General features: G+C 40.1%; 1 protein-coding gene and 1 long non-coding RNA gene across 6 annotated transcripts; one reads left to right on the plus strand and one right to left on the minus strand.

Annotated features, from left to right (window-relative positions):
- Positions 1 to 3,888: 3,888 nt before the first annotated feature.
- On the minus strand, positions 3,889 to 47,561 carry LOC134527822 (uncharacterized). Of its 4 annotated transcripts, XR_010074291.1 has the most exons (9): positions 46,668 to 47,561; positions 40,075 to 40,174; positions 35,859 to 35,995; positions 33,599 to 33,793; positions 33,110 to 33,176; positions 31,708 to 31,793; positions 28,982 to 29,047; positions 24,910 to 25,112; positions 3,889 to 14,273 (listed from the first exon to the last, which is right to left on the minus strand). XR_010074291.1 is itself a non-coding variant. In XM_063360772.1 (6 exons), exons 1-6 carry the CDS (start codon positions 46,740 to 46,742, stop codon positions 29,016 to 29,018), a joined length of 606 nt encoding a protein of 201 aa, XP_063216842.1. In that variant the 5' UTR covers positions 46,743 to 47,561; the 3' UTR covers positions 27,289 to 29,015. The 4 variants fall into 4 exon arrangements, 1 of the variants encoding a protein (XP_063216842.1); XR_010074289.1 differs by lacking the exon at positions 31,708 to 31,793; XR_010074290.1 differs by lacking the exon at positions 31,708 to 31,793 and having other exon boundaries at positions 46,406 to 47,561.
- LOC134527823 (uncharacterized) lies at positions 28,801 to 44,254 on the plus strand. 2 transcript variants are annotated; one of them, XR_010074292.1, is made up of 2 exons: positions 28,801 to 32,779; positions 38,575 to 44,254. It is a non-coding gene; the product is annotated as an uncharacterized LOC134527823 (long non-coding RNA). The 2 variants fall into 2 exon arrangements; XR_010074293.1 differs by having other exon boundaries at positions 28,801 to 29,958.
- Positions 47,562 to 72,089: the final 24,528 nt, after the last annotated feature.

The raw sequence follows: 72,089 nt of genomic DNA on the forward strand, positions 1-72,089 counted from the left end.
ATTAATCCGCGAATCAACAACGTTCACAAACTAAAAAACGTTCATCACAATAGTATAGTTACTGTGATATCAAACCGATAAAAACATAAACAAAAAACATCTCTTTTCATCCAGTCATAACTTACCTCAAATATTTGCTTACCTTCATATGCAGATTGCTCGCTGCGAAACAAAAATGCAGTATAGTTTTTTTTACGTATCCAAAAGCCATAAAGTTGTGAAATTCACACATTCTTTACGGAAGACTTGTTCAATGTAATTCTTGCAAACAAGAAGCACATAACCAAATACCATACCAACTATTTTATTTTACTTCAATGCGGTTTTCTCACGTTCACCCTCATAAAATGGCAGTGTGTTAACCTTTCGCTACGCCAGCGCACCTAACGGCAGAAATTTTCTCTGTGCCAAACTCGCCCATAAGAAAACCAGTTTTCTTGCTAACCTGTAGTAGATTTAACCTTATCATTACCACGCTTACATGCTGCCATCTTAGATACATACAAACAAAGACCTCCACTGTGACCAACCTAGAGACTTTAAATATTTTGAGAACAAAATTGAAATATTTTAGGAAGTAATTCCATAGAGATATAATGTGAAAAGATATATGTAAGTAAATTAAAAGTCAAAATAAAAGGTACTCATTTGAGTACCATGGAACCATTTGGGTCTCCGGAGGTTAAGTAAAAATGGTCACCTTATATTCGGACCAATACGGTATTTACATGGCTGTTTTTTATTTCTCGTGGTGGTTCCAAGAGGAGCTTCGGTTTTCACCAGCTTCTAATGTAATTTCCAAAGTATTTATACATTCTTACTAACATCACAATGTATTTTTAAAAGGTTCATTTCAAGAAAAAAACCAAACCAAAATCATCCTACATTAAACCAACTTGTTTCAAAAGCCAGACGGTAAATGTAAACACGAAACACGATGCCATTTCCAAACGAATATAGTTAGCAGGAATGCCAACGATTACCGTATTTTTGATGAACGGTTGCAATCTTTACAAAACCGTTAAAATTAACTGTTTCAATTATTTTATTCAATGATAACCTGTTTATATACTCGTTTTGAGTATTGAAGTTAATCACGGAGTTTTTCCGGTCATATATGTTTGAAGTACAATGAAATGGTTGAAGTACAATGAAATTAAATTTCCATGCTACACATTTTTTTTATCCAAATTTTTCCATTGTGGTAACCGAAAGGAAAAACAGTAGATAACAATTATTAAATATTATTATATATGAAATAAAAATTCATGTCCTCAATAACTCTTAAAAATACACGTGATTTCTTCGCACAAAATATTCAGTTAAGAAAATAAATGCATTTTTAAAGCTGTCACAATTCACAACATGGCATATGTTACTTATATTAGTAAATGTAAGTCTGGAAAAAAAAAATTGGACATGGTATCGTAGAAACTATGCGCCTAACTAATTTTCACTGCGTACCATATGTCGGCCATGTATGATGTGAGGTTGGAACGGACAACACGCACAAATACACAATAGCGCCATCGGTTCACATTCCACTGCCGCTACATAATTCCCTTTTTCAAAGGATTGAGAAAAGTAGGCTCACGTGATGCTAATTATGTAGTAATTAATAAACTGAAATGGTGATTATTTGGCATTTTTTTAAATTTAGTTTTTACTTTTTAGTCATGAACGGGACTTACTAAAATAAAATACCAAATTGCAACCATAATGTTTCTACAAGTGACGATCAGAATTGAAGTTGGCAACACTGTAATAGTAAGTCATGAATATTGAATACTGCAGGTTTTTTTCCGTAGACAATGGCCACTAACGTAAACACATTGTAGTTTAGCTTTGTATTTTGATTGTTGATCAACATAATGACGTCTTCAAGATTGAAAAGTGACATATGGAAATTTTTCTCGGTGGATTTAATAAGTGAATCTAACGCAAAATGCTTAATATGTGGAACACTCATCTCACGAGGCAGTTGCGGGAACCGGAAGTCGTACACAACTACAAACATGTGGAACCAAACAAAAAAATTTCATTCCAGTGAAGTGATTTCAGCAAAAATAAATAAAAGTTGGGAAAGTGAAGTAGATGAACCTGATGTCACTCCTAGACCACCTGAAAAACGTGCACTGTCACAAACAACACTACCAGCCATGGTATCAAAAAAAATACATCAGAGAGGTTATTCTCCACTGCAGATAGAAGAAATAGGCTGATTCCAGAAAACCTTAATATGCTAGTGGTTTTGAATAAAAATTTGAATATCTAAATACTTCCAACCAACAGTCGACTCTCAAGCTACATTATATTTTAGTTATTTTACAATTTGAGGTGTAAAAAAATTTAGAGTTTTATTTGTGTGTATTTTAAAGAAAATTTATTATTATATCTACAACTACATATCCTAGTGCAGTAATACATAAAAATTTGATTACAATATTTCAATAAAAAGCCGTTCAAGTAGGTAGTAAAAGACTTTGTTTTTTATTTCAACTTTACGCAAAAACTGATAATCGGTAATCGGCAAAGTATAATCGGTGCATCACTACTACTTTCACACCCGTAACACTGTTTTTTCCTAAATTAATTTGATTAACAGGCATTTTTATACATCTGGTCAATAAAGAACACACATAACCTCACTTTGACAACATCTAACTATTTTGGTGCGATTATACTAATTACTACATAAACTTTTGTGAGATATCTGTACGGGTGTGACTAGAACATATTATCATCTTAAAATGTTTACCATATTAGTATTACTTACCTGTAAAATGTAATTTTGTGGAAGTACAGAAGGCAATGCCCACTCTTGATATTGCAGCACAAACAAAACAAGATGGATGTCTCATGGTGTGTAAAGCAGGGTTGCTAACATACTCATAATATAACACTCTTTACAATCAACAATTTATTACCACAAACTGTAAGAGCGTGTAAAAATTAAATATGAATGTATTTCAACAAATACTCTTCAATTTTGTGAAATATAATTTGTTTTTAAACTATTTATTGACAAACTGTTTTCCTAATAACAATAATTTCACATTTTGGTTTTAAGGTTCATTTCAAATAGCATTGCCCCTTTATAATATTATATTTTTTAAATGAAAGTTAGTGTACACTGAAAAAGGAAGATAGTCTTTTTTGAAATTTATATGGAACTTCTTCATGAATTAAAAGTATATATATATAAAGAAATTAAATGCAAAATTATTTTCTCTAAACTGTTTTCTTTCCTTCATTATTTATTGCATAAACTTTACTTATAAAATGTTTTGCAATGTTTTAATAAAGCTAAGCTATTGTAACGCCCCTCGTGCCTCAAAGTTGAATTATTTTAAATTAATTAAAAAAGAGCCTTGGAAACTGCTGGGTAATAAAAATGAGACAATTAAGTTATTGACCAGAGGTGGCACGAGGTGGAGAACAAAATAATTTGGAACTCCCTGACACAAGCAACTGGGGAGCTGGTGGATCTTTTAAGGGAACAAGGTATATCATAAATAAATTAACACTACACAAGTAGCTTGGTCTATAGGTTCCCTGTTTTATTATTAAGGAATTTTGTGTTCGTATTATTCAAACCTGACAATAAAAATCTTAGTAAATAACAAAGTTAAAGGGGGGCGCCCCAGGATTAATTAAAACAATACATACTACACCTTAACAAAAAATTATTACATAATCAAAAATTTAAAAATTGCACCAAATTTGAATGTCCCAACAATTACATCAATGATTAGTTTTATTGATTCTACATATTCTTGAGGAAAGCACTGTTCGCTGGTAGGCTATTCATTCGATTAATGTAGTTCGTAGCTAGAAAGTGGGGGGGGGGGGGGGGGGGGATATTGATTTCACATTACCACCCGGGTCTTCAAAAAATAACGTCGGGTCGCGGAAACCTCTCTTCTAACGTGACCCGCAGTGGAGGTGCAGGACCACGAGCTGGGAGCAATTTGTCTCTCCAGCACTTCGACCCTGTCTGAAACCCAAATCAAATTCAAAACGAATTAGACTTGCTTCCAGACAGTCCTACACCGTCGGCGCAAAAGGCCAAAAAACGGGAATTTGGGGAGAAGAAAAAAGGATAACTCACCAACCAGGGTGTAGAGTTCGGAGCTCACTAGGTGTCTCGCGCCGACAACAGGATGCCGCGGACCGAGAAGTCAGGATGCGCGGACGAAACCGGAATTTTTAGAATTAAATAAGAAGAAATAAAAATTTAACTACGCATGACTTTTCTAAAAACTACCTCTGCCTGGCTACTGTACAAACGGGATCACATCCCTTAAGCAAACTGACTACATTCTCGTGCACGCGAAAATCACCGTTCCCGCAAAAAGCCTCTTAGCCCAGAGGACGTAGAGGAGACTAGGTCAGTAGCCGAGGTCAGAGGGCTGAGTGCCCCGCAATCGGCCAAAGCACCTAATTAAATCGGGCGGTAAGGCCCCGGGTCAAAGGAGGGGGTAGGTTCGGTTCTAAGCCGAAAATTTCCGAAGGAGTCCGAGGCGGTCGTGACAACAACACGACATGCGCGCTCTCTACCGGACCTAAACGAAAGCAAAGAACAATCGACTTCTCCGGGCCGCGAGAGGAAAGCATAGTGCCTTATGGCACCGCGACGCTGCCTTCTAGCGGCGTAAGGGGGAACTACTTGAGGTGGTGAGCAGACTTGCCACCAGGTGTCATGAGGGTAACCTCTGCACGCTGGCGACCAGGCCCGCGGTTACTTTTTTTCTCCGCTAGATGTCGGGGATGAGTCTGTCGTACCCGGGAGAAGGTTTTTGCATCAGGTCATCGTCCCGTCCGGTCACTGCTCCTAGCCTAATTTCTCAGAACTGAAGTGAGGAGGAGAGAGAGAAAGGGGGGGCAGAAATAGCCACTAAGGTGGGAACGCAGCTCCACTGGAGACTGCTTCGTGACGAGACATGCTTTTCTCAGCAGGCCTCTACAAGGTAGCAGCTTGCAGCCCCGGAGCTGCTCAAAGCAGTTTTGGTCATGCAGGGAATTAAAATTACAAACTCGGGACGTGACTGCAGGCGAGAGAAATTTCAACCGGGCTGACCATGTCCACATTAGACAGCAAAATATCAGATTGGCCCCCTGGGAAGGGGCTTCGGTCCACTGGCACAAAGTTTAAATCCGTGGCGTACACCGGCCTAACAAAAGTAAATCACCCCCATTAACAACCAGATAAATTTAAAAAAAATAGAAACCCCAAAAAATTTTAAAATTATAGAAAAAATTAAAAAAAAAAGTGACGAAATGCCTAATTTCCGGCACACTATATAATGGTTTAATTTTACATATGGCTGTAGAACCTTTCTTTCTCACCATACCTGCCAACTTGTTAGGAGTGCAAGCAGTAAGATGTCCAAATTAACAAATCTATAGTGTAAATCAGGCGCGATGTTTAAAATAAGTGATCCGGAAAACATGTGTTTATTTTGCATTGATAACACCACGTTTCTACCCAAAATACGAAAGTTAAATAACAAGTTAATGTTATTTATTAAAACTTAACAGCTTGAATGCAAACTAAATGATTTAATACACATGTACACAAGTTAATGTATATATATTTTCTTACCGAGATAGGCCTTTATCATAAGTCCTTTAGTTTCTCCCCTTTGGAGCACAAATCATAAAATTAAGTTCACTTTAGAGCATGTCATTACTATCAGTTCAGAAAAAAAAATCACTTCTTGCCAACGTAGTTCGAGTTAATGTTAATATGTACAAAAAACTGCCACACAAACACACAGTGTAGGAAAAAAACAGTAAGTTATTCCCTACGACCACTTGACTGCACTGGAATTCTGCAGATACTGTACAGTAGCATGTTTAGCTCTTTTTAAAAAATCATCACTAAAAACTTGTTTGTAGCAAACTGGTGAGCTTCCACTCTTCAAAATGGTTATATCCTGCACTGTTCTGTTGCTCATCGATGACCTAAATTCTGTTCTTTTTTTTTTTGTAATACTGAACATTCTCTCACACTCCGCATTGCTATGGGGAATCAAAAGTATCGACAAAACAGTTTCTGAAATTCTGTCATATTTTAATTTTCCATCAACAGTGAGCATATTTCCTACTTAAGTCCATATATTATCAATTCTCTCTTTCTTATTTATTACAACAGTGCGATCTTCAACTTGCAATGCTGCAAACTGCCTATGCAGTTCATCCATTGCACCATCAATGCCTTCACCATCTCTGACTGGCAGTATGAAAGGAAACAAATCAATTAAATATTTCAGATTTGCAAATTTCGCATTACTGATGTCACTTATTTTTGCTACTTGAGCATTGACAAGAACTTCACTCTTCATGGGAAACTTATGTACAACATAATCACATGCTGAGGTAAAATATTTTCTGACAGCTGGAAAAAAACTTTTTTCTCCTCATCTGACAACAAACTAACAATTCTCTCAGCCGGACATCCAATCATTAACTCACTGTCACACTTTTGATTGGCTGCACAATGGTAATCAACTTCCAACAACGCCACACCTTTCACAGCACTACCACAAACAAAATGCAATAAGAGATTTCTCAGAAAATCTTGCAGGAGATCTAACAATACATGGATGTGTGGACTTGAAGACTGAAGTGTTACATTTAGTTTATCAAAGACCGGTACAACATTCAGCAAAAATAAACAGAATGCCTTGTTTAGTGAAGAAGATAAAAACATGAAAAGTTACTCTTCACGACTCAGGGCAGGACTGCTACTCTTCAACATTGCACTGTCACTTTTTAAAACAGAACAACAATATTCCTTTTTCTGTTTTTTCACATCAGAAGGGTTGTCCTCTTTCTTTCTTTTACCGGTACTAGCACTACTTTCAGTAGTTCTGCTGGATGGCCCTTGCTGTTTTTTTTGGGATCTTGTATGATGATAATGTGCCTGGCTGTTTCTGAGAACTCCCTGTAACCTCATTTTTGAAAAAACTTACAAGAGGTTCCCACTGTTCAATAATCCTAGCTAGACATCTTCCCAAAGACAGCCATCTCGTACACACATGCTTCAGGATCTTATGAGCTTCTTTATCATGGAGACCTTGAAAGTCACGCAGCCTTTCCTTTCTTTTGGAGCTTTTTTCCAAAAAGTAATAAATGTCTACAAGTATTTCTTCCACCCTCACTGGCAAACTTGCAGAAGCCTTTTCTGCAGCCAAATTAATTAAGTGGCACAGACAACCTATGATTACTAAATTTGGCTGCTTTTCTTTTAATACAGAAATAACACCATTTTTAACTCCAACCATAACTGCTGCATTATCACAGCCAAAACCTATACAATTATGAATTGGCACATTCATACTTTCAAGTTCTGATAGCAATAACTGCCCAATATTTTTACCAGTAGAAGCACCTTCCAATGAAGGTATGGCCAAAACACAACTAGTTACTAACCTGCAGTCAGGGTTGTAATAAGTTACCACGAGAGGATATAACTTATTACTTGTGTCATTGCTTCCATCAATAGCTAGTGTATATGGGCCACTTTGCAAGCACTTTACTACTGAAGTAGGAGTATTGGAAGCCATTTATTTTACTATTGCTGCAGTTTTAGTGCGCCCACAGCTGTATATTTTTGCGTTATCAGACCCTGGGAACATTTTTCGAAACAAATGCCCGGCGTGGTCGGCGATGCTGAATGGAAGGTATGTTCCACTAAAAAGCTTGTAAAATAACATTCCGCCCTAATCACATTCATCACTGTCACTGTTATGGTTCACGTTATTCGTGTTATTTGCATGTTTCAAGCTCTCGACGTGATAGGAAATATCGTGCTTGCCGCCATGGGAAACAATGTCGCAACGACAAACACTACAAAACGCAAAATTAGAGCCTTTTTCACTCTTAGTAATGAAAAGAAATAGTTCTGAGTAAGATGACCGAATCACCTGTCCATATTGTTTTTTTACTACTCGTAGCCATTATGAAATCATATTATCTTACATTTCGTACAAGCGCTAATATATAAAATATTTACCGCACTCGTACATAAACGGTTTAAATCGTTATCACTCGTCTCCAGCCAACCTTCTGTGTACCAACAAAACTCACAAAAATTACTTTCATGACTCTTCCGCACAAAAGATTCGCAAGATCAGTTGCCATCCAGCCTGCTGTGTACCAACGAAACTTACAAAAATTACTTTCTTTTCGGAACAATTTTTCTCAGACTCCATTATTCTCATATTATCGCGGACGCCATGTTGTTAAACAATAACAAATGCTTTTCAAACGGTACATTTATATGGGCACTAAAATATTATACTGCATTTTTGAACGGACAAAAATCGTAAGATGTTCCGGATTTCCGTACAATCGTAATATGAATTATTTTCCGTACAAATTACGGGAAAATCGTACAAGTTGGCAGATATGGACCATTCAGTTAAAGACCAAAATGCTGGTGGTCGGTTCATTTTAATTCAAAACAATTATTTTTGTATGAGGTTCGGTTCGGCTCGGCTCGGTTCAAAATTTTTTTGCTATGGTTCTATTCAGTTCGAAACCAGAGAACAGAGGTTCGTCCAGCTCTAGAAAATTGTATACCCAAAACTATATTATAAAGGTAACGAAAATAGCACAAACATAAGATAAACTACACTGCATTTTGTCAATTAGCATAACTACTCGATCATTTCCAACCTTCAATAATATAACATTGCAGAAAAAAACGTAACTTTTTTTAAATGGTGCCTGTTATACAAAAGTATTTTATTGAAAACATAGGAAGGATTAATTTAACAGAGAATTAGACAGATGCAAACATACGTGTGTGGTTTTTGAGGTTATTTGTCTCTATTTTATATCAGGTGTATACACTATGCACTTATTTTAAAATTTTATAAATATACATGTGATTTTTTTTAAATAACATGTGGTGAAGTTTAGTGTGGGACTGGGATTCGAGATTCGATCAAAATGTGGATTCGTCCCATCCCTACAAAAAAAGTAAGATGTTTACAACAGTGAACGAAGCTGCTGGGGTGACCGCACACTTATGCAGTGGCGCATAATAATTACACTTCATGCAATTCATTTTCAGAATTTATTGTTCCATTTTAATTTTTCCAATTGTCTGCTATGAAATACAGTGCTTTTACAACGTAAACAACAATAAATGCTTTCGCATAAGTCGGGAAAATACACCAATCCCTCACTTAGCATGACTAATGTGTTCCTAAAAATGTTCGTGTTATTCGAAATCGCGTATTCTGAAGCATTAGTCCCCATAAAAATAAGGCTAAATTATCTCATGTGTTCCAAGATTGTAGGTAATCTTTACATAATATAAATGCGTAGAATAATACTTGACAATGCATTGCGACGTATACATACCGTGAGTATTGTCCTCCGAGTGCCACTGCATCCAACTTAGTTCCAGGACTGACGACTACGAGAACTTCAACAAGATTGCAAGTTATCCCGCGAAAATGCACTGACGGCAAGCGCAGGTCTGAACTCTATAACGGAGTGCCGCGCAATGAGGGGAATCGTCCACGAGTCAGGAAGAGGGGTGCGGGACAGGTGTCCTTTCTCGCGCCAAAGTTTTTTTTCACCCTCTTTCTTTTCGCCCTTTTGTGGTTCGCGCGAGACGTTGCCTGGCAACGAACTTATTTTTTATTTAACTCGAGCAGCGAGTTTTCAACTGAAAAACATACTGTGCTTTGTTTAAAAAATTTTAAAGCGGCAGCACACTATGCTTATCAAGAGCGGCAATTCTGTGCTGTTACATGAATATTCCGTGCACAGAAAGTGTATTGTTTTTATTATAAATAACATTTTTTAATTATAATTATTATTATTTGTTTACATTTTCATGTCTATGCTCTATTGTTGTTTAGTTGGATGTATCTACGAGTGTTACACTCTATGGCGTAGCCCAAGTGACTTTGAAGCCTCAATTAGCAAGACCCCTCTAGGGAAATAATGACTTAAACGGCAAATTGAACTTTTTGCACGTAATTTGCATAAAAGAACTTTCATTGTTGAAAAATCACTTTTTAAATTTGGGACATTTTAGTATTTTAAGATGTACTGTTGAATGTCTGTATTTTGTTTTGATGTGTTAATTAAGTCAACGATCTTTGTGTCTCGGCCAATGAGAGGCCATGTTGCTTAAGTTAAGCATCATTAATTAAGTTAAGAAAAAAGTTTGGAATGACTGCAGCGTTGGCTAGACAGCCTGGGTTTCAATCCCCTTGAAAATATGATAATTCTACGAGCTAAATAGATCATCCAGTTGAAGGGATGTTTTTAATCGCCGTTTAAACATAATTATATGTAATTTATATAGGGCACATCCTATATGATGTGTAATTCTGTGTGAAATTAACATGAGTAAAATTGACTCATAATGCTACTTTGAAGAGACCGTATTTCGGCATATACGTAATTTGATCCTGCCAACACGCATATAAATATTGATTTTGTGTCGAACACAGTAAAGCCCTGCAGAGATAAACAATTTTTAAGACAATTACAGAGATGCCAACCTTGTGGAGTGCCTGTCAGTAGTGAGCAACATTTGGCATAATAAAGAGTGAAAAAAAAAAAAGGGGGGGGGGGGGGAAGGTCCGAGGGAAAATTTTGTTTAGTAAGTGCAAAATGGTGCTATTTAAACCATTTTCCTGGTGGAAATGCCATTAGGAGACTGGGGAGGGTTGATACCGTATTTGAACAAATAATGTCTGCTAAACACATAAAACAATCCAAACACGGCCTCAAATTAAAGGTAACTTGCAATTTAGAGAAAATATTCACTCAAAATACATATCAGAAAAACATTTAAAGAACTTAATATACTCTTACTTTAAATTAGATAAATGTGTACGCACGATCCGAGCTGAATTGTAACCATAAAACCATTACTACTTATTTGTCTTGCAGCATATTTTTTGTTGCTTGTTCGGCGCTCATTAGGTCCTTTGAAAAGTGTTTTTGTTAACATAGTTCAGAGCATGACACCATGTTTGTTTTTTCCACCAACAGTGCACTAAGAGTCTTTGTATTCAAGTTGCTTCGGAAGTCTGTATGGTTTTTGCGAACAATGCTGAATATGCGCTCAGTCGCAGCATTGCTGTGTGGTATAACAAGCACTGTAAGCATAACCTTAGGAAGTTCTTTGTACTTGTTACACCCTGATGCATCCTTTAATTTGGACATTTTTGCCCATGCAATATCCATTCTTTCTGTCTGCAAAATGTCTTCATTTAGGGGATCTCCCTGGTAGAAAGAAAACTCAACTTCCAATCTATCTTAATCACAGCTAGAAAATACGTTTGGAAATAAGTCAACAAAGAAAAGTACTGATGAAAATGAAACAGTACTTCTTGTTGAAATATCCACAACTTCTGCATGTTTCAAAACAGGGTCAAAAATATATGTGCATGCTGCAGCATAGAAATTTCTCACACATTTATAAAACTTGTTAATGTCATCAGCAGACAAAGACCCAATTGTACTTGCCTGTTTCATGTACTGCCTTGTTGCAACACCAATCACAAGGTCATCATTATGTTTTTGAATTTTTCTGTTCACAACATTTATATCTGCAAGAAAATTCAAACCACTTTCAGACTGATTTCCCAAAGAATCAGATTTGATAAACCTCACTAGTAAATCCATGAGCAAAGAATTTAGTAGTCTAGCAACTTTGTGTATGTATGGAGCTTCTTGCTGTAGCATTACATTGTATTTGATGAAAGCTGGTAGGATGTTTTTCAAAAACAAAAGATACAGTTTTGAAGGGCCACTTTCCATCACAGTTTTCACACCAATAAATCTACTGTCATGGTTTTCACTAGCATTGGCATCTTCCCCAACATGAAACATTATCTTCAGTGCTTCCCATTGCTCTAAAACCCTCTTTACCGATTCAGTGAGAGATAACAACCTAGTGCTAACATGCTTCATTATCTTATGGCTTTTAAGTTCAGGTCCACACATCTCTTGGCAAACTTTCAAATGCATTTTTCTTTTAGAGCTCTTTTCAAGATAAAAATATACATCTACCAAGAATGATTCAACGTTGAAAGCCAATTCCAATGTTTTGTTGCTTTTGTTGCTTTCTTTGATGCCAAATGAAGCAGATGACACACACAGCCCTGTATTATCATTGCAGGATGCTGCTGCTTCAGAAATGCAAGAATACCCTTATTCTTACCAATCATGGTGTTGGCATTATCACATCCAAATGACACACAATTTTCCCACTTCAATGACATACTTTTCAACTCTTTGTCTAATATCTTAAATATTCCTTCCCCTGTGTTGTCAAAACACTCAACGAGTAAAGCTGAAGTGTCATAACCTGTTCCTTTACTTCACAATAATATGTAACCACAAAATGATACAATTTACAATCGTTATTGTCATTGCTACCGTCTGTTGCCAAAGAAAAGGGTGCAATCTGAATCCTATTTACGATACCTGCCACAGTTTCATCAGACATGCTCTTCACAATTGCGGTGGTTTTTGTTCTCCCATACGAATATTTGTCTGCTATCTTTGAGTCATGAAACATTGCTTTAAATAACGGTTTTGCATGATCAGCTGCTGATAACGGCAAATTGTGTTCAATGAGAAATCGTGTGAAATAACACTTGTGTCTTCAGCAGATGTGAAAAAAGAGGTAAGTGGTTTACACTGACCTCTAAGGCTACCATTTTCTTAATGTTTTTTGGATGCGACATGACGCCTACAATCATCGCGCCCACAGTGTTTTACAGAAAAATCACACTTGCACGTCTCACAAAACACTTTGTTTGTAGATGTTTTTGAAGATTGTAGGCATGGATATTCTTCCGTGTAAGATCTCCGATACTGCTGATTCGGTAGCCGCCCGCTAGATTTCTTCCAACTTGAAGGCTCGCACATATTTTCAGTGATAGAACTTTTACGTTTCGACATTTTCTGTCATTATATCGCAAATAACACGCCAAATGTTGTGTAGCATACACACGGAATCAATACACACATAACCTAACCGACACACCGGAAAATAACAAAGCAAAACGAAATGGCATAGATATATTGAGTCATTACTGGACACTTGAAAATAAAATGTTACGAAACGTGAGTCATGGGCATTTTGTTTCACAAGTGTGACATTACACATGCATATATCTATGGAACCACGGACACAACATACCGCATACTGCTGCAGCGTGATGTAAACAAACCGAAAAACCATAAAATGCATTAAATCTGAAGTTTTAACCTACCATCTGTATTGCCGTAGTCAAGTAACGAAATCCGTAGTACTTGGCATCTCTGCATTTACCATTCTGATTTACACGTTCTTAGTTCTAACCCAGAGGTGAAATGAGACGGAGTTCTCATGATGTTCTACCATACCTACATACTGAATTCAGCCGAGGTACACTAATTTAAATTAAATGACAAAGATAATAAACTATATTTTAACACAATAAATTCGATCTAGAGTGAGAGCAACAGACACGATAATTTGAATTTATGAACTTTTGTTGTATTTTATCATGTGTGCAACATATCTCCTGTTTATTTGAAAACATAAGAGTATACCACTGGTCAAACCAATAATTATCTATATTTTTGTCTGATTAAAGATTATTTGTTTAACTCTATTTTATTCTATTATTACTTTACAGTATATATGTTTGTTTTTAATGACCCTAAATTACATGTTGTCACTCTTATACCAACCCTAGATCTGAAGTGTTATATTATTTCTTTTTCTCTTATGTATTACACTACACTTGTCCTATCCTGATAACGAGGTTAAGTTTTACATAAGAGTGGCGCCCAGAAACAATTCAAAATAATCAAAGAATCTACATATACTAAAAAGTAAATACTCAGAGTGTTCACCAACGTGGTTTATTATTATCTACAGCAAAACCATAAATACACTCTAGTAAGATTAATATAAAGAATAGTAGTAACTATTCAGAGAACTATTATTTATTATTATTATTTATTACTCCAGAGCAAATAACTATTCAATAGTATAGGAAACTTGACGGCGCAAGTAAAAAAGTACGTTAATCTTGGGAATTCGTGTATCACGGGTACGTAAAAATGAGGTTCTACTGTACATGCTAGCCATCCCTTGGAGATAAAACACTTTTCTTCATAAGTTATATGAATCTTCAAGTAGGTGGCATTAGCTGATGGTGACGGCTCATCCAGCCTCCTCTTGGTGCCTTGTCCATACCGACTGATGAACAAGCCATTTTCAGTGCTGTGGCCTGAGAACATTCACAAAACTTGGATCACCACACCTGTATTGTTCTTTATAACTCACAGATTCAAACAATCTTAACTATTACTGCCATTGTAGAGTGCATTTACACTCACGTTAGATGCGCCATTGAAACAGACACTTGGCCATGTACAAAGAAAATTGTCAAACCAATTACAGTAGAACTGGGTTGTAATGATTTCCAAGGTAAAGTGAAAAAACATAAGTATGAAAAAGTTATAAGCAGGAATTATCAATTTAGCTGTTGTCAGTCTTTTAACATTTTACCAATCAATTAATGATGCTATGTAAAATACGTTGTTACATACGGACATTTGATACCTTTGGTAAAAAATCTATGGCCTTCTGTGTGACGTTTTCAAAAACAACTGTATGCTGCACCAATTTAAAAAAAAAATATTAGAGAAGTTTTAAGAAAACATTATTATCAGAGAAACTTTGTATTTTCCTGAAAATTATCCGCTACACAATATTTTGGGGTTCCTAAATGTTTTGTACAGAAAATAATAATACCTGACACATACCTACCTAATATGTTAAAATAGCACTATTTTGCATATTCAAAACCAAATTTTTATGGAGGAGGACCCCTGGACCCCCCCGCTTTAATGGGGGGAGCAAGTATTTACTCCACTAAAAAACCTCCCTCCTTTGGACTGGCCAAAGTTGGCCAATGTGCTAACACAATTTATTCAGATAAAGATTGCCAGACGTCCGATGATGCCGGCCATTGATCAGCCCCTGGTTTTTCCTGGTGAGCCACCAGGAGTGCTTAAGTTGAGGGCACCATGACGACACCAAATTCACTAATTAAATATGTCAATCATTATTTACAAATCCATCATTAATCATGGTAGGTAACCTATTAGTTTATATTCATTTCATCCAATAGGTTTTCCAGATAAGTACATAAGAAATATGTAACTTAATGAATACAAATATTTTAAAAGTACGTATACTACTTTAAGAAACACTATTAAAATAAGTACAAACATAAACATTAATAAGCCTAGTGAACTTGGTTTCCAAGTGTTCTATATTTTCATCTGCTATTTTTACACCAATATTTTTCTTAGAATCTGGTATCGAATTTCCAAAATGTTTTCAGCAAATCCAGAATTCATTGAATACTGGAGATTCTGTAGGATTCGAGTAACTGACTAACCAATCCCTACTTGAAGTATGTACAAGGAAACAATTACATTACTACTGATATCAACAACTGCTGAGAAACTTTGGTTTTAATAGTATTCTAAAAATTTTGTGAATTTGTCTAGGTAATTATTGTAGTTCCATAACATTCATTAAATTTCTAAAACCACATTTCAGTTCAAAGTAATATAAAGCTTTATTAGATTTTTAGGAAATAAAAAAAAACTACCTAAACAAATTATCAGAAATTCTTTATAGACCAAAAAAAGGCAGTGCTTCCCGAAAAATCGTCCAAAGCTGGAAAGTGTTTTAATACCTTTTGGGGGTCCCAAATAAGAGTCCTGTGAGTTTGCGACGGGTTCTGACTCCTGCTTAAGTTTTGGGAGTCAAAAAACCGCGGAATTTTCGCACTTTGTTTAGTTTTTCGCTTATAACTCCTAAACGACGCATCCTACAGTAAATTTTATTTGAAGCTTTTTTAAATAGCATTAAATTCTGCTTCGAATGGTTTTTGGTCCGTCAAAATTGGCCTAGCTATTTAGCTGCAATCGATTTTCAAAGTTGGGCCATTTTTACCAACTTGGCTAAAAAGTTGATTTTTTGTTTAGTTTTAAATCGATTTCTGAAGTTGGGCCATAATTTACCAACTTGGCTAAAAAGTTGATTATGCCCTTTGAATGGATCATATGAATCATTTATGATGTTTTATTCAATGACAATCATCCAGGGGCGGATCCAAGAGTGAAGGGAAGGGGGGCACGGCCCCCCTTTGGAATTTCAAGTCTAATCCTTATTTTTAATTAAATATTAAATATTAATTGTTCTGGGGTTTCAGAAATTCTAGGATTCGTGCCCCCCCTCCTACTGGATCCGCACCTGGACACTCCAAAATTATGTTATGTGGTTTCAAAATATAAGAAGGCAACAAAAGATGTATACATGTAACCGATAACGGTATTAGTTGTGTACATGAAAGATCATAATATGAAAGATGTACAAGGTACTCATGTTGACAATTTCTTTCGCTGTTTAGGAGAAGACGGTCGCTCTTCGCCGATCACGTCATCTAGCTCCTCATCCTCGGAATCTTGAGAATGAAGATTCATTTCTTGCTCTCCTTCGATGATATCAATCTCCTCGTCACACTGGGTGGCATCCAGTATAACATCCTTGTCTTCAGAGATGGAATTGAGGCATGCGTGCCCTTTGCAGGTTATGCAGATGGTGGTGCATTTTATCCCTGCCTTGCTACAGGAGCAAGCTGCTTTGCACCCTTTGTTACATGTGCACGATATGGAGTTGAGAAGTTCTTGTGGGGCCGGTGGATCAGTCGTTGTGATAGGAGTTAGGTGGTTATTTTCCATCCCCATCTCTCTGGATCTAGTACATTACTCCTCCATACCTGCACCTGTAAATAAACTCTGAAGGAATGCTGGCGAGCAGCCGCTTCCGTAGGAGGCAAGGATGCCAAGTCGAAATTCTTTTTTGAAAGCGACCTCTGGAAGAGGTCAAACCTCACTTGATTGAGGGACTTGCTGCTGCCACCCGTGTACAAGGTTTTTATGAAGTGAACGCCTGCCTCTGCAACTTGATCAGGAGTTGAGATCGGGTCAAGAAAAATAGAGGCCTGGTGAAGGAGGTTTTGGTCTGCCATGAATTTCTTGATCAATTTTATTTTCCCCTGGCGGAAAAATGAGGATGTGGTGTCGCACTCCGTGAAGGCATGGAGAAACAGGGCACGCTTCCTCATGTTTTCAGGCAGCCGGCAATTGCTCGGACTGTAAACGACAGTTTCCTGGTTCTGCTTTCCGGGTTTGATGAGGAACACGTTGGAGATGGGCTCTTCAAAGACAGCAACATGAAAAGTGAGCAGGACCAACAGATCGGTGTCCTCTCCCACTATGAAAACATTGCCTCCCTCTATAGACCTCTCCATTGCTGTGCTCACAATCAGAGAATCTGCATCTTCCAAGGCTTGTTTCACGTGAATGCCCTCGTCCATCAGTTTGTTTGTCAGCATCGATATGAGACGTTTCTTGTTGTGATCATTCAACAAGAAACAATCTTTCGGCATTGTGGCCTTGGTATGTTCCTGGAAGATAACCGACGAAGATGACATAGCACGGGCTCTTCGCGCTCTTTCAGCAGACTTTATACTCTTCTCGGCCACATCCTCTGGGTATCCATAGAAAACTATGGTGATACTGTCAGACTTGTAGTTGGATTTCACGTAATTTACGTACTTGTGAATGATATTGGATAACTGTTCTCCGCTGTTCCACACAACTCTGTGCAGGAGGAAACCACCATCCACTATGTAGTCTGCATTCACAGTGAAATCCACTTTGAGTGGAGTGAACAGCTTGTACAGTTCAGATTTTCTACTCTTCCGCATCATGCCGTCATCATCAAACAGTGGGAGTGGGTACGGAGCCAATTCAAATCCAAAGTACGATTCAAGCTGAAGTTGTGATTTCATGTGGAATGGAATGCGGCGGAAAATCGTGTCCGGACTGATAGGGGCTGATTCTCCGTTGATCTTTGCTGTAGCCTTCACGGCTCGTAGAGGCACCACTAGGTTTTTTCTGCTAAGTTGAAGTTCTTTGAAGTATTTCCCTTCAATGGTTTTCATACTGGCTGTGCCCTTTTCAAAAGCTTTGTGGCAGTTGATGCTGTCATCTGCTATAACTCCTGTGCTGATGGACATGAGGGAACTCATTTTAGGGAATGGGTCATGGCACTGAAACCATTCGCTGAATTTCTGCAAATCGCTGTCGTCCCTCCGTATTCTGGAGTTTGTCGTGTCAACATGCTGATCGGATGTTGAGAAGGAGACCTCACAGTACTCCTCAATTTGATGACAAACATCCACTGCAGTGGGCATGCCAGCGATCCACCGGGCTAGAGTCCCATCGCTGATTCCCCGCCCACGGGATAGCCCTCCACAAGAAGATATTGCTCTCATGAGCACTTGCTCGATGGTCATATGTGACCATATTCCGGACCAATGCTTTTCGCTACGCCTTATTGTGAAGTAACCTTGTACAACGAACATGGGTCAGTTTTTTATTGAGCTCCTCCATATCCTGCAGGTATAGTTGACTAGCTTTTGCGTAGTTGAAGTGTCCGCTGGCGTGGAAATATGGAATCATGTTTCTGACGCTCTGCAGGTGTAACATCCAATTCCCAGTTCTTTCAGCCTCAATAAATTGCTTGAGGACTGACACCATCCTGAAATACTGCACCCACAGCTGTGCTGTGCTTCCTCGTTCCTCTAAGATTTCCAATTGTCTTTTGAACTTTTCCATAAGACTGTCAACATTTGGGTTGTTAATGTCAAATCTTTATGGGATACGATAGTGCATCAGTCTCTTCGTCTGTCAGCTTTGTTTCTTGAGATGTGGACATCGTCTGTAGAATTATTTTGGCCAAAGCGAGCTGGGCCAATATATGAGCTCGTACAGCTCGGGAATAGTAGTGGCCTGACATCATGGTTTTTGTGAATGCCATCGCGAAGCAAACACTCCACAAATCTTGGAGGCCGCTGCCGTCCATAATGAAGCCAATTGTGCCCATGTAGGACATGAGCAAATGAAAACCTTTAAGCCGCATGGTAACACAACTCGCTATCTGGGCCGACAGAAGCAAGAATTTTCCTTGCTTTAACCAGAGTGGATGGTCCAAAGTGACAAAACAGCAGCGTTGGCGAAGCTCTCTGCATTTCTCAGCAGCTGTTGTGAGGGCTGTGTAGATTGTATCGAAATCTGAGGGAGGGGCTCTAATGATCGGGAGGCACAGTATACATGAGGTCTTGTAAGGCTCATTTGATGTTATGGTCTCCATGAAGCCGTTCCACCCTGGAAGGTCGATATCATTATTCCACTTCCCAAACATCCAGAGCAAATCTGCCGACCTTGGCAATACTTCTCTCTCCACGTTGTCAGTTATGTCTTCACAGCCAGGGTGGCTAAACCACCTTCACTTGGTTGGTCAAAGTGCTGCAGCGGAATGCTCCCATATTCTTTCAAGGAGGTAGCTTTTGGTATGGTCTTGACCTTTTCAATAGGAGCCCTTGGGATCAGTGATTTATTTGGCGTAAAACATTGGATGCCTCCCATGGCATGAAATGTATCTCGACCATCAATAGTGTCCATGTTGATGTCAGCGTTATCAAAAATTAACTGAGTGAAAGAGTTATTCACTGTAATATCCAGGGACTGCTGCAGAGTGGATACCTCAAATTTTCTGACTTCTCCATATGAAGAGCTGAATCCCAAGGCTGAACGTACGTCTACCAAATGTCTTGACCCGTACTTCCTGTAGGGCAGAGTTCCGACCCCGAGCAAGATGGGAGACGTGAATGACCGTGGTCAGGTTGCTGTGATCAGAGAATGAGCAATGGCTTGGACTTTCTTCTCCATTTTCTTCTTCTCTCTTTTCTTCTCCTCATCGGCTCTCTTTTTTCGAGGAGTTGTTATGGTTTCCAGAAGTAACTGGAGAGAATGTGGGATGCCATTGCTTGCATTTTGTAAAAACATGTCAGGTGAGGGATATTTATCCAGGGTATACACCATTGACCTGATGTCCTCACGTATTATTTCAGCGGCTGCTTTCACAACTCTCATACGTTCTTCCTCTACATCAGCGGTTCCCAAACGGTGGGTTGCGACCCACTAGTGGGTCGCGGAAGGGTTACGGGTGGGTCGAGACTCGATCTTAAAACTATCAGAAACCATCGAATAACACACCAGAAAAGATAGGAAAAATCGAAACAAATCGAATTTTGTGCAAACACATAGATAAAATAAATAACTGTTTTGCTACAAAGTGCTTATATTTTGTCAACCATTTACAAATCAAAACATAAATTGTTTATCAATCATCAATCGGTATCTTAAAAAAGCATATATATTACAATATTTGATACTAAATTATATATACATAAGGAATGGATACAATACACATAAGAATTTTACTCCACCACGGACCGATAGACCGTGGAGGTATTCCTATTAGGAAAGGTGGGTCGCCAGCTGAAAAAGTTTGGGAACCACTGCTCTACATCATTACTTCTGGATTGATACCAGCTGTTGGTCAGAATTTTGTGTCCTGTGTTTCGGTAGCATATTGTTGCCTGCCTGAATTGATTGCTCCCACGCACCACAATTACTTCTTCTCCTAATCTTTCTGATAACTTGTCAAGAATATGGTCCTTCCTGGGAATACTGCCTTGGTATGGTTGGAGAATCGCATCCAGTGAAAATTGACAAAAATCTTCATTCTGTTCCATATACTTGACGATGAAGTTAACACACTCAGCCATTTCAACATTCTCGGGCCGCCCCCGAGCTTTTTTAACACCAGAAGGGCCTGCAGCAGCCTGAGAACGTACCAAGAAGAAATTACGTTTGCACGTGCCGTGATACCGACCTTCAGCTGCAACTAAATCGGTTTCAGAGGTGAGGTTACGCAGAACACTCTCACCCCATTCATCACCTCTAGCTCTGGCAGCATTTCTTATGGTGTCAATGGTCTCGAAAGTCATAACATTATGCACGGTTTCTCGAACATCTCGAGCCTTTTTCACTTGTTGGTCCTGGAAAATTTGAGATGCATCTTTTTCACAATAAATACATAACCTCTTGAAGTTGAACTGGTTCACTTGCTTCCTTGTGACATGATCCTTTTGCGCCTCTCTCTCAGCCTTCAAGATACTAGATTCCTTTGTACTTCAAACTCACGTTTCCCGGGGCAATAAATGAACCAAGTAATATATCATCAGAAAGCAGTGGCGAGGCGTGAGGTTTACATGAGGGGAAGCAATAACTCCGTTCACACCAAAACATGATGAGGTTGGGGAGAGGGGGGGGGGTCTGGGGGCCCTCCGCCGGGAAAATATGGATTTCAAGGTACAAAATGGTGCTATTTAAGTAGTTTTCTTAACTGAACATTGACTATTCCACAGGTAGAAAAATTGACATTTTTTTTAAATACATTATTTTTGAAAAATAATGATTGACTTACATTATTCTGATAGTAAAATACCTACTCTACATTACTTATATACTAAGTGGGAGTGTAGTATAATCGTACGCCCACAAATCCCCCACGCACTGCCAGCCAACAGCCCGCGGGAGAGATGCGCGCGCCCCGAGAGACGACCGCCGACTGAAACGCGACATCGCCACCTGCCATGCCGAACTGTACCGGACATAGCCAAAGCAGTCTGCGGAAAAATTCCACCGTCTGCTTCGGCCATGTTCGCTCCAGTTCGGCAAGAAAGCGATACCTTCGTAGCTTCTACCGCGTATTTTTCCAGCCAATCCCCTCCCTGAACCTTTTTACCATGCCACCCCCCTTCCGAAAGGAAACTACTGCGGCAGCCTTCCTGCTGAAAGCGATCCTACCAGCGCTTCTAAACCTAGCAACGCTTCTAAAACAGCATGTTTTTGTGTCAACGAGTTCTTTTTTTATAGCGCACAGCGCACAGTATTGGGTCCCAAGAAGATAGTGTAAAAAATACATACACCTAACTGCACGAGCCAAAGTAAAATACTATTCTGAATAAAATATTTATTTAAAAAATACAATGTCTGGAAACTGCCTGGGCAAGCACTGCTTGCCTTGCTTGCCCTGACGAGACGCCACTGTCAGAAAGGAACCCAGTTAAAATAAATTCAAAAAGCGCAAACTTTGAGATTATCATCTGGGATACCTGATACGGATCTCTGTACAAAAATTTTCCGTTTATCTCGAAAACTAAAAATTCAAAAGTTTCATATTTCATGGCTGTACGTTAATCTGTTCGGACGGTAGAGTGAATACAGACATACATACATACGTATGTACATACATACATACATACAGACAGACCAACTTCCAAAAACCACTTTTTGAACTCGGGGGACATTGAAATGAAAAGTTATGATGAGAACTCCGATTCGAAAAATTAGGTGGAATGCAATATTTTCCTTATCCTATGATATAATAATAATAATAATATAGGTTATAACGGTTCGTTATATACAAAATAAACAGATGTTGAACGCCGATTTTAGTTTTTGTTTTTATTTTTTCACACAGAATGCCCCGACGATTCCAAACACTTCGAAAAGAGGTTACTCACTCATTCCACATACATATGCCCGTCGAGAAATGCTCGTAGTTCGCGTGATGAGAATAAACAAAACAAAATAGCGTCCTTCAGCAATGTTTTGCTGCAAATACATGAAGTCGGTGCGGCCTCAAACGTGGCCGCACCCAGCGAAACCGAATTTCGCCCCGAGCCAAATGCCGACGAAGGTGGCTGCAATTTCTAATTAGTTACTGTCCAAAAGAAATATATAAATTAGGCTGATTTAATACTCGGCCTGGCTCTGACCACCAACGTGAAATTATCCATTAGTAAATTACATTATAATTTAGCGAGAAGCCACCGAACGCAACCTACTGGTGCAGCAGTCGGCAGACAACTGGTGAAATCCTGCCACACTCTTCTCCACGCAGGGAGTAGACGTCACATGACCTCACCGACCAATCACACGCACTCTTCATTCACGCTTACCGATACAAGCCAATCACAGAACAAGTTACAATACATGAAAAAACCTTTTACACAGAACTCTGGGCTTCCCCTGATCTATCTCTTTTCAATTTCACATCGAAATCGGGGACTTCCATTCTCGTTCTCTCTCCCACACCGTGAGAGAGCAGTTATCACTCAGTTCCCACGCAGGGGGGAAATTACCGTCTTTATCTCGGTTGGCGGGGAAAAACTGTTTCTTTCTCACTTCCACTCACAGGCCTCTCATGCCTCTCTTTCTAACCATCACTCCAGCCCAGACACAGTACCGTGTTCTAGAATCATCCAACACATTAATGAACATTATAAATAGCAATTATAATACAAATTACTTTACAAATTTACAATCATTTAGAAATAACCTGAAAAAGTAGGCCTAAACAGGTAAAATTCTAGTACAACGGCTCATTTGTGAATAATTACATAAAAAAATAGTAATGATTAAAAATGTCCAATAAAATAATAAATACCTTCTTAAAAACATAGCAGGTGAAAATAACATATACTAGTATCCATAATTTCTGAATATACTGTTTCCTAACTTATACATCACTCAAAAAACATTCACTTATTACTGCTTACACATACAAAAAAGAAGTTTAAAAGAAAATTATTTATTTAGGAGGGCAGGGTTCTGCAACATTACAAGGTTGTAAGTAATAATAATAATATAGCAAGTAATATGTAGTAAAATAATATAATTATAATATAGGTTGTAAGGAAAGTAAAAAAAAAACTTCAAGATTCAACAATACAATGATGAAACATGCTGTGATGGAATTATTAATAATATAATAATGTACACCTAAAATAATGTAGTTTTGTATGTACCTTTCCTACACTTTTCGTGTACTATTACTGAAGTTTGCTGTGCCAACCACTTGTCATGGCCATCCTTCCTCCTCTTGCTGGCATCAATAAAGGTTTTCAGAGCCCTTTCCTTGACTGTGCCTCTTTCATCGTCCTCTTTGACAGCATCACCACAAATAAAACACTGCATGCTTGCCATTTCTATAAAGTCAGTATAAAAACCACAAAGTTATTGCACGACTCAGAGGCGACGTCGTCGTATAACACACAAACTAATAACTTTACATTTTGAACGTCTTCACACAACTGAATCCGGCTGTACACTGATATGAATAGAAGGGAGGCGCCGTGGGGTATGAAGGGAGACAGACGAAGGGAATAGAGAGAGAGCGAGAAAAAAGGGCTGACCCGGTTTTGCTCATTCGCCACTTCGAAAACTGCACAATTGGAAAAAAATATTACATAAGATATGTGAGTTGGTATAAATGGCCCAAATTAAAAAATCGATTGCGGCTAAATGGCTAGGCCGATTTTGACGGAGTAGAAACCATTCAACGTAGAATTTAATGCTCTTAAAAAAAGCTATGATTAAAAAAAATTCAGGATGCGTCGTTTTTGGAGGGGTAAACGAAAAACTAAACAAAGCCAAGTTGGTAAAAATGGCCCAACTTTGAAAATTGATTGCTGCTAAATGGCTAGGCCGATTTTGACGGACCAAAAACCATTCGAAGCAGAATTTAATGCTATTTAAAAAAGCTTCAAATAAAATTTTCTGTAGGATATGTCATTTAGGAGTTATAAGCTAAAAACTAAACAAAGTGCGAAAATTCCGCGGGTTTTTGACTCCCAAAACTTAAGCAGGAGTCAGAATCCGTCGCAAACTCACAGGACTGTTATTTGGGACCCCCAAAAGGTATTAAAACACTTTCCAGCTTTGGACGATTTTTCGGGAAGCATATGTCTAATTTGCCTGGGCTATTCTATTAACAAACTTCAATTTATGTATGTACTTACTTTATTGTTAGGTTTTGTTTAACTACATGTATTTATGTAATTCATTATGGATTACAAAACTTACACCTGAGCTACTCTGAGCAAGAGTAGTACACACTTGAAGTTGAGCTATTTGGAGAGCACACCACATCCAGATCCTGTTCTTGAGTGCTGGCCTCCCAGAAAGACCTAGTTGCAATCCCACGCCTGACCACCTCCTCAGTAACATCCGACAATGTGTCGATGGACACTTCACTGGGATTGTGGCCGGCGTCTCGCAACTCATTCCTGCAGTCAACAACAGTCACTTGAACTGTACTGTAATTCTCCTTATAGTTTTAATGCATTATTTTCCCCTTTCATGCAGAAGCAGTTCCCACAATTTATGTTCAATTATAAACACATTTTAATTCACACTATTAGAAAAATTTTGACTAAATAATAAAATAAAGCAAATAGTGTGAACTTTATTTATTATAGGCTTGCCATTTATAATATTGTCACGTCCAGAATTTTCTGGGCTTCTTGGAAACGGATTTGGGGACTTTACTGATAGGAATCTGGGCTGGCATCTCTGTCCACGTGCAGTACAGGTGGTGTCACCATGTAATTGGGGCACGGGGCTGGCGCGATGCGCCGCGGGCTTGCAAACGTTACAAATTCTTTGTAGTTTGTTTGATCGCAGGCGCAGTTGTGTAGCTGCAGGCCGCGTGGCGCGGCAGAACGTCTGGGTGTGGAGAGGGGTGGTTGGCTCAGCTGTCCTAGTTAGTTTTGTTTGCAACAAGTCAGGATTGTGCTGGACAGTGTGTGACGCATAGAGTTTTTAAGCGACCGCGAAAGTAGACTAGAGGCTCACTTGGCCGGAGGCCCTGCTGGCGAGCCAAGGTAACGAGTCGAGTTAGACATGTAGGGCCTTAGGCTTGTAGGCCGTCATGTGGCCGTGCAGTAACGATAAGTGGAAATTTCAAGTTTTAAGAAATGTTAGAATTCAGATTGTTGACGGGCGATAGAGGCCCTTAAGTATTAGGTTAACTTTAGTCCGGAGAGCTTCGAGACGTGTTTGAACTTGATATAAAATGTGAGTATTGAACTTTTAATTTATGAGTTTTCCTAGATTTAATTTAGATGTCTAATTTTTGTATCTCGCCCGAAATGTAGGTAAGAATTTTCATGAAGGTTTCTTTTTTTTAGTTTATTAACTCCTTAGTTGTAACTTATGGATAGCCGCATACAGCTTTTATCTCAATAACTTGGTTTATTGTTAAAATTTTATGGAAGGAATAATTAATTACAGAATGAATCTGTTTCAACTAAATCATCGGAATTCCTTACATTGAACTTAGTTAATGTTATGTTTTTGTATTGTTAACAGTTATATTCTCTTTTAAAAATAAATGTTAGTTGTTTCCAATCCTGTAGAAAGTTATTTACGAGCTTCCATCAGGGACCATGCTGTATGGCACAACGAAAACTAGCAAGGTACCTCTTGTATTAAACGAGTTGCCTACCTGATAGTTACTTTTGCAAACCCCCCCCCCCCCCCCCTGCTTGTTTGAAGTTGTTTTATGTTTATTTACTGAGTCGAAGATTAAATTTTAAGAATGACCTTTTATTGACTTGATGGAAATAAGTGTCCTCGCACCTCCTAACCTTAAACGATTTATTTTATTTTATCATACCCTTAAATGTAAAACACATTTTTTTCAATATTTTAGTTCCACTTGCCATATTGAACCATATGGCCATGAATATTGAAAAGTCCAAATTACTATCTCTTACCTTTTAAAATTTTAACTTTTATGCTTAATGCATGAAAATTATCATGTACCACAATATTTTTTAATAATTGAACACTGGCTATTTGTGTTTCTTAAATCATATATACAGGGTGGCCATGAATATGTGTTACACATTGATAGGGATGGTAGATGTAGATGTGTGGAAAACATTTTATTAAGAAACCCATGTTCGGAAATGCATCCTTATACCTGAAACTGCGCAACAAAGTAACAGGGGTAGGTAGGCAACTAGGCGACAACAAGCCAGTGAAAACATGTTGTGTTGTCTTACCTACTACCCGATTTGACGATCAGTGACCGCACGAGTCACCGTGCATGTGTTACACTCGCTATTGTCGCAGTTGCAGAGGCGACATGGATGGCTACACACTGGCAGAGCTAGCCAATATGCATTTAGTGTATGGTGCAGCTGGCGCAATGGAAAAGAGGCCGAGAGACAGTATCGTGAGAGGTTCCCTAACCGACGGCACCCTGCACACACAATGTTCGCACGCATTGACCGCCGTTTGCAGGAAACGGGTTTGCTGCGCGTCACGAAGCCAGCAAGTGGTTCGAGGAGGACATTACGGACACCTAGCTTTGAGGAAGAGGTGCTGGAACAAATTCAGGACACACCATCTACCAGCACACAGGCGATAGCACATGCCATGCACACCTCCCGTCAATCTGTTGCACTGGTATTAAAGGAACAACTTCTGCACCCGTATCATGTACAGAAGATACAGATCTTACAAGAAGCTGATTTTCCTGCACGATATGCGTTTTGCCGATGGTTGCTGCAGTGCTGCGAAAACGTGCCACAGTTCCTACAGCATGTGCTGTTCACAGACGAGAGCTGCTTCACCAGGGATGGCTTGTTCAATACCCGTAACACTCACGTTTGGGCTGAGCAACACAGCCACACGACGTATCCAACCCGCCACCAACAGCGATTTTCAGTGAACATCTGGGCTGGGATACTAAATGAACGTGTAATAGGGCCACACATTTTGCCACCACGCCTCAGCACTGCAGAGTATCTGCGGTTTCTGCGCGATGTTTTACCTGACATGTTGGATGACGTCAGTCTTGATATTTGCGCGTCATTGTGGTGTCAGTGTGATGGAGCACCAGCTCACTACGCCCTCTGTGTTCGTGACCACCTGAACAGAGCATTTTGACAGCGGTGGATAGGACAGGGTGGTCCCATTGCCTGGCCACCGCGTTCCCCCGACCTCTTGCCTTTGGACTTCTACCTTTGGGGCCATGTGAAGTTCCTTGTGTACGCCACTCCTGTACATACCAGGGATGAACTGGTGGGCAGGATACATGCTGCGTTTCAGACCATAGGAAACACACCAGCTGTCTTCGCCAATGCGCGACGCAACCTGTTACGGCGCTGCACTGCATGTATTGGGTGTGGCGAAGGACATTTTGAGCCTCAAATGTAAAGTGTACATTAGTGAATAAACCTACATAAATACAGATACACATGTGTCGTTATTGACATCCGACGTCACCGTCCCTACCAGGTTGCCTACCTGCGCAGTTTTCAGGTATAAGGATGCATTTCCGGACATAGGTTTCTAATAAAATGTTTTCCACACATACATCTACCATCCCTATCAATTTGTAACACATATTCATGGCCACCCTGTATTATTTTACCACCTTTTATTTTAATAAAATGATAAACTTAGGAAAAAGGCACCTTATAAAACTAAATAAACTATTTATATTATGTTTACTACCTAAACAAAGTGCTTGGAGTCTTAACAGTGATACTAGTTTAATTTCATTTCATAACCAACTACCTTTTAAAGCTTTTTAAGGTACAGTAAGTCCTCGGTTTACATCGGGGTTACGTTCCTGAAAACCGCGACGTAAATAGAAACGACGCAAAATGAGCCATGTTTCATGCCACCGGCTGGCCACGGCCCAAGGTCGGCTGGAAGGGGTAGGAGAAAATGCTGTGTCGTTGCGGGATACGTGGGTGGCCTAGCGGGCGGGCTGGTAGTATTGCATCACCGCGCGGAGAGCAGGAAGCGTCCCTCATGATGTATGATAAGATAAGGCGGTGAATGTGTAGCTTACGCTACATAGCATAAATTAACTACCAAAGGAAACAAAGAATTATAAACAAATTATATACGGTGTTTTGGTTAAAATAAAGATTTACGGTCATTGTAAACGACGTTATTGTGAATCGGCGACAACTTAAATTGAAACATGAGTACTAAAACATTAGCGACGTTAATCCGAAACGACGTAAATCGGTACGACGTAAATAGAGGACTTACTGTACATGCATTCTCTCGCATGAAGAAAACAAGAATGTGTTACAAAACATTATGCTACTGTGAGAAGAATAATATTTACCTTGAAACTTTCTTCAGTGAATCTCTTAGCATATTCAGGCCTTGCCAAGAGAGATGAAGACCATCTCTGTAAACAAAATTTTACATATGACTTAGCTGCATCAGACAGACATAGCAATATCACAAATCAAGCTGGTCATGAAAAGTATAGTTCACCTATCACATTGGGAAGAAAACCAAGTACCATAAACTCCCGATTCGGGTTAGTGCCATGTATTTGTCGTCAGTAGTATTCTGAGCACAAGAGAAGTCTTTGTGAACGGTATCACAGCGTAATAGAACGTAAACAACTCTGCACTGCGTCTCGCCATGCAGTCTTTCTCTGTCTGCTGAAGAGGCCGCAGTTACCCACTCCTCTCCCCACCAACCTTGATATTGCTGGTTTTTTTTTTTACCAGTCTGCGGAAAGTTATTCTTTTCAGTTCCCTGTCCTTTCATAACATAACCACGCAGGAAAACTTTTGCCAGGATTAAGGAATATATAAATATCTATTCAATACACCTATTCTCCAAGGCTTACTTTTCACGGACCTAAAACAGGAAAGTTTCCATAAATCAAAAATGAATGTGATTCATTCGCAATTTGCTGCGCCGTGGCTGCAGTGTTTATCATGAAATGTTACATTCACAGCTAGGAACAATATTGCTGGCGGCATGAAAACCCGTGAATACTGCCTCCATTTACGTTGTAGGTTCTCAGTCATTTACAAGGCCGAAAATAAAACGTTCAGTCAACAATCCTCAAGATAAAAGTGTGCTGGCCGTGCACACAATTTCTGGCTGGTTTATTTTTATCTCCCTCCCAACCCCCTCCTCTTGGGCCATCGTCCTGCCAAATGCCAGCCTGCCACTTCACTCGCCAGGCGCCTGCCGGCAGCAGAGAATAACATCACGGCAGGCAGTGCGTGAAGTAAACAAGCTAAGAAGCAGCAGGGGTCAGGGCATCCCATTGGGTTTAAAGTGTGACAAATGTGACAGGTGAGGGGGTGAGAGTTAAGAGGCTATTTTACATAGGTAAATGGTGGTTTAAAATACAGAATGGCTTAAGCATGAAAGTGTGTAGGAGCTATGCCATTATTTTTTTACGGCTTGAGAAAATAATAAACTAATAATAAACCTAAATTCAAGCACGGATAATCCGAAAACCGGATAATCTGGGCACGGATATTCGAGAGTTTACTGTAATTGCAGTTGAGCCTAGTTTACTCCATACTGTGCTAAAGCAGAGCTGCAAGAGAAAGCAGCCTTCTTTGTTTCCTCTTAATAGCTAATCATACATATTTTGTCTGTGAGATGAGTAAATCAGTTTGTGCACCTATTAACTTAGTCTTAAGTGACAAACATGATTTAATTTTATCATACATACATATGTGACCTACTAAAACTGCAACATACAAATATAAGATGAATCAAGACACTTAAACAGTGCTGCCAACTATTACGGATTGTCCGTAGTTATTACTGATTTAGACGTCCAATTACGGAATTACGGAAGGCTATTTCTTTATTACGGACAAAGATACATTTAACGAAAAGTTAAAAATATCGGGTGTCTAGTTTTCCTTAGATATTTTCGGGACGGAGCGCTATATTTCGTACCATAAATATCGGTCGTGTATCCAATTAGCAATGTTTAGGGAATGAGACTTTTGGTATTCTATAATCTTACGGGCATGAAAATTCTGGTAATTGTGGGTAGTTAATGTTTTGGCAACATTGAAAACATAAAGGTTGGTAGCAGCCTACACATGGAAGTTTTTCTATTGTCTTTCGCGTTCCGCGTCGCAATAGTTTTGTGTCTCGTGGCAAAATGAAGCATGTAGGCGTTCCTTCTACATCTAGTGGCAAAAAATTTGTTCAAAAATACTGTGAAAGTTACACAAAAGAGTGGCCGTGTCTAATTGCTTCAAAAGTTTCAGATAAACATGTATTTTGTGAAGTCTGCATCTGTGATTTTGTTATCGCACATGGAGGACGTGATGACTGCCGACGCCACATTGAATCTAAGAAGCATCAAGATTACGGTAAAGTGAGATGTGTACACAAACCTATTTCGTCTTTTTTTGTGAAATCTAGTGAAAGTGAGAGTACGACCGCCGAACTGTTATTTACGTCGTTCCTGGTGGAACATATTTTCTATTGGCCGTTTCCGACCATGCGAGTAATTGGTTTCGGACTATGTTTCCCAATTCCAAAATCGCCCAAAAATATGGATGCGCACGGACAAAAATTTCTGCGTTAGTGCAGTGCATGGCAAACCAAACTAAGGAAGTAATTGCTTCTGTTTTGCAAATTTCAGCATTTTCATTAGCAACTGATAGCAGTACAGACAAAAATGCGGTTCAATTGTAACCAATTGTGGTTTCATTTTACAGTGAAAAACTTAATCAAGTCTGTACTCTACTGTTATCTTTACTGGAATCTTCGGACAACACAGGTGAAGGAATTTTTACTGCCATAGATAGAGAACTGCGTTCATTGGAAATATGTTGGGATAACTGTATTTCTTTCTCATGTGATAATGCTAACACAATGATTGGTTCAAACAAAGGCGTGATTTCATTTGCATGGGCTAAACACCCATCCATTTTTCTACAGTGCTGTTCATGTCACCTTATCCATTTGGCTGCTCAGAAGGCTTCAAGTCAACTTTGTGTTAATGTAGAACAGTTTTTGGTGCAGGTTTTTTACTTTTTAGAGAAGAGTTCCAAACGTCAGAATACATACCTTGAAACTACACCAAGCTGTCTGCGGAAGTAAACCTCACAAAATTTTAAAGTGTGTCAGCACTAGTTGGCTTTCTCTTCTTGAATCTGTTGAAAGATTGTTAGAACAGTGTGAACCTTTGAAATTGTTGTTTTGTGAACCAGACAGTAATCTTGCTGCAAGCAGTTCTCAGTTTGAATTCATCAAGTAATTGATGCAAAATCCTTCTACAAAACTCTACTGTCTGTCCCTTGAAAGTACACTTCCATTCTTTAATGCTGTGAATATTTTTTACAACAAGAAGTTCCTGTAATTCACGTGTTAAAACGAAAATTGCAAGGTCTTCTCAATGAATTGTTGGTTAGATTTGTCAAGCCATCTGCTTTGCAGATAGGTTCCACATCAATTACTGATGTTAACTTCAAAAAAAGGAAACACCAAAAATATGACACTGATTTGGTTATTGGTTCCAAGTGTAGAGCACAGTTGAAAGACTTAGCCAGCCAGGTTGATGCTCAAAAATTCTATTTTTCTGTGCGTGATTTCTATGTTTCAGCATGTAGTTACATGGTAGATAAATTCCCACTGAATGAACATGCAACATGCTGAAGTCTGTGATATTTCTTGCAAAGAAAATGCCTCCTATTCTTCAGTCCAGCATTTCACTGAAAGATTTCCAAAGCTTGCTGATAGTACAGATTTGGATCTGTTGGAACAAGAATTTGCAATGTATCAATGTGAAACTTTTTCGGATAACATACTTAATGCTGAAAAAATGGATGATAGCTGGGGTATTATTTCTACTCAGAAATTCAAGTGGTCAACTAAAATTTAGAATATTGCCAAAAGTAATGTTGGCGATTTTGACAGTGCCTCACAGCAATTCTTCAACAGAGAGAATTTTCAGCAGTGTTCGTCGCAACCAAACAGAGTTTAGATCATCTTTGTCTACAGCAACTTTGGGTGATCTAATGGTGCAGAAAGTAAAATGCAGTTCATCTAAAGAAGTGTGCTATAAAACACATTTACTTCAAAGCAGATTGAGGAAGCTAAGCTTGCAACAATGCGGATGTTATCAGGCGATAATTAAAAGGTAAGACTGTTGAAAAGAACAAACTTAAATATTGAAATAAAATGTTTTTAAATAAATTTTTTGTTACATTTTTGTTATCCTACTCTTGTAAATATTTATTACATTTATTAATACATAAGAGTGTGTCTGTGAATTGTTAATACAGTATAAAATTTGCCACTTATGTTTATGCATGTTTTATTTCATTTATAACTTTCATTACTGATGAGAGAGTTGGGAGGTTGGCAGCACTGCTTAAAGTTTACAACACAGGGTTGTTTATATTTAACTTTTTCTTTTGAAACTATCATGCTGACAAAGCAGGAAGACAACAAATTATGATGAACACACCTTTCGTAAATATTCCTGCACCGAGATGCCACTGAAGCAAAGTCCATGATAAACACTCTCTGCCGACCTTGAGAATAAAAAAAACCTGTTAAAGTATATTTTACAAGCACACGAAACATTTTAATATTTCTGGTTACTATACATTCAACAAGAGCATAAAGTTTATTTTTCCCACAGTCATGTTTGGTTGTTGATTTTACATATTTAGATGTAAAAGCAAGTGCATTTAAGGTTTTCCTTAATTTAATAACAATAGCAGTTCTTTTTTCAAGTGTAAATACCATTAACGTTGTATGTTTGGTAATGGCTTTACATTGGCTACAAAAAAATGTATGTCATATTTTCCAGGAATGTAAGATTAACATACAAGCTTTGAAAATAATACATAACCATGGCCAAAACATACAAATCTACAACATTAAGGATTTGATATTACAACTACACCTTAAAATTATCCATAGTTGATTGAAGAAATTATGAATTACTTACGACCAGTGCTCTGTGCAACTTGGGATTCTTGGCGCAGGTAGTTATTCCAGCTGTAAGCTTGTCTCTGGATTCACCATTCCCCACAATCCTCCTGAACGGGGGAATGGTGATCAGAAAAACTTTTTTGTTGCGAAACACTAGAAATCTCAGCAGCCCCTTCATTCTCAACTTCATTTTCTTTAAATCCCCTCCTCTCTGAAATCATAACTCAAGTATTAAGAAATGGGTAAATATTCTCTTAATATTTTTTTGCAATGAGCACACACATGTCAGCGGTTCCCAATTTTTTTTGGCCAGCGAACACCAACTACTTCAAAGAAAGTTATTTTACAATAATTGTAAACATTCCAACAAAATAATTTTTTTATAACATATTGTTTAAGAACCCTGGTACTAATTTGTTTACATGTTAAAATTTGTCTTATTTTAATTCCCAAAGTTAACAAATTTTACATTTTTGCTTGCTGTTAAAAACCCCATAATACATTGATATAAAGTTTAGTTAATTTCCTCCAATTAAAGCATAAGTTTTAAAGATTTGTGTGTCTGTGATTAAATTCTTTGTTTAATTTTCTTAGCATGAAATGTTGGTCAGTTGAAGTACTTGCTTTAAAATAAATAATATGTTAACAAAAAAGAAAAACCAACTTCAAAATAATGAATGTAAATGAAATTGCACTAAAAAGTAAAAAAAATAATTACTTTATTAATTTACTTCTGTTTACTTCAATATATCCCTTGTTTCGATAAATTTAATATTTTTGGAGTCGGTGCCAGCTTATGGATAACAAAGTAGTGTAAATATACATGTTTAACTGTTATAGATTTTTATTGATAGATCTTTAAAATTACCTTGAGGTATTCTTATATTTGTTTGGCACAATTTTTGGAGTCAATGCCATTTTTCAGATAACAAAGTGGTGTAAATGGAAGAAGCAGGCTAAAAGTTTCTTTCTTGTCTCTCTACTAATAACTGAACATTGCTGTGCTCTCTCTAATTTCTAGATTAACTAAATATGTCTAAATTTTGATTGTAAGTTTATTTAGGTTTATTTGTAATTGCAATGAAGCTTTAGACAGTTATTTTCGTTTACTTAGCTGGCACAGACTCCAAAAATATTAAATTTTTCGAAACAAGGGATATATAGAAGTAAATTAATAAAATAATTTTTTTTTACATTTTAGTGCATTTTCATTCAAATATATTTTTTTGAAATCGGTTTTTATTAGTTAAAATATTATTTATTTTCTACATTTTAGTTTAAGTTCATAATTTTAAATACATTTTTGAAGTGTTTTTTTTAAAATAATAATTCATGTTAATACGCTTCTTCATTATATCAGATCATTATAGATTCCCGTACCAGTATCGGCCCGTGTTACTCATGTCTTTCCTGTGTCTTGAAGACCTACCTCTTGAAGTCACGTATAACCACATGAAATGAAATTAAAATAACAAACTTAAAAAAAGAAATTTGCTATTGCTAATTAGCGCCATTGCAGGCTCATAACAATTGAAGAGTTCCGTTACATTGTCATGGATCCCATTATCAGAACCTAACCAAACTCTCATCAAACTACCCGTGAAGTGCATCCTTTCCAATAAAAAAAGAATTATTGAAATCGGATTGCATGATATTTAGTTATTCGTCCATTTGTCGCGCACACAATTAATGAAAATTTAAGACTTATATGGTTTTCTCATGGATGCCATTGTCAGAACTGGACCAAATTTAAATGGGACCACACGGGAAGCACCAGCTTTCAAATGAAAAAGAATCATCAAAATCGGTTCACCCAGTCGAAAGTTCTGAGGTAACAAACATTAAAAAAAAATACAGTCGAATTGATAACCTCCTCCTTTTTTGAAGTCAATTAATAAAAGCCAACGTTTTTATTTGTGTTATTAATGCTAGCAAATAATTAAAGTAAGTATTTTATTGTTTCTGAAATATAGTCTCTTCAATTTTGAAGTCAATGAATAAAAAAAAATACATTTTTTTAAGGTTCGTTAACTCTTTTTATGTCTGCCAAATTTTTTTCAACACAATAAATTTATTCCCAGTTTCCTTCATACATATTTTCAAGTGTACTTACTATCTTTATCATTACCTTGTACTACAATTCTCTCTGGATTAAGATGTAAAACAAAAAACGTCAAATGTTTAAAACATTCTATTTGAGTCAATTTTTTTTAAAAATCGTATTTCAAATCCCATACCTATTGTAAAACAAATCAAGGGTAAACCACATCACTTACCACAATGTCATTAACACCAACCAGAAGAGCCAAATTGTTGAGGAGTTTGGCACTGTACTCCATCCTCTTCAACTGGTTGTATGTCTGCTGGATTGTGTGTCCAGCCACGCAGGCGCCAATTTTCCTCTTCACTTTCTCTGAAACATATAACATGTGTTTTCTAAATAGAACTAAGATACTCTTTGAAAATCACTACACCTATTAAAATTTGAAGGTACAGAACTTCAACATTTGCTATGTGCAGCAATCAGAGGTGCCAACTTCGGGGGGACAAAGCCTTTTTTGCCCTTCCAAAATGCACACAGGAGGGTCAAAGGGGGGTTTTTCTTTAAAAACATTAATATTTACACCCGAAGAGAATATTAAATGAAGGTACAAAAAAGTGCTTGATAGCACCATTTTACCAATTCAAGTCAATAATTTTCCGGGGGAGTAGCCCCCCCCCCCCCCCCCCCCACACACACACTTTGGATTGTTGCCCATCCAATAGTTAATTCAAGTCAGTGCCATTGGTGGAAATTACATATAACAAACACATGTAAGCACTTGCTGCATACGTATGTTACTTAACCAAAATACTACAGCACCCACAACTAAATTGCAAATGAATATTTTCCATTAATTATGTCTACTACATGCTGCTTGTGTTGCACAACTTCTTCACAATTAATGCCACTGTTACCTGGTTAATTGGTTCCCTGAATTGAATGACAAAGTAATGAAAAACTAGACTTACTATATAGATAATGAGGTCATTAGTTACAAAGTGGGATGGGGTGGTCACATGAGTGTTAGAGGTGAAATAAGTATATTTCATGGAGCCATTTTGATTTTTTTTTTAAGTTACATTAACCCTTTACTGCCCAAATTATTATTTTTTTTAATTATTTCAGTTTCCTTCAACATATAAACTACAAACACACTATACAAACCCAAAAAAATGATATAAAAATTCTATTTCTCTTACTTTGGCTAAAAATAGACGTGTCCATATGGACACACTAAGCAGTAATGAGAGCAAAAATTTCTGAATTTTACAATATTGTTAATTTTTGCTTATTTTCATTGCACATACATAATCTTCCTCCCCAAACTATTTCTCCACAGTTCTTTGATGTAGGGCCTACAAAGTTTTTTTAACAGATCATTTTCATTTGGAATGGAATGTTTCAAAGCAGTCCAAACACAGTCCCACGTCACATTTTCCACACATAGTGCGGACTGCAGAAGTCTTCAACCGGCATCCTTCTCCTGCACATCTTTTTTTCTTGCACTTTTTCACGAGGTGATTCAGGCTGTCAAATCGGACCTCATCAGGTATTCTTGATTTGCCTGATGAAGTAGATGGTCTTCCCATACCTTTGGATGGATTTGCAAACCTCGATAAGTACACTTGGACAATTTCACGCCTGAACTCTAAATGTGAATATTTCTTTCCTGAATTTCTTGCCAGCTGCCAGGCATTATGGACACACACATCAATTAGCCATGACAACAGAGGCCAGTACCATTTTTTGTTTCGGATGTTTATCCTGTATGTGCCTACATTTTGATCCAGACGGTCCACGCCACCCATTTTCTGACTATACTCTGCAATAAGAAAGGGGCGTTGCACTTGAATGATGCGTTTCTCTTTCTGAGAATATCGTTTTGCTGTAGAAAGTGGTTCAACACCAAGACAGTTTGATGCAATGGATACTACTGCGTTATCGACCCACTTGGATACTATGACACCATCTTCTTTGACAATAGCTGATTCATAATGTCCTCTTTCTTTCTTTAGTAGAATACTATTAGATGGCATTGGGCAAGATTTAGGTATCCTATTGTTTCTAATTGTGCCAGTACCGCCGTATCCTTTATCTCTAAGAAAAGATAGCAGATTTAACCCAGTGAACAGATTGTCAAAGAAGAAGTGGAAAGGCAAAGCTCTTACTTCTGCACTGAAGTCTTCAATCATTTGAATGAGTGGTGCAGCTGCCTTACCAAAATAATTATCATAGTCTGTGTTTGAACGAGGTGATTTCCCTTGATAAATTCTAAAATTTACTAGATATCCCTGAATAGAAGTCAAACTCCACACTTTATATCCAAATCGTATCGGTTTCCCTCTAATAAACTGCTTGCAAGAGTGTTTTCCAAAATATTTCACCATTGATTCATCATACGAGAGCTTCTGTTGTGGAATGAAGTGTTCTAGGCATTTCTTTTGGATTTTTTCTATCAAGGGCCTAATTTTCCACATTTTGTCTTCATTATCAATCATATTGTTGTCTGCACAGTGCAAAAACCTAAGGATTTGCTCAAACCTATTTCTTCTCATTGCATTGCACACTAACTCATTTCTGGTGTCTTTACTATTTTCCCAGTAATTTCTTTTGTTGGGAACACTGTTATAACCACTGAGAATCAAAATTCCAATGAAACACCTAATTTCATTCTTAGTAATACGAGGATGTTAATAGTTTTTGAAAATAGCATACTTGTTTGATTCCTGAACAAAATACTCAATGATATCATCATCGATGAATAATTCAAACAGTTCTACAATTGAAAAGTCCCTATATTTACTAAAGTCCTGTCCAGGAAAAGTTTTCAAACACGATTCCATGTTCCCATGCACCCATGTTCTCTTTGTTGATGTTGCTAGATGTTGAAAATTGGTGGGTTCTTCATCCCTTTGATCATTGTATCGTAATTCTGCTTGTGCTTTTAGTTGCCGAGGATTCAAGTTGTCTGCTATTCCACCGGTATCTTCATCACCAGAGTCTTCATCAGTCAGAACAGATGGATCCGGTGGTGCAATATATACTGTTTCTGCAGTGCCAGCTTCATTTTCAGCATCAGCAAAAATAATGTCCAAAGCCTCCTGGACAGACACATCTGGCTGCAGAATGTTCTTCCAATGTCTGCAATAAAGAATCATTTCAATCATTGTAATGCCAGAATATGACAGTTTGTGTCACGAACGAGTGAATATTTGTACAGTTATTTTCATGACAAAACATTTAGTTTTGTAGCAGTGAACAGGTTGATATACAATTACATGCATTTTTTAAGTCTCAGCTGAGATGAAACTAGAGAATGATATTGAATGTTGTTTACATGGAAATAGCTGTAAACAGAAATACATTCGTAATTGCTAAAAAATAGTGATTGCACTCATTTATAACTAAAAAAAAAAAAAATCATGTTTAGTGTCCGTAGTGTTCATTGTAAAATTTTTAAGCATGGCTAGAATAGTTTTTAACTTTTTGTAATAAGAATTCTCAATTTTTATTTACTTCTATACTTATAGTGAAAAGTGATATCATGAATGCCTAGCGTGTCCAAATGGACACATCAACATTTCATGCCAAATAAAGATAAGACTTTCCAATAAACAGGAATCTTAACCTCAACATTCAAAAGAACATGCCTTTAGGCTATATTTTCAATACCAACATATATAATTAGTATTATTTTAGGGAATGATATAGTACTTACTCTTTGTCAACGTCCATGGTTTCTGAGTTATAAAAATATTCACTATTTGGCACTGTCACACATCACCACAAAAATAATGAACCAAAGTAGTTTATACCTGAAAAAAAACTAACATGTCTGCTGTATCACATAGCATAGGTACCAACATTAAAAGTTTCACCAGTAAAAATCTCTCGCTTTTTTTGTAGAGTACTAAAAGTGTGTCCATATGGACACGCTGGGAATTAAAGGGTTAATGTTAATTATGTAGCTAATTGAAACTAACTTGTGCCCGAAATAAGTACAAAATTAAAATTTAATGTCATATCATTCATTGGTTTGGCAGGTTATTTCCAAAAAACATTGCTAATTATTTTTAAAGCTTCAACATAGAAAAAATGTCTTACTTATGAAATAACTTTGAATGATATACTTAAAATGACATAAATTAGTATAAAAAATGTTGCATATGTTTTATATTATACTAAAATTTCAGTGAAAGAAACATGAACATTTCATTGAGAATGTTAAGAATAACTAACAAAAAGGTATTTATACATGTCATACATTTCTTAAGTACAAGTTAATACGATAGAACTCTTAAAAGGTGACCATTTGAATCAATTATCCTCACACCACTTACTCCCATCTAATTGTTCCACCATTGTCTACACATATAACTTTAGGCATTGTTACAACCAAACTGTTATTTGTAAAGCTACCTTGTCATTAAAAATTTACATTTAGTTACCTGTAGCACTGTCTTTAAAATACTCCACCTCTGCCCCTTCCTTCTGCAATAGTCGGAGCATGTTGGATGCCCCAACAACCTGCAGGTTTTCCACCATGCCCTGAAATTACCAAAAATATTATTATCTCATTTACTTATGTGCCTTCTCTGAGGACCATACATTTTTATGACATTTAACTGCAAAGTATCTGTTTTATTATGTTACAGCCTTTGTATAAAAAATTATTCTTATCATTTCAAATCATTTCAGCCTTCACCTTACATAGCCTGAGATGCCACCACCTCTCATACTCATCCAAATGTAATTGCACTTTAAAGAAACTCTTCCATAAATATTTAATTTTTGATGAAAAATATCTTGTGTATTAATTAAGTACTGGTACATCTATTAGTATTTATTAATAAAAATATTAAATTTCCTAGAAGATATATTATGTATTGAGATAAATTTACTACAGACACAACACAAGATCAGTTTATTTTTCTTCGGCACATTCCTTAAGGAATGCTTACTGACTGAAAAAAAAGAGGCATAACTTTTGTTAAAAGTGTAATGTATGTTACTATATTTTGATGTATTAACTAACATTTACTTTATTGACATGACTAATGTTGCAGATTGTGAACATAGGTTATAATATCTTCAATTCGTACTTACGTCACTAATGTGTTAGTCCTTAAATAAACATTAACTTGCATCATAAACGAACATAATTTTGTTAATTCTTTAAACTTCACATGTCCCATACTACAGTTTATAGTCAGTAGTGGGGACAAAGATGAAATAAAAACACATAATAACTAACTTGGATGATTTATAGCATTTAATAATTTGTACATGATAAATCCTTTATTTCATTAATAGCTTTGTAAGTGCAACTCACATAGGAAAAATATAAGGCGAGATAGGTGGGGTTCAAAAACCACTTGGCAATCTTTTATAATTATATTAAATTGGGTGAAAAATAATGATAACACATTTTCCTTATTAAAAAAATAAAATAAAAGAAATTGCAACAAATTTACAATCCCATTCCTATCTGATAAAGTTGTAATAAAAAAAAGAGGTAATTTTTCTGCAAATTTTTTGTTTGCCAATAAATAACATATGTGATGAAATATTAATAACTTGAATGAAAAGTATACTTAAATTCATTGTTGATCATGTGTTACAACAATTTGATACATACACTGATATAATGTCTGTTATGTTGTCGTCATTCGGCTGTCTAAGGTTGTAATTAGGCTTGGTTTGTGTTCAGGCCTTGTGGCGATAGTCAGCTCAGGCTAAAGAATAAAACAAACTGTCCTCCCAGTTACGATGCGAGGGGTGATGACATTTTTGCTAGAGAACACTTATTTCTTTCATAAATTTATTTCATAATCAAATAATATAGACACTGTTTCGGGAAAATACTTGTCGATTTTCATTTCACTGGTGTAGGTTTCATTTTTGTACTAATAGTTTCGTATCACTTATCCAAATTAATCTGATCCTGATGGAATTAGTTTGTGGTATAGGATGCTTGCTGTTTTAATTTAGTAGGTCGAGAGATCCTAGACATATTCACTGGGGAAATAATTATGATTGTAAAATGTATACGAAAGAAATACATTTTTACAAGACCTAACATAATTTGTTTGCATCGTGATATGTTAAGGTATTTTGTGTTATGTACAGGATTTTTCAACATTCTAAATTAAAACAGCAAGTATAATGTAAAACAAGACCAACATATAAAGGGTCATGCCGATAGGATCAAGGGATAAACTTGGATACGGGAAACAGAATAATTCCAATGCTGTTTTCGTTTTGCACTTGCGTGGCAGGTAGATAATAAGTGCCTAAAGGTTTGTAAGATAGGGAAGGGATAATTGGGTAACATTTATTTTCACATTAAATTGTATTCATTGAATTAGAACTACGTCTGAAGTTGTATGAAGTGCATTTCATTCCCGGCATATGTCCACTGTATTACGAATAAAAATTCACAGATACAACTTCCACGAAAACACACATTTTATAGGTAATAATAACCCTCGTTTTGCAATTTTAAAATTCACTTATTTACACATATTCTTAAGCAGGAACATTTAAGTTTATATACACTGCATACATTTATGTACTTCGTGATCAATTAAAGTCAAATAATAATACACGACTCGACGAGAATAGAAAAGCGTGACTACACTTTCATACCATGTAATTTTTAATAAAACTTTGACGAATACGGCGAAGCATTTTATATTTAGTAATATTTAGTAATAAATTATTCCATCGCATCCTGCAAATATTCAATAGAATTCCTCAAATAGTCATCATCACTATCAACAACTAACCTCGCCTGATACATCACTATTTTATTTTCTGTTGCTTAGCCTCTGGTTAAGCAGCTAGCGGCCGGTTCATCCACCCGCTAGGTTAGCCGGAACTTTAACTAGAAGGTAGACGTTAACAGGGAGTCATAAAACCGAAATAAGAGCTAGCCTGCGGTTAAATTTAGCCGGAACTTTAGCCGGGGGTCATAAAACCGGCCCTTAGAGCGTGAGAATGGCCAAGGGAGGGATTCCAACCAAATGTAAACAAAGAGGGGTTCTGTTCTGTCCTGACACGTAAAACAGGGTACACAATAATTAAAGTTGACGTTTCTTTTACGCTGCGCTGCGTGTCTTACCTCAACAGAAAACAAGACTGATCCATGTCAGCAAATATGATGTTAATTTTTTTTATAAATATAACATAACATTAAAACAGTTCAAATAATGAACTTACTTACCCAAAAAAACTGATACTGCAACAGCACTCAAAATATTAATTTAGTCTGCATTTTAGTAACTGCAATTTCAAATAGATAAATGTCACGAAAACCTAATTTAAAAGAAAATTATACACTTAAGAGTTTAAAAAAATGTAAGTCTTTCTCAACACATCACTTTCTAATCTGCTACCGACGCGTCGCTATCATCTTCCTCGGCGTTACTGCTTTCTGCGTCAGCATTGCTCCTGTCGTCATCTTTATCTTCCCAGATTACATAGTCTTCAGTTCCATCGAGAGTGACGGTGATGCCAGTCTTTTTGAAGCTTTTTACCACCATAGCTTCGGTGATGAGTGCCCAGCTTTGTCTCACCCAGTCGCATATCTGGGTTAGCGATGGTCTTTTTAGTTTTCCCCCTGGAGTGAGTTCGTGATTATCGTCTGCCATACATTCAGAGTAGAGTCTGCGAAGGTGTCCCTTAAAAGGTTTGTTGAGGGAGACATCTAGGGGCTGCAGGACAGATGTCAGGCCTCCCGGAATTACAGCTATGTCGGTCTTGCCTTCAGACAGGTCACGCTTGACATCTTCCACAAGATGTGCTCGGAAACTATACCACACAAGTAACGATTGTTTCTTCAGAAGAGCACCGGGTCGACGATTCCATACAGTTTTTAGCCAGTCTTTCACAAGCCTTTCTCTTGGACCCGCACATGCACACCACGCGGAAAGCTAGTGCCTTTTGGCATTGTTTTCCTCTTGAAAATGATGTATGGCGGCAGTTTCCGCCCATCAGCCGTTACAGCTAGCATAACTGTACAGCGTAACTTTTCGTTTCCGGTTGTACTAACGGTAAAACTTGATGCTCCCCTCGGACTAATCGTCGTACTTTGCGGCATGTCAAAGTATACCGGAGTTTGGTCAGCATTACCTATTTTTGAGAGTAGGTAATGAGTTTTTCTCTGCTTAATGATGAATCGCTGAAACTGCAGTAACTTTTCGTTATATTCTTTCGGCAATTTTTGACTTAGTGATGTTCTTCATCGCAGAGAAAGGTTGTTCCGCCTCATAAATCTTGTGATCCATCCACGACTAGCCCTGAATTCGTTATGCGGTGTATTCATGGAACGCGCAATTTCCCGCGCCTTTACTATAAATAAAGGGTGCGGACATTATGCGAGGGCAGACATTGCGCGAGTGAATACGGTACTTTCAATATCTCTTAAATTGACTTTTCGTAATAATTTGTTTCCCAGATGTTATAAATTTTATCATTAGACTAAAAAGTTATTTTCATCCACAACTTTGTATTCGAGTAAAGATAAGTCTGAATGACATTTCATTGAGACCAACATGAACTCCAAGCAGCTTACCCATCCTGTCAATAAAAGATGGACCTTTCACCCACCTCCTGACAAAAATAAAAGTTATACAGTAAAGAATGCTGAAAGAACCCATACATGAATGAAATTTTGAACCTTTAAGGACTACACTGAAATAACTTGAACTCAACAAAATAATTTAAATTTTCCGGTCAAGTGTAGTTCAAGATACCGACATTATTTCCTAGGTTAGGTTTTCTTTCATTTAGGTATTGAAAACAAAATGAAACGTTGGTTAGGTTAGGGCAGCTACATTAAAATAAATACCTACATAAATTCGTAAATACAGTAGAGTCCCGCTAATCCGAAAATCCGCCTAATCCGAACAGAGCTAGGACAAAAAATGAATTTTTATAACATTTAAGAACTAGGAAAAGTAAAGAAAAACAAGTTTTTTCACGTAATGTTGTACGTTTATTAACATGTACATAAGAAACTTATAATTTATCTATTTCACTGTCTAACTGAAAATAGAAAAATATAGGATTACGTACATAGTACTTAAATACATATGTACGTATTGAAAATTTTTGAATTTACTTACATACTATATGTAGAATTAATGTTCTGTACAGGATTGACGCAAAACAAAACGTAAAAAAGCAAACCATTATTTAAGAGGCAAAGACAGTAATCTTCCTTTGACGCAATGCACTAAATCGGCTTGAAGATGCAATGTTTCGCCAATGCTGCATAAACATAACATATGTTGGGGTTGCATCGGCATGTTGCTCGACGTAGCGCAAAGCCAGATAAAGAGCAGTGGCTGCGGCAGTGTGAGAAACACTGTCGTCTGCATTTAGATTAGTTGACGTTCCCTGCACAGCTGCTACGATATCTTCGTCTGTGTATTCCTCGTGACAAAGAAGGGATGATAATGCATTATTGGGAATATTATACTCTAATGACCAATTTGAGAGTTCATGCTTCAAATAATGTAAATCTTCAAACTTTTCGGTACGTATACGTGCATTAACACTAATGTCCTGTACATCACTACTTCTTGTATGTACATCGTCTGTGTCACTAGATTCTGATCTAGTTTCAAAACTTTCATCAGATGAAGCATCTGCCCTAACCATAACATTAAATTCAGAAACTGATAGTGACGGTGTCCCAGAAGCTTTGCAGTTAAGGCTTGAACCACTTTCAAGGGTAGGTACTGGCACAGATTTGATGCTTAACATAAAAGTTAAAAAAAGGTTCATGATTCGAAGCACTGACACTTATACTTGTACTAGGCCTATACACTTCAATGTCATCCTTTTGATCATGTGTGTAATTGTGAGAAAGTTAACTTTTTCAACACTGAGAAGTGTTTCTTCTTGTATTAATCTACTCTTATGTCTATCACTATAACCTGCTGCAGTTCGCAGTTTTCTTTTCTTGTCCATGCCAATATAAAATTCTGTATCCAACTTGGAATGTACACGAGTATATCCTGATTGGGTGCTCCAAGCCTAAATTCGCTAGCACATTCCTAAGAAAAAAACTTTACAGTCTGTCAGAAATGTTGGTATTAGATTATTTAATAAATTACCATCAGCTCTAAAAAATATGGAGCAATATAATTTATTAAAAAAAAAAAATATTCATTTATCACATAAAGGCTTTTTATAATATAGATGATTATTAACAGGGGGTAGCTTCGTAACATTTTTACTGGTTTTTTTTGGTGAGTTTTATTGATGAACTGTACTATGTGATATAGGTTAGATTGTGTTCTAATGTTGATTTTGTTAATTTTGTTTACTGTAATTATGTATTACTTTTCTTTTATATACAATATTATCTAAATAGGTGCTTATTCATGGAAGTGCAGTTGTTTTATTATTTTAATTTTGTATGTTTTTAATACTGTTCTTGTACCTGTTTATGTGTTTGTATTTTATATTTATTTGTATTTTTTATGACATATTCTATACCATTATGTATGGTCTATTGAATGAAATAAAAATCAATCAATCAACCCCACCATATTTTGAGTAAGGATAGGAATATGGAAATATACGAACATCGAAGAATCGGGAACCAATTTTCGTTCAAAGAAAAAAACACAGTGAATATTCATATTAACTACCCAACAAAAAATTTTCCTCTAACCTAAAATTTGTCATAAGCATGCTACCGAACGATCTATGAAATAATTATTCAATTTAAACAAAATAAGTACAAAATTAATAATTGTTGCTTACCGTGTAAGATATAACTATTAATGAAAAACACTGATTTCAAACTAAAGTTAACAAACTTCACCTACTTCACATTACCAAACCAAAACAAAAACTTATTTGGCGCCAATATCATGAACATACATATTACAAAAGATACGACACATTTATATCTCAGAAACATCGCACATGTTATGTAACAAATTACATATTTCAGTTATATTTCAGAAATATTAATAAAGTAGGTTACAAAAAAGATATTTGATAATATATCAGAAATATTTACCGTGCTAAGTAATAATTTGTATATCTCAGTTACATATTGACGCCAACCGCCGGTGCTCACTCTGGTTCGCACCATGGAGGTAATAGTCTATGGAGTGGAAGCAGGCGTACTTTTAAGGGTAATCAATGAAGCCTGTACCCATGGAGGTAATAGTCTATGGAGTGGAAGCGTATAACCAAACTTGAAGCATCCTAGCAGACGATGTTGAAAGACAAGGATAGAGCTAAAGGTGGCAAAAACGCCAATGTTTACATTATTTTGAATGGCACCGTTTTAATTTTTCGCTGAATATACGTAATGGTGAAAGCTTGTGCAGCTTTTGGTTGCACTAATAGATTCGGCAGTTGTGGTGGATTAAGTTTCCACAAGTAAGAAACTGTTATTTTCTTTTTGTAAATGTATAATGTGCGTTCATACAGCGAGAGATAAATTTGGCTTTTAAATTTTCCTAACCCAATTTTAAGTGCTGGTGGACGACGTAAATAGTATAGTAAATAGTAAATGTATATTTAAGATATTATATTTATGAACATGTAAATTTAATGTGCTTTTAACGGTCGTTACTTAAAATATGGCGAGTAAACGGAGCGCACACGTACGACGCAAGGCAGATGCACTTAAACTTAATATTTTACATAAATTTTATTCTGTTGACTACAAGCTTGTCATTGTTTTGTCTACCAATTGATAATGTAGTAAAAGTTCCATAATCACGTATCCAAGTTGATATCTTGGTCCTGATGGCATGACCCTGTAATATCTAACTGCAGTATCTCGAAAACCAGTAGAAATTTAGAAACGCCGTTTTCAAGGTAAGTAGAGGAACGCCATTAGTGTTTAAAAAAATATGTATTATCAGAATTTTATTATTTTATTTACGGAAAAGCCGCGACCTAAGAATTTTACCCTTTGTTTATTGTCACTTGTCAAGTGTTTATATATAATCAAATAGGTAACTTATATTGTGGGTATTTATTTACTTGGGCGGTATTTCCGAAAAAAAATGTTAAAAATCCGAAAATACCTTTATTTTATGCTCTTCAACTTCCTCTTTTCATTAAAAGTGGCGGAGGTAAGAAATTCCAAATACTTTAGGAGATATCGAATTTTTAAATTTCATCATATGTAGTTGAGCGGTATTTGCAAAAAAAAATGTTAAAAATCCGAAAATACCTTTATCATATGCTCTTCAACTTCCTCTTTTCATTAAAAGCGGCGGAGATAAGAAATTCCAAATACTTTAGGAGATATCGAATTTTTTATTTTTGCAATACAAGACCTGTGGAACCATTCGAGCGGCGCCATTTTTGTTATTTTTCCGTGTTCGTGAATACGTGAATCGTGAATGCGTAATTAATAAAATGGTTGATTAGGTCAGGTCAGTTACATTATTAATACTTTCAAACTAAGCCGACATTAAAAATTATTTTGTGAATTAATTTTAATGGCTGTTTAGTTTTAAAATATTTATAATGTAAACTGACCTGACCAAAGAAACCCGGACAGAGGGTGAACAGTAAACTAAAATGGTCGATTAGGTCAGGTCAGTTACATTATAAATACTTTCAAACTAAGGTGATATTAAAAATAATGTGAATTAATTTTAATTATTCTTTAGTTTTAAATTATTTATAATGTAACTGACCTTACATAACAAACCCGTAACAAAGGATGTACAGTAACAACTCACGTAATTTTTTTGTTACTTATTACTTGCGCAACAATATCAAAATAACAAATAAGACTTTAAAATTAGAAACGTTAAAAACTCACGTAAGTTGGAGGCGGTAATTAAACACCGTTTTAAACAATAATTGAACTAAATAATCACGTATTAGTTCATTTGAATTCTGGCCTATCACGAACAATCACGTGACATCATTATCCAATAAAAAAAAACAGATACTCGTACGTAAACAAGAAAGAATTGTGCACGCACGCCACAGGAATGTGCTGGTTTTGTGCTGAAATTTAAAAATTCGATATCTCCTAAAGTATTTGGAATTTCTAATCTCCGCCGCTTTTAATGAAAAGAGGAAGTTGAAGAGCATATAATAAAGGTATTTTCGGATTTTTAACATTTTTTTTCGCAAATACCGCTCAACTACATATGAAGAAATTTAAAAATTCGATATCTCCTAAAGTATTTGGAATTTCTAATCTCCGCCGCTTTTAATGAAAAGAGGAAGTTGAAGAGCATAAAATAAAGGTATTTTCGGATTTTTAACATTTTTTTTCGGAAATACCGCCCAAGTAAATAAATACCATATTGTGAAATATAACTTTGCTGACGAGTCCTATATACTACTTGTACCATATTTGTGTAAAAGTGTAGTCTCCTGGAAAACAAAGAATTTAATTGAATTCAGTGGCTTCATAAATTAAACATTTGGACTAGGTAAGTTGATTAGCAAAAAAAATGTGCGCATGAACAATTTTAATTATGCATAAAATCACATTGGCCTACCCTAGGCACTTTCAACTGTTGATGTAAATTAAATTTTAAGGAATATTAAAACAGCATGTTTATTTATTCACAATGCACGAATCTTGAGAAGTATCTACATGTAAACAGCAACACACACTGTGACTTACTCTACACTTTCGCAACCTTTGTACAATTTTCTCATTAACTGTTTTTAAAAAAATGTTTTATTTGACTACAGTTTGCAGCATAGCATTTCGTGGAATCCAAAAACTCGTTTGAATTGAACATTCGTTAGTTTTGCTTATTACTGTTCTGAGGTTGTAATCTAAAGTATAGTGTCGATTTCATAACACTTCGCATCAGTCGTCGCAGTACATCAATAATAATATTCACAGTAAAAAACAATATCAAGACAATGTTAAAAACCAAGTATTATAGTTGCTCATTGTATTAAACAAACATGCAGAATCGTAAATACTTGAATGTGGTATTGGCAGTTCGTACACTGTCTGTAATTAAATATTTCCGTTACCGTTTAAATGTGAAAGATATGCTAGCCCTCCTGCGTGGTTCTTTATTACTAATAATATAAAAAGAATAGTTTCATATTTAAATTTTTTGCACGCACATTTCCTAAAGCGTCATACAAATTACATTGTTGTCTGCTATTCTTTTGCCACTCGCAATATGGCGGTACATGTAAACAATCGTCGTGCGCATGCGCAGTCCGAAGATTTTATTTCGGGTACAGGCTTCATTGATTACCCTTGAAAAGTACGCCTGCTTCCACTCCATAGACTATTACCTCCATGCCTGTACCCGAAATAAAATCTTCGGCCTGCGCATGCGCACGACGATTTTTTACATGTACCGCCATATTGCGGGTGGCAAAAGAATAGCAGACAGCAATGTGATTTGTATGACGCTTTAGGAAATGTGCGTGCAAAAAATTTAAATATGAAACTATTCTTTTTATATTATTAGTAATAAAGAACCACGCAGGAGGGCTAGCATATCTTTCACATTTAAACGGTAACGGAAAGATTTAATTACAGACAGTGTACGAACTGCCAATACCACATTCAAGTATTTACGATTCTGCATGTTTGTTTAATACAATGAGCAACTATAATACTTGGTTTTTAACATTGTCTTGATATTGTTTTTTACTATGAATATTATTATTGATGTACTGCGACGACTGATGCGAAGTGTTATGAAATCGACACTATACTTTAGATTACAACCACAGAACAGTAATAAGCAAAACTAACGAATGTTCAATTCAAACGAGTTTTTGGATTCCACGAAATGCTATGCTGCAAACTGTAGTCAAATAAAACATTTTTTTAAAAACAGTTAATGAGAAAATTGTACAAAGGTTGCGAAAGTGTAGAGTAAGTCACAGTGTGTGTTGCTGTTTACATGTAGATACTTCTCAAGATTCGTGCATTGTGAATAAATAAACATGCTGTTTTAATATTCCTTAAAATTTAATTTACATCAACAGTTGAAAGTGCCTAGGGTAGGCCAATGTGATTTTATGCATAATTAAAATTGTTCATGCGCACATTTTTTTTTTTGCTAATCAACTTACCTAGTCCAAATGTTTAATTTATGAAGCCACTGAATTCAATTACATTCTTTGTTTTCCAGGAGACTACACTTTTACACAAATATGGTACAAGTAGTGTATAGGACTCGTCAGCAAAGTTATATTTCACAATATAAGTTACCTATTTGATTATATATAAACACTTGACAAGTGACAATAAACAAAGGGTAAAATTCTTAGGCGCGGCTTTTCCGTAAATAAAATAATAAAATTCTGATAATACATTTTTTTAAACACTATTGACGTTCCTCTACTTACCTTGAAAACTGCGTTTCTAAATTTCTACTGGTTTTCGAGATACTGCAGTTAGATATTACAGGGTCAACAGTACAAGTATGGCGGGCAGCGGGTAGACGTGTATAAGTTCGCTCCTGCTTTCTGTAGCTCCTACAGGTGTAATTTTCGGTGTATATCTGTGTAACTTGCGTTAGCAATAGGGAAGCTGTCGTGGTGTTGAACTGCATAAAAAAGAATTGTCTAGTTCAAGCACAATAACCGTATTTTAAAATAATTTGCGTTTGTCTTTGTGCGTATCGTTTAGAACAGTGCCATGGCTGCCAAACAAGTTGAGATGCGCCAGCTTGAGCATTTAGTGCAAGAACGCTTCAAGGACCTACTTTTCTCGAAGGACATTGTGAGTGCTATTGTTGAGGCTGTAACCTCCGCTGTCTCTGAGGCTGTTATGCGTGAACTAAAGGACACAATATCCTTCAACGTAGAAGAAACAAGCAAACTGCGAGGCGAAATTCAGAAGATGGAAGGGTCGTTGAATAATGCAAAGCGTGACCTGTTCCTGGCCCAGGACGAGCTGGAGCAGTACCAGCGGCGAGCAAGTCTGCGAGTGTTTGGTGTGGCGGAGCACGACCGAGAGAACACTGACGCCCTGGTTCTGGACGTGGTTCACAATAGGCTGCAGCTCCCGCACATCACCGTCGATGACATCGACCGCAGCCATCGGGTCGGTGCAAAGAAGAATGGTAAACCTCGTCCTATAATTGTAAAATTCGTCTCATATCGATGGCGTAGTGAGGTGTTTCGCGCGAAGCATCAGCTCGCGAAAACAGGAATCACCATACGCGAGGACCTGACCTCGGAGCGCCTCGCCCTGCTGAATGCTGCTGTTGCGAAGTACGGTCTGAAAAATGTGTGGACTGCCGACTGCAAAGTGGTTGTCAACACTGGAACACGCCGGCTTTACATTACAAAATCAGAGGAACTACAGATTGCGGAGTGAAATTCACTTCCCCACAACATTAAATAATATCTTTAACATACTTCATAAGTTTGTGTATCTTAGTTCTAATTTTTGTTTTGTGGATCATGTATTTTCTCCTTTTGTTTTTTGTGTGTGCTTGTGTGTGTGACCTGTCGTGGAAGTCTATGCGTGGGGTGTTCATGGTGAGTAGTTGGTTTCATATTGAACTTCTAGTGTCATGTCAGCAGCATTAGATTCACCCGTAACCTTGTCCGCCTGGTCTCGTACCCTTGGTCGCATAGAGCCTCTTTCCCCGGAGACGTCTACCGTCCCTTGGCCGTCCCCTGCTGTGACCCCTGTCCCTACTACCCCTCTGCAGCCCACGCTTTCTACCAGCGGTCAACTCAGGCTCCAAGCGAACCGTTTCCCGCGCGCTTTACACGTTAGTCACGTTAACGCACAGTCCCTCCTTGGACACATCGACAAGTTCCGAGATATTTTCTCCTCTTTGTCATTCCACGTTATTCTAGTGTCTGAGACATGGCTAGTCCCATCCCTTGCAGATAGCCTTGTCTCTCTCCATGGATATAAGCTAATTAGAAATGACAGAACTTACAAACGTGGTGGAGGAGTGGCCATATTTGTACGTAATGACATTAAAACTAAAATTGTCTCAACCTCCCTACCCGAGAGTCTGCCTGGGCCCGAGTATCTGTTCCTGGAGGCTATTGTCAACAGCCAGAGAGTGTTGTTAGGAGTAGTTTACAAGCCCCCTAAAATTAACTATGGTGATGAACTTGAAACAGCTATTATGTCAGCTGTCTCGATGTATGAACATGTCATAATTTTGGGTGATTTTAACACTAATATTCTTAATGAAACGAGTCATACGCGCTATCTGAGAAATATGCTCGCTTCTTCTAACCTTAGCATCTGCCAACTTTTGCCTACTCATCATACTGAAAAAACTAGCACGTGGATTGATTTAATCATAGCATCTAACTTAGAAAGAGTTCTGAACCATGGACAACTTTTAGCCCCTGGTCTCTCCCACCATGACCTCATTTTTGTAACATATTCCTTAAAAGTCCCCAAGTTCTCCCCCAGGATCGTAACTTACAGTAGCTTAAGAAACATCAATACTGACAAAGTTATAGATGAGGCTGCAAACGCTCCGTGGCATAACATTCTGTTATGCAGTACTATTGACGGAAAAGTTAACACTTTTAATGAGATAGTTACCTATACTTTTGACCAACATGCTCCTGTCGTTCGTAAGCGTATAACGCGCCCCCCTCCTCCGTGGATGACACCTGTCATCCGTAAATTAATGGCAAAACGAGACCATGCGTTTCGAATTTTCAAAACAAAAAGAAAACACAACTCGTCTCTTAAAGGTGAAATGTTTGAAATTTACAGAAAACTCAGGAACCAGTGTACTCAAGCTGTCAGAACAGCCAAACGAAAACATTTGTACGGTCTCTACGAGTTTCGTTCTGAGCCTAAGAAATTGTGGGCTAGTCTTAGAACAGCGGGTATTAACTCATCACAGAAAGATTATGATCTTAAAAATCATAATTTAACAGCAAACCAGTTAAATTCATTTTTCGTTAGCAAGCATACAGATACGTCAATCCCGTCCACAACCAAATCGTCTGACACATTCGTACCTAACAACTCTGAGTATTCTGAAGATAAGTTTTTCTTCTCTCCTGTGTCATGTCTAGATGTCGCGAAAGCCTTGCGTCGCATCAAAAGTAATGCAATTGGTAACGACCAAATATCAATTAAAATGCTGGAAATTATTTTACCTTTTGTAGTCCCTGCATTAGAACATATTTTTAACGTATCTCTTACAATAGGTAAATACCCGACAGAGTGGAAGTATTCACACATAAAGCCCATACCAAAAATTAAGTCTCCTGAGACAGCTAAAGATTTTCGCCCTTTAAGCATCTTGCCAACTGTCTCCAAAGCCTTTGAACATCTGGTTCATAAACAAACCTATGCTTACCTGTTACAGAGAAATTTTTTAGATACCTTCCAATCAGGATTTAGACCCGGCCACAGTACCACTACTGCCCTCATTAATGTTACTGATAGCATACGTCATGCTATTGATAGGCGTGAAATAACGATCCTAACGTTGCTTGACTTTAGTAAAGCATTTGATTCAGTAGATCACAATCTTATTGTACGAAAAATGTCAATTCAATATAATTTTTCTCATAGTGTTTGTACATGGTTCAATTCCTACCTAGGTGGTCGTTACCAACGTGTCGTTCTCAATACCGAAGTATCCACGTGGCTCCCAATAGTAGCAGGTGTCCCTCAGGGTTCAATTCTTGGGCCACTTTTGTTTACTATATTCATAAATGATCTACCTAAATGCTTAAAACATTGCCAATACCACATGTATGCCGATGATGTGAAAATATATATTCACGCAAAAGCAACCAATATCAATCAGTCAATTTGTTCTGTCAATGATGATCTCGATTCTGTCTCTAAGTGGGCAAGAGATAATAAACTCAGGCTGAATGCAAATAAAACCCAAGCAATATTAATTGGTTCTCCTCAAAAGCTCACTGAATTAATTCCTAACAAATACTGTAACTTAACGCTCCAAGGAGTTGATATTCAGTTCTCTAACGTCGTAAGAAATCTGGGAGTCCTGATAAACACAACCTTAACCTGGAGGGAGCAGATAATGCAAATATGTAAGAAGGTACATGTTTCCCTTCACTGCTTACGACGGTTAAAAAATTTGCTTCCACTTAGTATTAAAACCATGCTTGTTCAAACATTAATTATGCCCCACTTTGATTACTGCGATGTCCTCTTTCCTGATCTTACAGATAAACTAGCTAAGCGACTACAGAAGCTCCAAAACTGCTGCGTAAGATACATTTTTAACCTTAAATTACGTGATCATCTAACCCAATACTACCAGCAGTTAAAATGGCTCACTCTCGCACAAATACGCAAAATGCACATACTTATCCTTGCTTATAAGGTGCTGCAGCAGGTATCACCTCATTATATGTCAGCCAGTATTAATTACTTACATAGTTACCATAGCCATGACACGCGATCCACACGCAACCCAATGCTATCAATCCCAGTGCACTCATCCAAATGTCTGTCGGGATCTTTTGTAACCGTGAGTAGCAGGCTCTGGAATAAATTAGACCAAGCGACAAGGCAAACAAAAAATCTAGCATCCTTTAAGTACAGGCTGAAAAAACATCTTTGTAACAACTGCTTACCATGACCACTTCACTGCTACCCTACTGCTTGATTCTGTGTGTGAATGTTCGAGTGACTGGTTTTAATGTAGTAGCACCTAATGTTTTTTTTCTTCTTTTTTTTCGGTTTTGATAATTTTTGCTGTATGTTTAATTACTTTCCTTTTTATGTATGTCTATGCTTAGTTTTTAATTACTTTATAATTAGTTATGGTTGAATCTTTTGTAATAGTTAATATTTGAACATTAAGTTAAAATTTTAATTTGTTCTCTTAATATTTAGTCTATATCATGCTTAGTTTTTAATATTCAAATCTTTGATGTAATCGCAGAAAAGTGGTTAAGTGTAAGAGAAGGCCTTAACTTCGCCACCAATAAAGACGATAAACAAACAAACAGGGTCATGCCATCAGGACCAAGATATCAACTTGGATACGTGATTATGGAACTTTTACTACATTATCAATTGGTAGACAAAACAATGACAAGCTTGTAGTCAACAGAATAAAATTTATGTAAAATATTAAGTTTAAGTGCATCTGCCTTGTGTCGTACGTGTGCGCTCTGTTTACTCGCCATATTTTAAGTAACGACCGTTAAAAGCACATTAAATTTACATGTTCATAAATATAATATCTTACATATACATTTACTATTTACAATACTATTTACGTCGTCCACCAGCACTTAAAATTGGGTTAGGAAAATTTAAAAGCCAAATTTATCTCTCGCTGTATGAACGCACATTATACATTTACAAAAAGAAAATAACAGTTTCTTACTTGTGGAAACTTAATCCACCACAACTGCCGAATCTATTAGTGCAACCAAAAGCTACACAAGCTTTCACCATCACGTATATTCAGCGAAAAATTAAAACGATGCCATTCGAAATAATGTAAACATTGGCGTTTTTGCCACCTTTAGCTCTATCCTTGTCTTTCAACATCGTCTGCTAGGATGCTTCAAGTTTGGTTATACGCTTCCACTCCATAGACTATTACCTCCATGGTTCGCACAAGCCGTTATGTCCCAACAACACTTACTCTTAAGTGCATCGAACACTAGAGTCTAGCGGCAGCAACGCTACTTCCTGCATCTGGCTGCAAATGCTGCACCGCTCACGCTCGTTCCGGGGACGGCGCGGCGGCGCGATCCCGCAACGGGAGCCTTCTTTTCACTGATGAGAGAGCAAAATGTCCGATCGTGCATTTTCGTTTTTTTTTGTTCATTGTAAATAAATATAGAGGTGTTGATAAAAGGAAAGACCATAAACAAGGCAATGGTATTTATTTGTAATTGTTTTTAGAGGAAAATATCTAATTGAAGAAACTTACTTCATGGATTTGTATATTTTTCATACCGTATAAAATCTAGGAAGTCTTTGTCTTCCACAAATATTCTCGGGACGCCCCATATTCCCTTGCAATTTTACGCAACTTGTAATTTTCAAGTAAGGACTTGATAACTAATGGTCAATTAGGTTAGGTTAGCTACATTATAAATACTTTAAAATATTGTGGACGGTTGATTTGGTTAGGATAGCTACATTAAAGATACTGTGAAATCATGTAAACGGTTTCCTAGCGCTGGATAGCTACATATTAAAAAGTTATTTGCTAAGCAACCATAAAATGATTTTACACTATTTTTAATGTCGCTATACTTACCTAATATAACCAACCATCCACTAAACAGTCTATGTGGCTTTTTTATACTGGAGAGAAAGAACGCGCGCATAAAAATAAAAAAAACATCCAAGGGGTAGGCGCTCCCGATCGGACAACTTCGGAAAGGCTCGGCATTTGCAGCGAGTTGCAGGAAGTAGCGTTGCTGCCGCTATACACTTGTCATCGAACACGCCCGAGTGTGATGTCCGCCGAGTGAGTGAAAGTGCACCGCGACGAATACCAAGTCGACTACAGTGCCCAGCCGGGTGTGGCAATGCGCTAAATTTAATCAGTAATTATTCCTTTAAAAACAACCAAATTAATAACAATTAAAAGATACTGTAATAATGTGAAAATTATGTGCAATTGTTAAATAATCATGTAATGTCAAATATATCATTTAAGTCCAAAACAGGTCGGAGCTGCTTCCCGCGCTTCACGTGTCTTGGCGCGAGGTCGCGCGACACCCTCGGGCCAGTTGCCGTCGGGAGCTCACAGGGGTCGGTCGCTCCGCAAGCGCAGTGCCTACAGTTTTCGCGCCACGTCCAGATCATCGCAATAGTTGTAAGTTTATCCAATCTTTTTCATTCAGCTCTCCGCCCGACCCCACTCAGTCGTACGTATTTACATGCGGCTCTTAACTTAATTCTTTTAATCCCAATAAGGATATTTTCTACTTACTAGGTAATTTTCACGTCCTAAGCACTCGGATAGCGGACTTGAGTCATACACAGTTTCCAGGCATCGAAGCCAGCGAATCATTATTCGTCAAGGGCTCCTAGCAAGCCTCGTGTGCCATATACTAACTCTTTAATCTACGTTATTACAATTTAGCTTATTTAACTGTCTAATATACATCTTGTAATCTAACCAAGTAATAACTTTGTGAACCTGTAATAAGAGACTGTGTCTCATATATGTTCTCATCTAGCCGGGCTTATGTACTTTTCGAAGCATTAACATCTTGTAGTGGGTTAGATTGAAAACACCTTTAAGAACATTTAATTATATAGTGCTGTATTACATGTGAACGTTGACGTCGTACCGACCATGGCCTTTAAGCCCGTGCTCCGCACCGCCAGTACCGTATCCCGTTTTCGGAGCGCGCCCCTTGCCCAGCCGGATTGAGTCAGGCGAGCGCCTCGGGCGTGACCCCAATAGGCATAATGAAAGTTAAAGGTACGGAACCCCGGAGTCTCGAACCACTCCGCGCCGGGAACAGACGTGTGTCTGTGGGCAGTATTCAAGTTTTCTTTCTTTGATTATTTTATTCTATACTAAATCTTTAAATTCAATACCTCTTATTAATTCATCGCTGCCCACGTCGACTCGGCGCGTATTTTGCGGAACCGGGCCTATCCCGACCGTCTTCATCGTGATACCGCGACGTATCGTATCACAGAACGTACGGTACTGGCCGACTCCAGCGAAAATGTTTATATTTAAGGACGCCGTGCATATGCCTGCCGGCTGCACACATGTAAGTGTTTCGCCGAATTTAGGAGCCCGCTCATAGAGCCCCCCCTGCACCCGTTAACTTTCGGCGCTGGCCGTCTCCAGCGAGCATCGACCCACGTCCGGCGAGACTGCCGCGGTAACCATTGTCACGTAGTGTTGTGTTTAGTGTTGGTGAGAATTTTTGTAGCGGGACTGAACCGCGGAGCGGACTTGTAGAGTGTACCGTGTACCCACATGGACCCCCGGTGAAACTCACAAATTAAGTGTATTCTCGCCAACTCGTATATCATTTTCCGTAATTCCCCGTCCTCCACACGGCCGAGCGGCCTTCACAGTCAAGCGTAGAACCATTCAGGTTACATTCAAGCCGTGTACCTGGCGGGGCACGCGGGGGCAGAGTACCCACGACCCCACACCAACGGCCTAGCAGCCCGCTAGCCTGGCGCCCCTCCGGACAACAAGAGCATCGCGACACCCGTAGCGCCCGTCAGGTACCCCCCGGGCCTTTCACATAGGTCGGGTGACGGCAACGTCATTCACTGCATAGATCGTTGCAGCCTTTCAGCTCCGCGATAGTTTGCCGCATCCTTCACGTCGGTAACGGCCACAGGATAAATCATTACATACAATTTTGCCATCTATCCTGTTCGCGCGCATCGTCAACGTATAGAAACTCTCGTGAGGCGACGGTCAGACAACAGACGCGGCCAGGCATTGGACAAGCAAGTGTAATGGTCTTAATAAAGTGCAGTGTCTTTTCAATCAGTTTACCGTTTATTTCCAAGGCGTCCGGGGTGGTCTAAACAGCCCGTGTAGTTTTTAAAATCGCGACACACTCCTTTCTGCAGCCACGAGGCCGAATCCCCGTTTTTGCCCCTGAGATCATTTTAAACTTAAAATTCATTCAAAACTTAATCAGGTAGCGGGAGTGGCATCAATTTCTTAAATATTAGAAATGTTATCTATCATAAATGATATTTCATTAATATTTCCGAAATATGTAAAATATTATGTAACAAGTTGTATGATTCAGTAACATTTCAGAAATATTAACATTTTATGTAACAAATTGAATGTTTTAAATATATTTCAGAAACATGCATCTTGTTACATAACAAAAGATGATATTACATATACATTTCAGAAACGAAATACTGTTACATAACAAATTGTACATTTCATATATATTTCAGACACATTAATGGTGTTATGAAATGCAAATGTCATTTAGTAATAATTCAGAAACATAAATGTTACATAGTGTGCTGTGTGGGACCAAGGTTTATGATTTGGAAGCTTGAATTTGTAACTTATTATTTTACAATGTACAGTTTGTAGCTAAAATTAACTGTAACCAGTCGGTCAGTTTACAGTTAAATTATTTTATTATTTTATTAATATTTTTAATTAATTGACGCCGTCCCCGTTGCCTGATCTGAATTTACGTAAATTTACACTAGTGGGTTAATTTTGAATCTCAAGGGTGGGGTTCCTGGCCTCGTGGCTGCAGGCAGGGATGCGGCGACAAAGGACTCCCCGGGCTGTTATGGCCTCCCAGGACGCCTGATTAATGAAATGCACACGTACTTGTAGTCGTTTTATTGCGTAGCACACTCTACATGTCGCACGATCACGTAACTGGCCGCTTCATCGTCGACCTAAGCTCCGCGCACGATGAACCTGTCCTGGTTTATGCGAAAGTCCGCGGACGTAACGCGAGGTACGTGAGTGATAGGTCCCGCCAATTACTTATGAAAACACATTACACTATAAGGTCGGTAGGTCCCGCGAATTTACTTATGAAAACACATTACACTATAGGGCGGTAGGTCCCGCGAATTTACTTATGAAAACACATTACACTAAATCACTGTGGTACGTCCCGCACAGGAGGATATGCACAGGCGGCTAGTCCGCGTGGTGGCGAGGGCCACATTAAGCTGGGTACGGACACGTGGGAATCTTGAACGATATCGTACACATGGCCGTGGCAAGTCCCAGTTGATGACTCGTCCGAATGTTTGTGGTCGCGTTTGGCGCAGTGCCGCCCTGCGTGGGCAAAGAACTATGTCCCGAGGTGGGACGTAATAGCGTGAGGCGCGGGTGCCACTAGGGGTCACCTAATTAATTACGTAGGAAATAGAAAGTCCGTGAATGGACTACACACTTTATTAATAGACCGCGCGAGATCGCTAACGGCCGGTTTGGGCCGACCGGGGAGCTGATATAAAAACGATTGGACTATAATTACCTATTGCAGTTACAGAATGTTGGCGCGAAAGTTGAAGGCTCCCCGTGCGTGGGCTGCCGGCCCGGGCGAGTGCTGGATGGCGACTGACTAACCTCCCTGGCCGCCGGGGCCAGGGAGGGGGGAAATTCCGCGGGAAACTGCGGAGCGCGGGAAGATGACTTCGGCCAGCGTTGTGAATTATAACCCTTTATAAACTGATTATTACATTAACATTGATTATTGATGGTTTTAGATTTATTAGTTTCTGTTTATATTCTCGAATGCATGAAAAACAATACCCTTGCGCAGTGCCACACCCGGCCGGGTGCTTTGCACACGTAGGAGGCCGTGACTGACGTCACGCCGTTCGGGGCACTGCACTACGTTGCGCGCGCGGGCGCGTTCGGGGCGCGGCACTTATCAGGTGTTGAGGACACATAACGGCCTGTGCTCTCAGAGGGAGCACTGACGGCGGCGTCATAATTATATTGTGTGGGTATGTAAGGAGTAAGATGTGCAAATAAGCAAGGTAGCAAAAGCAACCATCACATATACTTTCATATTCAACCTGATTATTCTTTACTAGGGATTATATAAGGGCCTTCTTATAAATTTGTGGTGCTAAGGCAGAACTCAATATGTCACAAAATTTCGGTTTTTAGGTTTTAATGCCAATTATGTACATCATGAGGTGAATTTTACAATGGAAAAACCAGATATTAAAAAATAATAATTAATTAATGTAATTAGCATACCAGGAAGTTGGTAGGTACTAAAAGATAAGTAGTAAATAGATTGAAAAGATTGGTTGTCTGTAAAGTCGGTTTACGGACGATAGTTTAACTTGACGTCATAACAAAACATTGATGAAATGATTGATCCAGAAGAAAAGGAAATATCATATTCGGCCTGAGACTGAGCCGTAATAGGTTTTTGCAACCAAACCATTTAGGCATTAAAAATATTATATTCTTTGAGGAAGATTTTTTTTTACATTTGTCTATCTTTTGCATGATAAAATCTACCTCTGCATAATTTTATGAATAAAATTGATTCATTTTTATTGAATTATCACTATTTTTTATGTATACAATGGAGTGAAATGAAATGTGCAATTGAATTAATAAATTTACTTTTATTTGCATTCATTAATTCAAATATATTTATTACTTTTGAAATGTTGCGTGCGCCATATTTATTTTTACAAGTACAAAAAAAAATTTCACAGCAGCCGGGTTTCGTACCGACAACTTTTAGTTCAGGATTTAGGTACGCTAACCACACGTCCACGAAGCCATACTAAAATTATCTAGTTTCAGATGTTATATATATGTTCATAAAAATTTTGTTCACGGTAGGGGAATAATATTAACACGATTTTATAACAAATACGCATCCCAAATACACCAAACTTATTTATAATGTGTTACAATATTTTTTAAAACATTGTGCAAAAGATCCCGGGTGTAATTTAAATTATTATGTGTAACCGTAAAACACTATTGTTGGTTCAAAACGTATTTGAATTTTCAACATTACTTTTAAATAACCGTACCGATTGTGCTAAAAATCGGTGGACGATCGTTAAATTACATAATATTAATAATTCAAACGACGAAAATATGATTGAAAAGTCAAATCGATGGTTGTTCCAATCGAGTGGAAGAGAGATGCCACACATGCGTACAATGAGCACCAAGAGAGATGCCACACATGTGTACAATGAGCAAACAGGATACATCCGTAGTGGGACATCCATAGTGGGACACTTTTTCGTGCGTGCAGCCGGCGTTCATCGATTTATTAGACGTTGTCATGTCAAAAAAATCTGTAACGGTTTTTAAAGTAAAAAAGAATTCCAATATGTTAATTTATTTGTATTTGATCATTGGTAAAACCCAACATGTTTGACATATTGGACTCTGGCATCCTTTCGCAACAAGTGTGTATATGTGAAATCCGATTGACGCCGACCGCCAATGCTCCTCTGTCGCATAGACCGCTATGCCTCATCAACGTCTCGCAAAAGCGTGTGCACCGAACGCGCCCGTGTGCGCAGCAAAGTGTAGTTCGTGCGACGAGGCGAACGCCATGCAACGAGTGCTACGCCGGCGGAAGGATCTGGCCGGGTGTGGCATATCCTTCCGCTGCACTACAACAAATTATTTTAATTGTGTTTTCCACAGGTTTTTATTAAACATTATTTTTTATTAATTAATTATTCAGTCTTTGCAAAATCATGTTTCACTGTGCGATTTGTCCCGAACCTGGCCGGTTCAGTTTCCCGCGAAATTCACACGTTTCCGCGGGAGGGTTGGCGGGGGAGGGGGGTCGCGCGCGGCGACACCGGAGTGTCCTCCGAGAGCTCACCCAGGCCGGCAGCCTGCGCGCAACGCGGAACCTTCAACCTTTGCATTCACCGACATGTAGTTTTTCAATAGTATAATTTCTTTTCAACCTTTTACGTACAGTTCCGCGGTCGGCCTAAATTTACCATGAGGTACTTAACTTAATTCAATCAGTGCTCCAAGATGAGTGTTCTACGTCATACGTAAGTACTGTGGGGAGATTATGTGGATTTACGTCGGCGCTTCACGCCCAACCTAGCCTTCCGGTTACATAGTTTTGGCCCGCACGGGGCAGCCAGCAGGCGACGTGTGCCATCGAACATAATAACGATTCAGTCCCTGGGACACATCTAGACACCACGTAGAGTCGCCGGAGACATGGGCCTACGTGTCGCTAGCCCAGTTTATTAAGTGTAATGTATTAGTGAAACAGTTGTCCGCCCAAGTGTATCTGTCATGTCAGGGCTTATGTATCACCGTCGTACGGCATTGCGCCGCCAAACATAATATTGATTCAGTCCCTGGGACACATCTAGACACCACGTAGAGTCGCCGGAGACACGGGCCTACGTGCTGCTAGCCCAGTTTATTTAGAGTTAGGTAATAGTGTAGTGTATTGTGCGTCAAGTTATCGTGTGCCATATCAGAGTGTATTTTTGTAACTATCGCATCACGTGTACGAGTCCGCCCCTCACGCGCATAAAAATCGTGAGCCGCCACTGAGGAAGTGAGCTGCGCGTGTGACTAGTCGCGTCGGGCAAACAGTTACGGCCAGAACGGGCAGCACCATGTATTGGGCTGTGCTGTATTAAATTCACCAACTATCTTCAGAAGCTTTGTGTTATTATTCAGGCGTCCCGAGTGGCCATAACAGCTCGAGGGGCCCTACTGCGTTGACCCCTACCTCTAGCCACAAGGCCGAACCTTCCCTGAGATCATGAACCTGAACCAAAATCACGTCTAAATAGTCAGAGGTAGCGGGCTCGATATGCGGTACCCACAGGCGCACCATGGCGCCCAGTCAGGACAGACGGGCGCGGCTCACACCGCCCGTCAACGGCCCGCACCGGGTCGTCGGCAGCCGCACCGTACCCCAGGTGGCCCCGGCGACACCGGCAGCACCTGCGGTACGTACGTACGCACCAGCACGCCCCGTCAGGACGGACGGGCGCGGCTCACACTACCCGTCAACGGCCTGCACCGGGTCGTCGGCGAGCCGCACCGGACACCAGGTGGCCCCGGCGACACCGGCAGCACCTGCGGTACCCACGTACGCACCAGCACGCTTCGTCAGGAAAGACGGGCGCGGCTAACACTACCCGTCAACGGCCCGCACCGGGTCGTCGGCGAGCCGCACCGGACACCAGGTGGCCCCGGCGACACCGGCAGCACCTGCGGTACCCACGTACGCACCAGCACGCCCCGTCAGGACGGACGGGCGTGGCTCACACTACCCATCAACAGCCCGTACCGTGTCGTCGGCGAGCCATACCGTACCCCAGGTGGCCCCGGCGACACCGGCAGCACCTGCGGTGTCCGCTGACACACCGTCACGCCCCGTCAGGACGGACGGACGCGGCTCACACTACCCGTCAACGGCCCGTACCGGGTCGTCGGCGAGCCACACCGTACCCCAGGTGGCCCTGGCGACACCGGCAGCACCTGCGGTACCCACGTACGCACCAGCACGCCCCGTCAGGACGGACGGGCGCGGCTCACTCGACTCGTCAGCGGCCTGCACCGGGTCGTCGGCGAGCCGCACAGGACACCAGGTGGCCCCGGCGACACCGGCAGCACCTGCGGTGTCCACTGACACACCGGCACGCCCCGTCAGGACGGACGGGCGCAGCTCACCCGACTCGCCAGAGGCCTGCACCGGGTCGTCGGCGAACCGCACCGGACACCAGGTGATCCCGGCGACACCGGCAGCACCTGCGGTGTCCGCTGACACACCGGCACGCCCCGTCAAGACGGACAGGCGCCGCTCACTCGACTCGTCAGCGGCCTGCACCGGGTCGTCGGTGGGCAGCACCTGTGGTGTCCTCTGACACACCGGCACGCCCCGTCAGGACGGACGGGCGTTGCTCACCCGACTCGTCAGCGGCCCGCACCGGGTCGTCGGCGAGCCGCACTGGACACCAGGTGGCCCCGGCGACATCGGCAGCACCTGCGGACCGCCTGATGGCAGCGGCAGCGCCCCGGGAGCAGTGCGGTGAGTCGTTCCAATTAGGGTAGTTGGGACCTGGGGCGGGGCATTTACTCAGGATTCCCGTCAGGATGGATGGACAGCCAGTGCATGCCCTTGTCGACACGGCCGCCAGCCACACGTATGTGTCGGCTCAGCGCTCGAGCATACGGGATATTGACTCAGGTGCGGAGGAGGTACAGTTAGCGACGAAGGGGGCGACAGCTCGTATTGTCGGTCGCGCGAACATCACCCTCTCCATCAGGGACCATGTTAGCCACACAACAGCACTAGTAGTAGAGGGGCTACGGGAGAAGCTGATCCTAGGACTGCCTTGGCTGGCGCAAGAGGACGCCACTGTGGAGGTCAGGGAGGGGAGATTGCACATTGGCCATCACGAGCAGCGCACAGTTTACAGCCTGGGCTATCGGCCACCCGCCGAGCAGGGGACAACCATCACGCTCGCGGACCTGAGGAATGGTGTGCCCGCTACCCATGCAGAGCTCATAAACAATGTCTTGTCCCAACAGCCACAGGTGTTTGCGGCCACGTACATGCTCCGCCGTACCACAACCACGGAACACACCATCCCCACCCGACCTCACCAACCCCAATTCGTAAAACCGTACGGGTTCGGACCCACTGAGAGGAACATCATCCAGACCCAGATCACGGAAATGCTACGCGATGGAGTCATCGAACCCAGTGAGTCACCATACAACTGCCAGATTGTCATGGCGAACAAGAAAGATGGCTCCATGCGTTTTTGTGTGAATTTCAAACCAGTCAATTCAGTAACCATACCCGCCCCACCACCGCTCATCAACATAACAGACGCTTTGGCAGGGCTGGGCGACTCCCGCATCTTCACGTCCCTGGACCTCAAGTCCGGGTACTGGCAGGTGCCCGTACGTCCAGAGGACCGCCCGAAGACCGCGTTCACTGCCCCTGACGGCCGGCGTTTCCAGTTCTGTGCCATGCCGTTCGGGCTGATGGACGCCCCCGCGACCTTCCAGGCCATGATGGTGCATGTGTTAGACGGGAACGCGAGCGACTTTGCCGCCGCGTACTTGGATGACGTCATCATCTGGTCACGGTCGTGGGAGGACCACGCCCGGCACCTTGGCCTGGTCCTTGAGCAGCTGGCCAGACATGGCCTCACGTGCGCCGCCCAGAAATGCCACGTGGGCGCGGCTAAACTGGAGTACCTAGGGCACATGGTGGACGCGGAGGGTTGCCGCCCTCTGCCAAAGCACCTGAACCTTATTGAGTCCAAACCCGCCCCACGAACCCGCAAGCAGCTGCAGAAGTTGATGGGCCTTCTCAACTGGCTGCGCTCGTTCATTCTGCATTTTGCCAGCGTCACCGCCCCGATGACGGACTTACTGTCACCCAAGCTCCGGTTTCAGTGGACCAGCATAGCGGACGCCGCCCTGGATGCGGTGAAACGGCAGTTCCGCGAGTGCCACCAGCTCGCCCGTCTGCAGCCTGACCTTCCCCTTTTCCTTTAGACAGACGCCACTCAGGAGGGGATGGGGGCCGTCCTATACCAGGTGGCTGACAAAGGCGTGTGCCGGGTGGTGGAGTACGCCAGCGCCAAGTTCGGCCAGCCCGAACGGCGGTACCATGTGAACGAGCAGGAGTGCATGGCCGTCGTTTGGGCTATGCGCCGCTACCGCCACCACCTGGAGGGCCGCCGGTTCACGCTGCGGACGGACAGCCAGTGTCTCTGCTGGCTGGACTCCGCCCAGGGCCGCAAGTCGAAGTTCATTAGGTGGGCGCTGATGCTCCAGAACTTCGACTTCGCGGTCTAGCACGTCCCTGGATGGGACAACCAGTTCGCCGACGAGTTGTCGCGCCATCCCGACCCACACAACACGTTTCAGGATGACCAGGACTGGGAGGGGCAGTTGCCGCCAGAGGGAGTCGCGCCACCGGTCACTCCGGGGGAGGCGCCCGCAACCTTATTTCACATCCCAAGGGCCCCCGACCATCCCGCCGTCTTGCCTGTGGAGACCCTGAGCGAATTAGTGGAATTCGTGAAACAGGCCCAGCGGACAGACGACCCCACACAGGCCGAGGTGCGGTCATGTGGGGAGCAGGCTCACCCCTACCACAGGTGCGTAGACAGGGTGTTGGAGACCCGGGTACCAGGGGACATGGACGCCTGGCGCCTTCATGTGCCGCTCGGTGCCCGCGAGCAGGTCATGGGCTTCCACCACACGCACGAGCTGGCGGGACACCCAGGTGCACACCAAACACATTTAGACATCCGTAAGACCTTCCATTGGCCGGGGGTGACGCGGGACGTACGGGACCTGGTGCGGCGCTGCCAGCAGTGCTAGCAGAGGAAGACGAGGCGGTCTGACGGGGTGGAGCAGCAGCGTCCCCGCCGGCCCCGCGACCCATTTCACACCCTGGCCCTGGACTTAATGGGGCCCTACCCGCGGACCACCTGGGGAAAGAGGTTCTTGGTCGTCATCACCGACATTTTCACCCGGTGGGTCGAGGCCTTCCCGGTGTCCAACGTGCGCGCTGGAACCATAGCTGCCCTGCTGGACCACGAGATATTCCCGCGGTATGGTTTCGCGCGCATGCTGTTGACAGACAACGGCTGTCAGTTCAGCGGTAGGCGCTGGAGAGCTGACTGTCGCCGATGGGGTCTCGACCACCACACCACCCCCATTTACCATCTCCAGGCCAACCCCACTGAGAGGCGGAACCAGGAGGTCAAGGCGCAGCTACGGCTGAGGTTGGGGGACGACCACTCCAAGTGGGACGTCCACCTGCCGAAGCTGTTGTATTGCCTCCGGCGCCGCACCAACCCAGTCACCGGTCATTCCCCTGCCGAGCTCCTGTACGGGAAGAACTTGGCGTTGCCCGGGGAAAGCAGGGTGGCCGATGTCGCCATGGGCACGGTGGCGCGCCCCAATCATGAGGAGGGGAGGGAGCACGCCAGACAACAGCAGGCCCAATTCCTGGCGGCCCACACGCCCATGAGTAGTCACCCCCCACCCCCCATCCAGCCAGGTCAGCTGGTATATGTCAGGCAGCACCACTTGTCTTCCAGGGCGCGTAACTTTTGTGCGGAGCTGGCGCCCCGATGGTCGGAGCCGCGGGAGGTCCTGTGGAGGACGGGCCCCTCATCCTATGCGGTCCGGACGCCAAGGGTGCGGCCCTTCTAAAGTGCACCGGGACGACCTGCATGTAGTCGCGCACGGGGTCAGAGTTGGCCCAACGATCCCCTCTTCACCATCCCCCACACTCCAGGAAGCTACAGATACGCCGCGGAAAGGAGCAGCACCTGAACCCACCACCCGGGGGAACATGCACACGGGTGACACAGACGGGGGTAGCCCCGATCAGGCACATGAGTGCACCCGACCCGACCTCCGAGACACCCCTAGCAGGTCCCCGGTGCCGCTGGCCACAGTTCCGCACGTCCCCGAGGAGGTGGGGAGTCCGTTGGTCTGGTTTCCTGACGAGGAGGGGGAGGAGGTCTGTGAGGAGGAGGACGACGAGCCACTGTGGCCGCTGGACCTCAGCCTGGCGGACGCCACGTTCCGGGTGTCCATGGACGAGCCCGAGGAGGGAGAGGAGGAGCCGGACAGTAGGGATAGGCGCCCCACCCGCAGACGTCAGGCCCGGCCAGGACGTGCTGCGCGGACGACAGCGAGCCGGTGGAATTCGCTCCTGTTCCCGCCGTGGAGGCGAGTTGCCCGACCACCCAACCGGACACGAGGGAACCTACCACACTCGGCCCAGTGGTGACCCCTACCAGCACAGTCCCCACCACATGACCACAGAGGGCCCGCCGACCCCCTGCCTATCTGGCGGAGTATGAGTGGTAAGGGTCCCCGTCGAGCTACTCCGCCCGGGCGCGGCCCGTAAGGGGCGTTCCAGGGGTGCCAACACTCGGGCCGGACCCCTATCATTCCCCCCGTCCACTTCATCCATTCCACCACCCTGCCACACCCCGACCACACTGACCCCCCCACCCACTTGTCACCATATTGAGCTAGAAGAGGCGCACGTCGCTGCCAAGTCCCAGGGGGGTAAAGGACACGGGTCAAGGAGTAACCCCTTATCATTCATTGAGTGGGAGAGGTATTCAGGGCAGAATTTTTGCATCACAACACACCATCCACTCCACCGTGTAGTGTAGGGCTCGCAGTGCGGCGAACGTCAGTGAAGTGCTCAGCGTGTGAAGCGAGGCGTTGATGCACATAGCGGTCTCAGAGAAGGGGGGGCATTTGACGCCGACCACCAATGCTCCTCTGTCGCATAGACCGCTATGCCTCATCAACGTCTCGCAAAAGCGTGTGCACCGAACGCGCCCGTGCGCGCAGCAAAGTGTAGTTCGTGCGACGAGGCGAACGCCATGCAACGAGTGCTACGCCGGCGGAAGGATCCGGCCGGGTGTGGCATATCCTTCCGCCGCACTACAACAAATTATTTTAATTGTGTTTTCCACAGGTTTTTATTAAACATTATTTTTCATTAATTAATAATTCAGTCTTTGCAAAATCATGTTTCACTGTGCGATTTGTCCCGAACCTGGTCGGTTCTGTTTCCCGCGAAATTCACACGTTTCCGCAGGAGGGTGGGCGGGGGAGGGGGGTCGCGCCCGGTTACACCGGAGTGTCCTCCGAGAGCTCACCCAGGCCGGCAGCCTGCGCGCAACGCGGAACCTTCAACCTTTGCATTCACCGACATGTAGTTTTTCAATAGTGTAATTTCTTTTCAACCTTTTACGTACAGTTCCGCGGTCGGCCTAAATTTACCATGAGGTACTTAACTTAATTCAATCAGTGCTCCAAGATGAGTGTTCTACGTCATACGTAAGTACTGTGGGGAGATTATGTGGATTTACGTCGGCGCTTCACGCCCAACCTAGCCTACCGGCTACATAGTTTTGGCCCGCACGGGGCAGCCAGCAGGCGACGCGTGCCATCGAACATAATAACGATTCAGTCCCTGGGACACATCTAGACACCACGTAGAGTCGCCGGAGACATGGGCCTACGTGTCGCTAGCCCAGTTTATTAAGTGTAATGTATTAGTGAAACAGTTGTCCGCCCAAGTGTATCTGTCATGTCAGGGCTTATGTATCACCGTCGTACGGCATTTCGCCGCCAAACATAATAACGATTCAGTCCCTGGGACACATCTAGACACCACGTAGAGTCGCCGGAGACACGGGCCTACGTGCTGCTAGCCCAGTTTATTTAGAGTTAGGTAATAGTGTAGTGTATTGTGCGTCAAGTTATCGTGTGCCATATCAGAGTGTATTTTTGTAACTATCGCATCACGTGTACGTGTCCGCCCCTCACGCGCATAAAAATCGTGAGCCGCCACTGAGGAAGTGAGCTGCGCGTGTGACTAGTCGCGTCGGGCAAACAGTTACGGCCAGAACGGGCAGCACCATGTATTGGGCTGTGCTGTATTAAATTCACCAACTATCTTCAGAAGCTTTGTGTTATTATTCAGGCGTCCCGAGTGGCCATAACAGCTCGGGGGGCCCTACTGCGTTGACCCCTACCTCTAGCCACAAGGCCGAACCTTCCCTGCGATCATGAACCTGAACCAAAATCACGTCTAAATAGTCAGAGGTAGTGGGGACGGCGTCACGATATGTCAGAGTTATTGGGATTTGGCTGTTTCTCAGCCTATCATTATCCTGACTTATCTCGTCTCCACTTCGCGCAGATGTCTTCCCTCGCTTGGTTGTCTTTCTTGTATACTCTTGATCTTGATACAGTTTTCCCATAACAGTGTAAAATGAATGGTAGTAGTAGGAGTGCGAGGCTCCTCAAAATGAGTTTGGGTACCCTACCAAAAATATAAAACAGGAATTTCAGTGTATCCTGTTGTATGACAGATGAGATTTCAGTGTATTTTATTGGATCCTGTTGGGTTTTGTTGTAAACACACTGACTTCATTGGGTTTCAGTGTATTTTGTTGGGGAAAATTTACACACACACAAAAATACATCATTGTATTCTAGTGGGTTCTGTTGTCAAAGCCCACTGAATTCATTGGTTTTTATTGGATTCTGTTGTGAAAGATATTGGAACAGAAAGTGTTGGGTTTTGTTGTTTTCTGTTGTAAAGAGTTCTATTGTATCCTAGTTTTTTTCATTTTATTCTGTTGTTTTCTGTAGCAAAGAGTTCTGTTGGATTCTGTTGTATTTTAGTATTTCTCATTGGATTATGTTGTTTTCTGTTGCAAAGAATTATGTTTGATTCTGGTCTATTTGAGTGTTTCTCCTTGTATTCTGTTGGGTTCTGTTGTATTCTGGCACAAGAATTTATGTTGGTTTCTGTTGTATTCTAGTATTTCTCATTGTAATCTGTTGGGTTTTGTTGTTTTCTGAAGCAAAGAGTTCTGTTGGTTTCTGTTGTATTCCAGTGTTGTTCATTGTATTCTGTTGGGTTTTGTTGTTTTCTGTTACGAAGAGTTCTGTTGTATTCTTGCGTTTTTCATTGCATTCTGTTGGGTTTTGTTGGTTTTTTTTGTTTTTCTTGCTGTTCTTCAGTGATTTTTGTATAATAGTTTTTTTTCTCTTGTACATAACCTGTTTCATGGCGGATGCCTTCGGGGGTAATGCCGATTACAGTGATCACATTTCCCACCACTGATCGGCATTACTCACATAATTTTTTTCATTTAAGAAAAATGTCTGTTTATAGTTTACATATTTTATTTACTGAGTTTGATTTGTGTAAAATTACCATTGGATAATAACATTTCTCTAAATACATTTTTCATTAACTATTTAACACATTTTTATGCCTCACTCTCTTTGTACAGGCTGGGACACACTGCAAGGTTACGAATGTGACATTTTTTTGCTACGAAAGTGAATGAAGAAATTGAAAAAATAATTATTTCTTTTAATATATATTTAGGGGTTATATATAAGATTTATTAAACATTAGGGCTTGCGTCAAGGATTGACGCTTGGGCTTGGATGCACAGTAGGAAATAATGTAGATTTTTGTTTGTTGTTATTTATGTTACATTGCTTTAATATATCCAAAT

The sequence above is a fragment of the Bacillus rossius genome, chromosome 1 (assembly GCF_032445375.1).
Source record: "Bacillus rossius redtenbacheri isolate Brsri chromosome 1, Brsri_v3, whole genome shotgun sequence".
Taxonomy (NCBI): domain Eukaryota; kingdom Metazoa; phylum Arthropoda; class Insecta; order Phasmatodea; family Bacillidae; genus Bacillus; species Bacillus rossius.

Coding starts and splice junctions, on each gene's coding strand:
- LOC134527822 (XM_063360772.1), bottom strand. CDS start 46,742: ATGGTGCGAACCAGAGTGAGCACCGGCGGTTGGCGTCAATATGTAACT. Junction 33,794..35,858: donor TTGGTGTTAATGACATTGTG/GTAAGTGATGTG, acceptor TTATGATTTCAG/AGAGGAGGGGATTTAAAGAA. Junction 33,177..33,598: donor AGTTGCACAGAGCACTGGTC/GTAAGTAATTCA, acceptor TTTATTCTCAAG/GTCGGCAGAGAGTGTTTATC.